The sequence below is a fragment of the Saccostrea cucullata genome, unplaced genomic scaffold (assembly GCF_032062105.1).
Source record: "Saccostrea cucullata isolate Sc308-1 unplaced genomic scaffold, CSIRO_AGI_Scuc_v1 ctg1968, whole genome shotgun sequence".
NCBI classification, from domain to species: Eukaryota; Metazoa; Mollusca; class Bivalvia; order Ostreida; family Ostreidae; genus Saccostrea; species Saccostrea cuccullata.
The window spans coordinates 4,921-65,868 of NW_026921187.1; the positions used below are offsets into that span (position 1 = coordinate 4,921).

General features: G+C 36.3%; 4 protein-coding genes across 4 annotated transcripts; 2 read left to right on the forward strand and 2 right to left on the reverse strand.

Annotated features, from left to right (window-relative positions):
• Nucleotides 1-9,887: 9,887 nt before the first annotated feature.
• On the reverse strand, nt 9,888-11,336 carry LOC134259405 (uncharacterized). The gene is made up of 2 exons (XM_062741989.1): nt 11,207-11,336; nt 9,888-10,921 (listed from the first exon to the last, which is right to left on the reverse strand). The coding sequence occupies exon 2, from the start codon at nt 10,919-10,921 to the stop codon at nt 10,082-10,084; it is 840 nt and encodes a 279-aa protein (XP_062597973.1). The 5' UTR covers nt 11,207-11,336; the 3' UTR covers nt 9,888-10,081.
• A 1,325-nt stretch (nt 11,337-12,661) lies between these two features.
• On the forward strand, nt 12,662-60,379 carry LOC134259402 (E3 ubiquitin-protein ligase HERC2-like). The gene is given in 64 exon segments (XM_062741986.1): nt 12,662-12,683; nt 12,798-13,050; nt 13,289-13,433; nt 13,696-13,810; nt 14,603-14,715; nt 14,951-15,074; nt 15,340-15,469; nt 15,884-16,023; nt 16,389-16,484; nt 16,665-16,797; nt 16,881-16,956; nt 17,308-17,391; nt 17,727-17,868; nt 18,151-18,345; nt 18,611-18,745; nt 18,989-19,071; nt 19,288-19,397; nt 19,562-19,667; nt 19,962-20,013; nt 20,422-20,556; nt 20,786-20,948; nt 21,272-21,278; nt 21,684-21,896; nt 22,334-22,609; nt 24,592-24,753; nt 24,755-24,788; nt 25,043-25,154; nt 25,336-25,475; nt 25,624-25,814; nt 26,128-26,325; nt 26,681-26,962; nt 27,304-27,385; nt 27,533-27,676; nt 28,596-28,834; nt 37,720-37,743; nt 43,234-43,282; nt 43,285-43,483; nt 43,722-43,866; nt 45,291-45,513; nt 45,679-45,853; nt 46,175-46,382; nt 46,671-46,964; nt 47,304-47,454; nt 47,835-47,942; nt 48,132-48,422; nt 48,785-48,812; nt 50,248-50,362; nt 50,740-50,865; nt 51,189-51,659; nt 51,869-52,083; nt 52,374-52,551; nt 52,813-52,936; nt 53,155-53,284; nt 53,682-53,821; nt 54,144-54,239; nt 54,417-54,709; nt 55,924-56,007; nt 56,327-56,468; nt 56,750-56,944; nt 57,200-57,334; nt 57,534-57,696; nt 58,170-58,275; nt 59,108-59,320; nt 59,770-60,379. Coding segments are annotated over 64 exon segments (9,735 nt in total). The 3' UTR covers nt 60,052-60,379.
• On the forward strand, nt 20,133-20,958 carry LOC134259406 (E3 ubiquitin-protein ligase HERC2-like). The gene is made up of 3 exons (XM_062741990.1): nt 20,133-20,197; nt 20,422-20,556; nt 20,786-20,958. The coding sequence occupies exons 1-3, from the start codon at nt 20,155-20,157 to the stop codon at nt 20,950-20,952; spliced, it is 345 nt and encodes a 114-aa protein (XP_062597974.1). The 5' UTR covers nt 20,133-20,154; the 3' UTR covers nt 20,953-20,958.
• On the reverse strand, nt 30,126-42,187 carry LOC134259404 (protein PML-like). The gene is made up of 2 exons (XM_062741988.1): nt 42,075-42,187; nt 30,126-32,054 (listed from the first exon to the last, which is right to left on the reverse strand). Exon 2 carries the CDS (start codon nt 32,052-32,054, stop codon nt 30,318-30,320), a length of 1,737 nt encoding a protein of 578 aa, XP_062597972.1. The 5' UTR covers nt 42,075-42,187; the 3' UTR covers nt 30,126-30,317.
• Nucleotides 60,380-60,948: the final 569 nt, after the last annotated feature.

A 60,948-nucleotide genomic window follows, 5' to 3' on the forward strand; every position in this document is an offset into this window, starting at 1 on the left:
TGAATTAATTATTTTTATTAATTATAAAAATGAATTTGAAGCATATAAACATCACTTGCTGATACAGCTGAACTCCAGCCCCCCCCCCCCCCGAAATATAAATGTCTATATAGAGATTGTATAAAATATGTGCCATTCAGTAGGTTTACTTTTTATGATGTGCTGAGAGAGACTTTTAAGTGAACATTATTTATCTTTATAATATAAATTTCCACTTCTGTCAGTTTTCATTCATTGTTTATCCTATTATTTCAATTCTTTATTGGCATTAGGCACATATTTTACAGAATTGTGTTGTTAAAATATTTAACTAGAGCAGGGACCTATATACTAATGTAGTATATAGGTCCCTGACTAGAGCAAGTTTGTTTCTATAAAAAAAAGTGCATCAAACGTTTATAATGTGTGAGCACAAGCATAAAGTAGCTAAGTTTTTTAAATAGTATTCTATATATCAGCAAAATATGGTCATGTGATGTTCATATTAAGCAGAAAATAGGAAAACAGCATGTTTGTTTTGATGTCATTGTTTTATTTAATAGCTTCTATCTTTTAAACTTTAAATTTATTATATATATCCAAAACTGTACTACTAGTATATGTATGTATTGACAAAATAGATCTAGGTTAAGAATGCACTGGAAATATTGAGTTATTTTTGTTTATATAGACTCTTTCATTCGTCTGTGAAGTACCGGTACTGTATAATCTATAGTTCAATTTTGTGTGAATGAAAATAATCTTTTCAAATAGCAAACAGTAAAAAATATATATGTACACTTGTACATATGCATTAGTGTTAAAACAAAATTTAACTAGAGGTACTGTGAGCAATGAGCTCACTAAATGATACCCCCTGCCTCCGATATGGTTATAACTGATGACAAATCCATGTTTTACTGTGGCCGGGAACCCAAAATATGTGTCGAATCAAAAAGTAAAATAGGAGGTGCACAATGGCAATATGTAATAAAGATTCTGTGAAAGGTTCATTAAATTTCACTCATTGCAGTGGTATAAGAGGAGTTGCGGATAATAAGAGATGGGTACCCTAAAGCGCAACAGAGAGACGGACGTACAGACAGATGGATATACAGCTAGACGGACATACCGATTACAGTATATCCTACCACTTTTCAATCGGAGGGTATAATAAAACTATATACATGTACATGTAGAATATTCACCTCTGATTTATAATGATATTTGTTTTATACACACTGACCATGTTTTATAATATTCTAAACAAATTATTTGATACTCAGGCAAATATTCACTACTGGTAAGATGATCACACACATGAACATGTCTGTGTATGAATGAAATGAATTTTCCTTTTGATCATGTTCCTAGGAAAATAATTATTTTCATCATTGTTTCATCAAAGGATTTAACATATATGATGAATAAAGAAAAAGTAAGACCAGTAAACCAAAACAGGACCAAATAGGCCATGACTGAAGTTCAAGTGCATTCTGCAAGAAAGTGGACAGCCTAGATTTTGTTCTTTTCAAGGTAACCATTCTTAAAATATGAAAGTAAATTAAGGACAGATGATACAAACAAAAAATGGATGCCTGGATTGGGATATATTTTTTGGCATAATTTAATTGCAAATTAATGATGCTATTAATAAATTTCTAAAATATTAAGAAATTGTAAACCTTCTGTGATGTTCAAAAGTCTGCCCTCTTGAAACTATCCTTATTAATCTATACAAATATTTTTCACTTCAAATTCCATTTTTATGCAAATATGAATTAAAAATCAAAAAGTACTTGAAGAAAGTTATTAATTTTACTGATTTAAACATGACCCCAGTTGTTATTTTCAAATTCTTTGACAAAAGTTTGTTTGTATCATCTGTCCTTAAATTGTTAAAAAATATTTCAGTTTTATATAAATTTAAACCTTGCATATTTCTTTTTTTTTTCAAACAAAATTAAATACCTGTCCAGTAACAGAAGAATTATTATACTAGAATAAAGAAAACAACTTTCTAAGGATTGCATACACATTTGATTAACTTGAAATCAGTTTATATTGGAAAGTGCAGGAATTATTTACCATTGCAGGTTGAGAAGGGATGCCATATTTTAGGTTTGAAACCAGGCAAGTGATAGCTGAATTCCAACCTACTTCAACAATTACATACTTGTACCCACTGTCTTCAAGATATCAGTGTTTGAGATGTCAAAGTTCAAATATAATAGGAACATGTTTATCATATTATGTGATGGCATCCTCAAATCTTATGCTGTATAACAATATGTTTTAGAACTTATCAAGCTTTATCCTGTACCTTGCCAAAAAAACTCAACTCAGCATAATTCTCATTAACTAATTATCAGTGTTACTTGCGTATGTCAATGTACGTCATTACTGGTACATGGCTGACCAACAAAAACTCTAAAATTGAGAAATCAGAGACAAGATTTTCAGAGCAGCAGAAACAGTAGAATTTGTCATGTAAATCTAATGATATGCACCGTAGTAACTAGTTGAGAATACATGTACTCTAAATGTTGCATATATAAAAAATAAAAAAAGCAAAAAGTTCTCTTGTTTTCAGAATTTATATTTAAATGTGAAAAAAAAGAAAAGGAGATTGATATAGTTGGTGTGATGAGATGTTGGCAGGAACCTAGTAAAATGAAAGGAAGAACTTCCTTAAAATGATACTTGTGGGGGACAGTGTCTCATGGGGGTGGGGGGTGGGCATTGTTTCAACTGACTTTACAGAATACAAAAGATGCCAAACACTATGTTTAAAGTTTTCCATTGTTGGATATTTAAGTTTAAATCCAAGATAACTTACCCAAGAGGATGTGATTTTTTATTTTAAACCAATGTAATTTTTCTCAAGTTTAAAGCCGTGTTTCATAAGTTTAAAAGAAAAAATCAGAAGGGGGGGGATTTTTGACTTCATTCAAAGTATCTGTGGTTTGCAGTTGCCCATGAATTTAATAAGTAATTATACAAAGTAACAAGTTGAAATGAGTAAAATATTATGAATGTCCTGCTTGTTTTAGTTTCATTTCAGAATTTTTCAAGTTTGACCAAATCTTGAAAGAGTAAAAGCCACAAGGTTTTGCAATTATTTGACATAGCATTACAAAATGCATTATATTTTTGCAACATCATAAAGATGCAAATTTAAGATGCCAAAAAATTTAGTTCACATTCACATTTAACTCATTACACAGATTTTATAAAAGAGTAAATAAGTGTAGTTTTGGGAATATTGTTACGTTAAACGCAGCCATTTTGGTTAAAAATCTGGTATTCCTGTCTCCATGGTAACAAATCTTGCATTCCTGTTTCCATAGTAATAGAGAATGGATAGGGAAAATTTTATTTCATATTAGTTTCAATCTAAGGGGATAGTTTCAGGAAACTTGAAACATGCCCTGGTTAGTCTACATGTACTTCAAAATTGTCAATTTTACGGTACGGAAGGGGGGGGGGGGCATTTTGTGCAGGTGTTCACAGTTCTCCTATCTAAGAACATATTTACATGTATTAATGCTCTTGAAAATGGGATGTGAATATTTTTACATGACACTTCTCCTAGATATGGACTAATTTTACTGTAAATGACATCAATACAGGTAGAAAAGAACATTTCTTTTCTATATGAACTTAATGAAATGTGCATATGTTCCTTGAAATACGGAAATTTTGCAGATTTTGGGTAATTTTTCATCAGCTTTTTAAAAAAAATGTTTAAGTGTCCCATAAATATTTTAATGTGTTTAAACTAACTTATGTACCATCTATACAATGCACTGTTTCCTGAATTTCAAATCAGTGTGCAAAGTATTAAAACTTCGCTTTGAAAAAGGGTCTAAAATGGTAATTTTCTCAATTTGGCAAAATGCCAAAATCCCCAAAGCGAAGCGTTGTTAAGCCATTATGTAGAATTACAGTTTTTAAAAAATTATGTTGTTATACTAGAGAGGAATAATGGTAGTTTTGAAACAAAAGTAGATTTTCCCATTCTCTTGTTTCTTTTAAGCTCATTTTTATTCAGTAAAACATACAAAATCACGTTTTTTGGTCAAATTTTAGGAAGAATTTACAGGGGAAACAATAGGTGCCGTTACCATGGCAACGAGCCATTTTTTGAAATAAAAAATATAAAACCATTAATGATGTGACAATGTGAGTACACACAAAAAGTTTCATAGAAATTGAAAATGTAGCGTGGCCAAGCATTATTGATACTGTTTGATAATTACAGAGAATTGATATTAAAACTTTTCCAATATTATCTATCATATGTATACATAAACACTAATTATGATCTCTCTTACCGATGCCTCTGCTTCTTTCAGCTTCTCGACGGTCTTTGGCCCAACAATACCGTCTATCACCTCATCAGGAATGCTACTGTCGTTGAATTTCCTCCCCTTTAAGGAAAATAAAATTTTCGGGGACGAAAAACACAAAAAACACTTCAAATACCTCTTGACAGGTGTCGTTCCTGTCGAATCCATTTTTCGAGTTGAACGTCTTGTGACGTCACATAACCCGCGTGTCATGGGGTCACGAGGTCATATCAAAAAGGCCTGTGGCAGCGATGATATGGAGTTGTAGCGTAACGTAATACTGAGCTGTCTGGAGCTTGCCTTCGGAGTGCTACACTAATTTTAAAGCGGGAACGACGGAACAAATTTTCCCCGGAGTTTATTCTAAGCTCAATGAATATTTCCTCATTTGCATTCGAGCTTTACATGGATTTTCTCTAATTTGATCATATGATCTTACTTAGTCACCAACAACATTTTAGCGGTCTAATATTTTGAAAATCGAAAGGTATATAATGCCTTCCGGGAATAAATCGTTCGACCATAGCTTTTTTTACATTCATAATCAACATGGCGGTGTAGTTGTTGATGCAGACGTTTTCAAGTTAATTTTTCGCGAAAGGAATTAATACGCGGACTTAACCTTACAATCCGGAGTAAGAAATCAACTTTAAAATGTTGAAAGATTGTGCAAATACTATGCACCTCTTCGCTGCACTTCAAACACCGTCTGTTTACATGTGAATGGCTAGGGGCCCAAGCTAATGTCGAGTAAAAAAAAGTAGGTCATTTTTGAGATTGATTTCAGAATATCTCGAGAAAAATATGGAATTTCGGAATGAGCTTTGGTAGAAATGAAGAATGTTTATCTATGAATACATTTAAATAGAAAGTAGAATTTTAGAGCATGTGAATAAAAAATATTTTATTAGCGGAATTTGGTACCCTGTGTAAGAGTTCAGTACCTTTATTTTTTTTTTTACACACAATTTTTTTTTCAAGCGATCCAAAAGCCTGTGGCATGTTTAAATCAGCAATGAGCAACTGCATTGTATACACATCTTACTAATAATTAAAAAAAGTACTGAATTGATGGTTTTAATCGTAAATAAGAGTCGATCAGGTGACAGTTACATGAGAATCATTCAGTTTCCACATTTCCTCCGAGGCTTTTTTGAAAAAAGTTCACGTTTCAAGTTAAGATCAAATACAAAGAAAAATGAACGTTTGGGTATTAAATATATAATAAAAGGGAAAAATATGTAAAATTGAACAATGTAATATATATGTTGTAATTGTTAAACATTCACCGAATTTTTACCTATTTGTAATATTATTTCGTCATATAATCCTGTATGGCATCTGATTATTGAGAGCGTTAGTTATCACCATTGCTATATACCTTATGTTTTTAAGCATTGAATTCATATTTTTGGCTGTCTTCGGTCCTATAACACACCTGGCCGTGCCGACAAATTGAATACCGCGCGTTAGCGCGGTGTGATAAATTTGTCGGCACGGCCAGGTGTGTTATAGGACCGAAGACAGCCAAAAATATGAATTCAATGCTTATATTTACATTCTCTAATTTTCCTTCTTCATAATTGCTTATTTCGTTAACATTTAATGTGAATTTAGCGCCCTTCAAAACTATCGTGGTTAATAGACGTAAGAGCCGTTTGTGACGTCAGATGACGTTAAGTGACGTTGCAAAGTTAAATTACGCAAACAAACATTGCGATTTAAAAAGTGACAAATTAATTCTTAACGCTCATTACGTTAATTTCTACGTTAATTTTTCAGGGTTGTAGTTTTTCAGTAAATTGAAATAAGACATTTTACATTTTGGTGTTTTTAGAGTATTGAAAGTGTATATAGTTCCTGCTGTGTATTCTAACACGCGGTGACAAGGTTTCGCGTGTGTTATAGAAATTTGAACGTCGTGGATTTCTAATGGATTTGATAAGGAAAATTATACTGAATGTAAATATTCACATATGAATAGATATAATCATGAAAACAATTTCAGAATTATAATCTATGAGTTTAAGAACTTTAAAAAAATTATTCTTTTAAAATTACGCTTCTCAAATCGAACCTGTTGATTTCTCTGCTCCGCCGCCAAAATTGTGCAGTTTAAATAAGTGTCGTAGAAGTAAAGTTTAAGCATCTTTATCGTAGGAATGGCATAAAATTTAAATGAAGGGGACAATAAACTAAGTTAGGAAATTAATTCTTACCGACTTTATTGTTTCCAATGTCGTATATCCCAAATCACTGTTATGCAAGAATACAGAGCGAAAAAAAAGTCAATAACCACTAAATAATTTAATAAGTGCAATTATTAATTCAACAAAAATTAAAATCCAGTCACAGTTTACTAAATACAGCCATTATTCGGTCGTATTTGTGGAGAAAGCGAACGACAATCCATCGTTTGTTTACATCGGACGCCATTTTGCCGCAATGCATGACGGAGCCATAGACTTCTTTTTTGGAGTTCACGCCGTTTTCGGAGTTCGTCTAGACTGTTGACCAGGTCAATAAAAAATCTGCAAAATTGAAAAAATAAAAAATATAAAATAAAAGCCGCCCGCCCGCCTCGATTTTTGAAAAAATTCGGATGAGAATCTAGCAATTTATTTATTATAGCCTTACCAAATAATTCTGAAACTAATTAGGGATTAAAATGAGATATATGTACAGATAGGTGTATGTTTTATTTCCTATGTGTTAATAGCACTGGATCCGACTACAAATGCAGCCAGACATCCTTTAACATCGACTCTACATGAAAGTGGAGCCTTCTGTCTCCAGCTACATGCCAAGTTTGGTGGTGATCAGTTCAGGAGATACTCTAAACTCTTATGAGAGAAATCTGTGCAGTCAATATCACAGTTTCCCATCATCCCCTTCTCCCCAGGAAAACACTTTTCCGTCAGTCGTCAAGGCCAGTGAGTGTCTTCCACCTATTTCCATTAAACAAGAACAACGTGAGCATCAAAAATATTCCATATTTTTAACAATAATCACCATTTTTTAAAAAAACCTTTTCATCAGCTTTAATATTAAAGTTACCTATTGAACTACATTGTATATATTTTTATTATCTGTCAAATGATTGACTAAAATGATGTCATTTTCTTGTTGTTACCGGAATAGGCTGTCACTTTTTTGACCACATATTAAATGGGGCCTAAGGGTTTGGGGCCAAAAACCACTAAAATTAATGCAATCTTTAAAAATCTTCTTCTTTACTCCTCGACATCAAGCAGTCAAACTATTTGCATGATTGTAATCAGCATTGAGTCCTCTACCCAAATTGTAAAATTCCTGGCCCTAGGGTCAGGGGCTTAAGTGCTAGGGCGGGGCTAAATAAATATATAGCGAAAATGCATTATTTCTTTGAAAATCTTCTTCTCTGCTCCTGGGTATTAAAGAAACCAACTAAGTACATAGTTATGATGAGCAAGAGTGCCTCTACCAAAATTGTGAATTTTTTGCCCCCAAGGTCAGGGGTTCTGGTGTTTGGGTGGGGCTCTATTGATTATATAGTAAACATACATGATTTCTTTGAAAATCTTCTTCTCTGCCCCTGGGTATTAAATAAACCAAGTAAGTAAATAGTTATGAAGAGCAAGAGTGTCAGGGGTTTATGTCACAGTGTTAGGGGACACTTCTGATTATTGATGAATATAACTGATTAGTTGGAGTGCATTTTGTTCCCCTACCCTGTGTATGGGTATTAAGTAACCAAGTATTATGATCAATGGTGTCTTTTCAAAATTGTGAATGCCATATAGCATCTGGCTTAAAACATGAATCAAATTCAATACACTGTACCGGTAACTGGAAAGTTGTTGCATAATGCTCAGGTGACCTATAAGGCCCGTGGGCCTCTTGTGTTCAAATGCAGGGCCGCGCCCTCATTCAAGGGGAGATAATTGGGAATTAAGGATATACGATCCTTAGCCAGGAAGGATAACTCTTTAATTTGTAATTTAATTCCTAAAGTCTTCAAATAAAGCTTGAAATTTATTTTTTTCTTGCAACAATTTTCATTTTATGCCTCTATGAATTATTCAATGTTCTTTAAAGTTTTAACAAACGGTATTAAAAAAGTTGACATTTGTACCTAATAAGATTAAGTAAAACTGGCATATTTAAAAAGAATCAGATTTCTTTTAATTTAGCCTTAGTTACCAATGTTTATAAGCATGATTTGAAATTAGAAGTGATTTACGGTGTTTTCTTTGGAAGGAAACATTTCATACACTATGCATTATGAAACTATGGAAGTAAGTAGGAGAAAGTAAAGTACCAAGTAAGTGTAAAATTCATGCAATTTTCTTTAAAAGCCTGGATACCTATGATTTTTATTCTTAAAATGTATTTCTTGATCAATTATCAAATAAAATATACAGTAGGTAGTTTAAATCGCATTTCCTGAAAAATTATTTGAGATTTACTAATTTTCCCTATATAATATGATTAAATTGAAAGATGAAGTAAAAAGAAACACCATGGGTAAATACGTTTTAATATGAGAATTTAGAGACATCCTTGTTAGCATTTTCAATTACTCAATGCCTGATTTTCAGAACCTGAGGATCGGATAACCTTAATGAATATTTGGTGGTATGTTTTAAAAATCTTCTACTCAAGAACCACAGTGCCAGAAAAGATGAAACTAATGGGGAAACATCCTCAGCTAGTGTAGATTCAAGTTTGTTCAAATCATGACACCTGGGGGTAGGGTTGGGTCAAAATGGCCAACGAAATTTTTACATAGAAATATATAGAAAAATTCTTTAAAAATTTCTTCTCAAGAAATGCAAAGCCATGATTGATCATATTTATATGGCAGCTTCCTCAGGTAGTGTAGATTCAAGTGTGCTCAAATCATGACACCCGGGGGAAGGCAGGGCCACAATGGCCGACCAAAGTTTTACAGAGAAATATATAGGAAAATTCTTTAAAAAATCATGTTCTCAAGAATTACAAAACCATAATTGATCATATTGATATAGGAGTAATCCTCAGGTAGTGTTGATTCAAGTTGGCTCAAATCATGACCCCTGGGATAGGGCGGGGCCAAAATGGCCAACCAAAGTCTTACATTGAAATATATAGGAAAGTTCTTTAAAAATCTTCTTCTCAAGAATAACAAAGCCATAATTGATCATATTTAATTGGAAGCATCCTCAGGTAGTGTAGATTCAAATTTGTTCAAATCATGACCCCTGGGGGTAGGGGTAGGGGGTAGGAAATTCTTTGAAAATCATATTCTCAGAAGAATCATCTTCTCATGAATAGCAAAACCATAACTGGTCAATAAGGTTTACTTTTGGATTTAAACTTTTCAATAATCAAACCAGTTTCTACTTTTTCCTAGCCACAGTGCACAGGTGAGCGATGTGGCCCATGGGCCTCTTGTTTAAGATAATATATTTTAAAAGCATCAGTATTAAAATTAAATCACTTCACTGTAAGCATGATTTAATTACTGAGTATACGCATTCCATTGTAACTTTATAGTTACTGAAAATTTACTCATATCATTTAAAAAAAGAAGAATAGACAAGTATCTTTTAATTCCAAATTCTAAGAGGTGTTTATACAATGTTTTCCATTGAAATTAATTTACAGTATGTACAATTTGTTCAGTATAAATAATGTTCAATGGACGGAACACTATTCAGAATATACATTTCTGTACTGGAAATCACAAATTTAAGTTTTAGAATTATGTACGACTGATGGAATTATAATCACTTTATATACTTGTACACTGTCAGTGTATTGGTTTCTTTTTGTCCCACATAGAGATTGTTCTCATCATCCACACACACACTACAGGGATACTCTACCCCTTGTTGTTGTGTGAGTAATAGAGACAAGAACTGACCGTCCTGATCAAGGAGATGAACAGTGTTATTGAGACCATCACACACCAGGATGTGACCGAGGACATCAGTACAGATTCCACAGGGAGTGAACCATCTCCCCTGACCTGTGTAGGAAAATCTGTGTTGTCCTGATTTATTCACCACCACTACTGCCTTACCCCAGTGTGATGTACAGATATCTCCATTGAAGTTTTCTGTGATGTACTGTGGTATTCTATATTGTTCGAGTCCTTTGATATCCTGCTGTAAGTTCTGTAGTTCTTTCCCTGTCTTGTTGTACCTGGTGACTTTACCTTCTACACCCTTCATCATCCCCACCAGTAAGTCCCCGTTGATGTGGGAGGAGTGTATGCTGATTGGTATCCAGTCTCCAGTTTTAATGAATTCAGTGATATTATTACCCTGTGTTATCCTATTGATGACTTTCTTGTCTTTGTCTGTAAAGATCAGATCCCCGTCCTGTGTCACGGTGTGGTAAACTCCAGATCCAATGGTTTCTATCTCCTGTATCACATTCCCCTGTAGATCTATTTGGACAAGATTACCCCAAAAGTCACTGATCCAGAGTCTGTCTGATTGATCTAGTGATACATGGCGTACATGATTAACACCTGGTACATTGAACTCCCTGACCTTGGTGACAGAGGCAGACAGAGACAATGTTTGTTTCTTGTCAGATTTTTTGGGTTTGGAAAGAGCCATCTAAAATTAACATTGAAAAGTTTGTTACATGCATATGGATTTTAAAATTGTAATAGTTTTACATATTGTATTTAATTGTTAAGTTAAACTAAAATCAACTTCAGAAAACAATATACATGTATTTTAGTTGTCTGACCCCAGTCCCACTTAAAAGGAACGCTGCCATAAAGGTGTAAAGTTTGTAATCTATTCTGTTGTATCAAATCTGAGATTATCTTAGACAAATAGGACTTGAGTAAGCAAAATGCCATAGCATATCTGCTAGCTAGCATGCCAGGTACTTACTTTTGACACAATGGGCCTCTAAATGTTTATTTCTGTTCAGCAAACTTTGGAATGTACAGTGAAGGAGAGAGATTATAGTCGAGACTTAGACTTAGACGAGATCTGTAATTTACTTACTGGGTGGAGATAAATATAGATTTAAATCTCCTAAGTATCTGTACTTTAGTACCAATTGAATAATAGTTAAATATACAGGTAGTATGTTATTAGGGGGGGGAATGTTAGGAGGTAAACGTTTTTATTTTATAAAATTATATCCAAATTTTGTTATAAAAGATATATAATTAACGGGGTATGTGTAATTGTTAGCTTTATGAGCCAAAAAAGTAGTGGTAAGGTTGCTAAAAAATCTCAAGAACCACTAGATAGATTATCAGCAATATACTGTAAATCACTTTTTATTCGCTAGAACTTTATTTTTGGGTAATTACGCGAGAAGGTTTGCTAGCGAAAATGTCATTCTCGTGTATAATAGAATCCCGTAAGATTATATAGAGCAATAACCACAAATTGCGAAAATTTTGTCTCCTTGATAAAGAGTCAATGACTATCTCATGAAAATAAAAACTGGCGCAGTGTCGCAAAAAGTAAGTGATCTAGAGTACAAGGATGAGAATATGTTGTAGATTAAAAATTGTTCAAGGCATCACCCTGGGGACAAAGGATATGGTCTTAAGGTGCCGCTATAATGTTGACCAAAAGTTATGTTTTTGTTAAAACTTGGATATTTTGCATACTAGGCCTATAAGGACTAGGGATATCAAATCTTGTCAAGGCAAGACAAAAATAGGGTGGGTCATTAAAAACTTCTTCTCAGGAACCACTGTGCCAGAAAAGCTGAAACTTAGGTGAAAGCATCCTGGGGTAGTGTAGATTTTAAATTGTTCAAATTATGAACCATGGGGGGTAGGACGGGGTCATAATGGGGAATCCCTGAGTTTTACATTGAAATATGTAGAATTTTTTTTTTAAAATTCTTCTTCTGAAGAACCATGTCACCTGCATGGTGCAGTGGTTAGAGCATCTGCTTTAGAGTCGCAAAGTAAGGAGTCATCCCTACCTCGCAGGTACGAATCCCATTGTGGGATGTAGAGACAGGTTCTTCGGATGAGACCGTATAAGCCAGGGTCCTGTGTCACAGTAGGTGCTGGCACATTTCCTCACTGCTCAATGGCTTTATGTGCAGAGTGTAGAACAAAAATGAGATCTCCATTGACAAGTGGTAGCATCTACATATGAATGAAAAATTCTTGAGAGGGATAATGAAAAATTCTTGAGAGGGATGTTTAAAACAGCATACAATCAATCATCTCAAAAACCAATGGACCAGAAAATCTGAAACTTACAAGTAAGTGGAAGCATCCTTGGGTAGTGTAGATACTAAATTGTTCAAATCATGGCCCCAGGGGGTACATGTAGGGCGGGGCCACAATAGCTATTGCAAGGGGAAATCAGATGAAGGACCAAAGTTACTCAGGTGAGAATTGTGGCCCATGGGCCTCTTGTTGTGTTTTGTAGTCCACCTTCATTGAAAAAATCAATCTTTTTTTTGAAAAAGTTGCTTTATTCTCGATGCATTATTTTAATTTAGGTCAAGGCCTTGGCCCATCAGCGAGTGGTACAGGTGGCCTGTGGCAGTCGGGACGCCCAAACCCTGGCCCTCACAGACGAGGGCATCGTCTACTCCTGGGGGGACGGCGACTTTGGAAAACTGGGTCGAGGGGTAGTGAGGGTTGTAATGTCCCTCATGAAGTAGAGAGACTGAGGGATCAGAAGGTGTGTCAGATTGAGTGTGGTGCCCAGTTCTCATTGGCTCTGACCAAGTCTGGACAAGTGTGGACATGGTGAGCATTTATTCCATAATGAATATATACATGTACTAGATATGGCTTACCTTTGAATTGCATGTGTCTGTGCTTGATAAAAAATGAAATGATTCCATTGCCTTTTACCAATCAGTTTGTCAAAGAAATAGTACCTACTAGTAAATTATTTTTGCAGCAGCTTAAGATTTATCAGGTCACAGAAATAGAAGAGGAATTATAAAATAATAAATTGATGCACTTCATTTTATGTTTTTAGGGGCAAAGGTGACTATTTTCGATTGGGTCATGGAACAGATGCTCATGTAAGGAAGCCTCAGATTGTGGAGGGACTGAAGGGGAAGAAGATCGTCCATGTAGCCGTGGGGGCCCTCCACTGTCTGGCCGTCACTGACACGGGGCAGGTGAGTCAAATGTACTCAGGTTTTACAGACCTATGGGAGATATTTAATATATAAGGTAAACTTGGTTTACTTTTACATTGAAGAAAAGTAAACATACATGCACATCCACAGCTTGTTAATCACTATTCAGTCTTCTGTATCAAGAACCAGGATTAGATGGATGGTAGTTTACTGCCCTAATAGTTTTTTAAAAATATTTTGAAATACAATAATTGAAGGATCTGAAATTGTTTAACATTCTCACTATGAATTTTTTGTCTAGGTGTATGCTTGGGGAGATAATGACCACGGACAGCAAGGAAATGGAACCACCACGGTCAACAGAAAGCCGGCCCTGGTGGTGCTGGAGGGGTACAAGATCAGTAAGGTGGCGTGTGGTTCCTCTCACAGCATTGCCTGGGCCACCACCGACATGTCTGTTCCCACCACCCACAAGCTGGTACGGTTCTCCACCTCCAGGGATCCCTTGGGGGCAACACTCCTGGGTATGGATTAGGATTACAATTCATTCCTGTTTTATGAAGATTTGACTAATATTAGGGGGAGTACAGCAGAAAATGAGGGGCATTCAAGATGAATTTTTTTAATTTCTTGTGCATTTCTTTTATAATGTAAAGCTGTAATGTTTTTTTCCCTGTTGATTGATAAAGGTGTGAACGAGAGCAATGCAGAGGAGAACTCGGTATCTACCACAGCCTCCCAAAACTCAACATCCAAAACTGTACGTCCATCTCTGGCCAAAATCATTCTGTCACAGGACACGGACACCAGTAAACAGCAGGCCCTAGGTTACATACTGACTGCTTTACAGATTCTCTACTCCAGGTAATGGATTCCTGGTCTGTCTGAATTTATTTGATAGAAAAGGGAAGTACAGTTAAACTGGTTAAAATATACTGTGAACTTAATGGATGTCATGAATTAAGTTTATCAATAGACCAAATAAATTGTCTAGTACTGTAAATAGTGGGAGGGTGTAAGGAAGGACCTAGGAGGGGGCTTGACTCAGAGATGTAAAGGTTTGCTCTCATTTAGAATTCAGATTTACACCTTCTTAGTGTTTGTTGTTAATGATTACTGTACAAGTATATCTCTGTTTTATAGTCCCTGTGACAGACCTCGAGTGATCGATTCCCTGAGAGGGAAGGAGGTGGTGGATATAGCAGCAGGAGGGGCACACAGTGCCTGTATCACAGCTAACGGGGAACTGTACACCTGGGGCAAGGGACGATACGGTCGCCTGGGGCACGGGGACAGTGAAGACCAGCCCCGCCCCAAACTGGTAGGTTGGCATGGAAACTTTTATTCTGAAAGATACATTTGGTTGTGATTGGCTAAGTGTACTAAATAAAGCAACATTTCTTCATGGTATTCAAAGAAAATCATTTTAAAATTTTATTTAATTTTAATGTATACTAATTTTGCAAATTTTTTGTCTTTAACTTTTAGGTATAAGACTGAGTTTTATTGATGTGATATATTCTTTAGAATGATGTCATATTCTTTTTTCATTCTAGGTGGAGGCCCTGAAATCCTACCGTGTAATTGACGTGGCGTGTGGTAGTGGGGATGCCCAGACTCTGTGTATCACTGATGATGACAATGTCTGGTCTTGGGGAGATGGGGATTATGGGAAATTGGGTAAGACCTTGTTTCTCCTATTGTATATTTCTCATCACTTTTGATACATACAGTGTACCTGTATGTGTTGTATGTGCATGTGTATCTGATTCAGATATATTTGTATTCGATATATAGATGATTCAGATATATTTGTATGTGAACACTTTGAAAGTCTGTATTTGTTCAAATTGCCTTTTCTTCTCTGAATCCAACTGCAATGCAGTAATCCATTAGGGGAAAACTTCAGTGTCTTAAAAACAGCTGATTTGTGTGTTTTTAATAGGTCGTGGAGGAAGTGATGGCTGTAAAGTGCCAATGAAAATCGAGACCCTTATGGGTCAGGGGGTCATGAAGGTTGAGTGTGGATCTCAGTTCTCTGTGGCGCTCACTAAAAGTGGAGCTGTCTTCACGTGGTAAGGAAAACTGTTATCACTTATCGAATGGTGCTTTGGTTTGAAGTATTACTACATTTGAAAAGCCATATACATACTGTAAACCAGCTATGATTATTCAGGTCATCTGTTATTAGCAATTCAGTAGTTTGAAATCTGTCTATGACTTACTTTATGAATCTTAGGAAAAGCCCTCTACAATATACAGCAAAAGAAATGGTTTGCAGCCATAAATATTTGCAAGTTAAGGAAGGTGATGAAACATGCAAATATTTATCACCCACAAATAAAAGTTGGTTTTCAGTACATGTAAAAATAGTAATAATAAGTTTTAATTATATAATTTGAAGTTTCCCCCTTTCTTTCAAATTTTCGGTGGATCCATGAGTAAATATTCTTCAGTCAAATTGGTTAAAACAACTTGTTCTGCTTTAGGGGTAAGGGAGACTACCATCGTTTGGGTCACGGATCTGATGACCACGTCAGGCGCCCCCGCCGAGTGTCAGCTCTCCAGTCTAAGAAGGTCATCGACGTGGCCTGTGGTTCCCTCCACTGTGTGGCCTGCACTGATACTGGTAATGTGAATAAAGATATTGTAATTGTAAATGATAACTTATAGTATTTATCCCATCTCAATTATGCCCTGTTTATAGCAAACCTGATTGAGATATATCAAATATCATACAAGGGGAAATTTTAGAGAGATGCAAATTTAGAGATTTGTCCTTAAAAATTGTTATTTTATTTCAATGCAATTTTAAATAGCTCACCAAAGAAGCAATTTCAACAAAATCGCAATTACATGTAATTTTTATCAATATTCAATTTTGATGATCTCAGCGACCTTCCTAAAAATGCCAATATTTAATCCTCACTAAAAATTCTGCTTATATATGGTATTACCAATATATGTGTTAACACTCTACATTCTGTATATTAGGTGAAGTGTTTTCTTGGGGAGATAATGATGAAGGACAGTTAGGAGATGGAACCACCAATGCCATCCAAAGACCCCGCCAGGTGGTGTCACTGCTTGGTATGTACTACTTTCTTTTCAACAAAATTTTTCTTACAACTTGTAGTCAACAACACTTCAGCACAGAACTTGTACATAATCAGTTGTATTTAATGGATGTTAAATTACTGGCAATGTTTAATATTTGTGCATTTCATTTTTCTCTGATTCTAAGTGTTTCTATGAAAAATGTACATGTAGGTAAGAAGATCAATCGTGTGGCCTGTGGCTCCGCCCATAGCTTAGCCTGGTCCACCAACAAAGCGGTCAGTGCCGGTAAACTGCCCACCGCCATCCCATGGAGTACAACCACCTCCAGACCATTCCTATCACCGCCCTGAGGAACCGCCTGATGCTGCTCCACCACTTCTCTGACCTCTTCTGTCCCTCCATTCCCATGTTTGACCTTCAGAATAGAAGTCAAGGAGAGGTCAGGAATGACATCATCACCGGACTGGACAATCTAAGAGGAGTGATTGTGTCCTCAGTCAAGGTATTTATTGTAAAAGCCAAGACATCAAGGAAGTCACCAAGACATCAAATTTTACTTTCTTATAACCAAGATCCTCTATATCTAAATAAAGAAGGAAGATGTGTTACCTCTATAATTATATCTGATGACTTTTTATGGGATTCATAGAATTAACTTTTTATCAGAGATTACCTTCTAAATGAGTTCTTTATAACTTTTTGTTGCTATTTACCTTAGTCACTGGAAATTAGATACTAGTACTTATTATAAATAACACCCTTAGATTTTTTTATGTGTAAGGGAATGCTTGCTTTCTCTACAAGGAATAAATGATAGGATGGTGATAAATTTTTCGTATTTTTGAATAAATAGGAAGCTGCCTTCAGAAAAGTTGTACAAGCCACCATGGTGAGAGACAAACAGCATGGACCGGTGGTGGAACTTAACAGACTACAGGTATGGGAGTGTACACATATTATTAGTAAGGAATGGTCAAGATTATAAATAAAGGTAGTAAGGGAGGATGCTGTAGTAGAAAATTGACATTTAATTAGTATATAAGGGGAATGTTTCATAGAAGAGAAAGGAACACTTGATCCATGCACAGATTCTTCAGTGCAATTATTTTTATCATTCTGCACAAATATCTAATGACCATGACGAATAGTTACTGGTTGGTCAAATTTTCAATTTCACCCCATTCCGTTATCATATACATGTACATGTATACCAGCAGTTTAAGATAATATACATGTGCTGTGGATGATAGTACCTTTTCTCCTTTGACTTAGGTGAAGAGAGCGCGTAGTAAGGGAGGGTATGCTGGCCCGGACGGCACTAAGTCCGTGTTTGGACAGATGGCCAGTAAACTGTCATCATTTGGAGCAGACAGTCTGATGTTACCACACAGGGTCTGGAAGGTCAAGTTTGTAGGTCAGTATCAGTCTTCATTCCATAAAGAATGAAATTTACATTCAACCCTTTAATATTTAAGCATTTTTACCTTAGATTTCTCGGTGTTTGAGATAATGAGGTTTGTAAATGAAATCAATATACATGTAAAAACTGAACAGATTAATCTTGCCTTGATATAAAGAATCGAAGTTATTTTTATTATTTAATAACATACATGTATTGTAAATAATTATATAAACTGAGCTTTATCTGTATAATTTCAATGATGCACAGAGACTAATTTTGAACTCTGACCTTTAGGGGAGAGTGTGGACGACTGTGGTGGGGGGTACAGTGAGTCCGTGGCTGAGATGTGTGACGAGTTACAGAACGGCTCCCTCCCCCTCCTCATCGTCACCCCAAACGGACGGGGAGAGTCCGGGGCCAACAGAGACTGTTTTATCTTCAATCCCATGGCCAAATCTCCAGTGCATGTCAACATGTTCAAGTTCTTAGGTATGAGTTATTTTCATTACTTAATTAGCATCGTTTTCAGGCCAATTATTTGTACATTGATGTTGTTCAAAAATCATTTGAGTTCTTTGAGAAAGAAGCTTATAAATTACCTTGATATGAAACCATATTCAAATTTAATTTGTTATTGCTTAAAAATATAATCAATAGATACCATGATGAAATGATACAAAGAGAGTGAAAAGGTGTTATTGTATCATTTTCATTCAGGTAAGCTCTTTATTAGTGTTTTGCCTGTATTTTGTAGGTGTGTTATTTGGCATAGCCATTAGAAGTGGGAGTCCCCTGAGTCTGAACATTGCAGAGCCTGTGTGGAAACAGGTGGCTGGGATGCCCCTCAGTATATCTGACCTGGCAGAGATTGACAAGGACTGTGTCCCAGGTACTGTAACAGTATAAAAAAAAATTCACCCCCACAATTGTTAAATTATAAATAATAAAAAATGAATTTTAAGATAAAATCTGTAAAAAAAAGGAAAATTGTGATATATCTTTTAAAACATAGTTTTAGAGATTTAAAAAGGGTATAAATTGTTTTAGGAAGATGTTTTTGGGTCAGTATTTAATGAGTGAAAAAGTTGGAATGCTTGTCAATGAATGACACATTGTTGATTTTGCATTTTAGGTCTGATATGCATCAAAGATCTGACAGAGAAACTCCAGGCCGTAGAGATGCCCTTCAGTATCCCCAGCTCTTCTGGTCAGGAGGTACAATTGTCAGCCAAATACAGCAAGATAACTCCCGCAAATAAAGTGGAGTACATCAAACAGGCCATTAATTACAGGTAAGAAAAGTGTGATCCAGAAATGTTTATGAACAGTATTCAGTTTAAATCTGCATTAATATTGTGCTTTGTACATGTATACCAGAAAAAAAGATAATATACATGGCTGTGGATGATATCCCTTTCTCCTTTGATTCAGGTGAAGGAGAGTAACCGTAGTAAGGGACTTGCTGTATGTAGTGGCAGAAACAGCACTAAGTCCCCCTCAAAATGGCCAGTATTGCTGTCATCATTTGCTGACAGTCATCGGTAATGTTGCACTCAAAGAGTGTGTGGAAATATTTATGATACCTGGGGTCAATCCATGCATGAAATTCAGTTGATTTATTTTAACAGAATGAAATAAATGAGTCACTATAATGAATCCATGTTACAAAACTAAGTTGCTTATGCTTAATATAATCTTTTTACAGATTGCATGAATTTGATGACCAGGTCAGGTGGGTCAGAGAGGGCATGTCAAAGGTCATCCCAGTACCCCTCCTGTCACTGTTCACTGGACTGGAACTGGAAACCATGGTAACTGAAATCCTTAATTACATTTATTCAGATTCATTTATTTAGAACAAAATTTTGCTTGCTGTCAATAAATTGCATTGAACATGAGTCCAAATTTTATTAGATGCAAGAAAAAGAGTTTTAAGAAAGTAAATTTTTATGGACTGTAAAATTACTTGTTTTTACGGGATTAAATTTTGAGATTTTATGGAAAAATTTTGATTGAAGAAATATGGTAGACAAACATAATATTAACATTTGTATCTGAACAATTTCAACAATGCACAGAGATTATTTTTGAACTTTGACCTTTAGGAGAGAGTGTGGATGACTGTGGAGGAGGGTACAGTGAGTCCGTGGCTGAGATGTGTGACGAACAGAATTCCTAATTGATTTGATTTTTTTTTTAGTTTGGAGAGAGTGTGCCCTTGGTATCCCCCTCTGTACCTTGAAGTCGGTGGCACGGGGAGAGTAGAGGCTAAACAGAGACTGCTTTATCTTCAACCCCATGGCCAAATCTCCAGTGCATGTCAACATGTTCAAGTTCTTAGGTATGATTTTTTTTTACCAATATGTCCTAGATTTTGGTTTAAGTGATTTTAATTCTATAAGGAAGAAACTGATAAACTACCCTAGTGCTTTAAAATTAAATTTAATACACCATATTGCAAAGCAAAAGATAGGGTGGCAATACATTACAAAAAAAGGGAAAAAGATGTAACTATCATTTTCATTCAGGTAAGCTCATTTTATGTGTTTTACTTGTACATTTCAGGTGTGTTATTTGGCATAGCCATCAGAAGTGGGAGTCCCCTGAGTCTGAACATTGCGGAGCCTGTGTGGAAACAGGTGGCTGGGATGCCCCTCAGTATATCAGACCTGGCAGAGATTGACAAAGACTGTGTCCCAGGTATTGAATAATTTCACCTACCATCAATTGTTGAATTACTTAATATTTCCAATTTGATTTTTATTTGTATTTCCTTAATTTATTGTGAATTTTCTTTTGGAACACAGCTTTGGGGATGTAAAGGGTGAATAAATTGTTTTATTGGCTGATGTTTCTGGGTATCAGAATATTTTGAGTGAAAAAGTTGGTATGCTTGTCAATGAATGGCATTGTTGATTTGGCTTTTTAGGTCTGATCTGCATAAAAGATCTGACAGATGAGAAGCTCCAGGCCGTAGAGATGCCCTTCAGTATCCCCAGCTCTTCTGGTCAGGAGGTACAATTGTCAGCTAAATACAGCAAGATAACTCCCACAAATAAAGTGGAGTACATCAAACAGGCCATTAATTACAGGTAAGATTAGTATGATCCAGAAATGTTTATGAACAGTATTCAGTTTAACTCTGCATTGAATGTCGTGCTTCATTATACTAAGAAAAAAGAGAGAGAATTTCTTGGAAGAATGATATCCCTGTGTAAAGAATTTGAAGGGGATGTAATTGTAGAAAATGGGACTCGATGTATGTAGTGGCAGTATGGTAAACAGCTCTTAGGTCTCAAAAAAGGGATTGCTGCACTATGCTATACTCCTGATCAGTCACTTGAGTGCACTCAAAGAGTGTGTAAAAAGTATTTTCATGACATTTGTATGAATTAACTTGTTATCATTTTGCTAGAATTGAAGTATGATTTTGACATCGAGATGGAAATGTTTTGAGTCACTAGTTACAATGAATAACATGTACAAAGGCATAAGTTGCTTATAAACATTTCATTTTTTAAATTACATGAATAATTATTCATCAGAGGGTCAGAGTAGCTCTGATTTTTCATCCCAGTAGTCTGTCACTGTTCACTGAGCTGGAATAGTTTCTTCTCAGGGAAGTAGACAGTTTTATGATATTAATTTCATATAGAGAAATTACAGTAGAGGTATAATTAAATTGTTTAAAATCTCACCATTTTGTGAAGGACATGAAATCATGAGTCTATTTACCATAGGAAAACAACAAAAAAAACTCCATTTCCAAAAATGACGATGTCACAGTATTTTGCTCAAGTCTTACAATTTAAATTTCCCTATTGTAGGTATGTGGTAGTCCAGACATACCTCTGTACTTACTGAAGTCGGTGGCTACCTATAAAGGTGTGGACGCTAACGCCCCCCTGGTGACCTGGTTCTGGGAAGTGATGGAGGAGCTGTCTAACAATGAGCGGTCCCTGTTCCTGAGGTTTGTGTGGGGCAGGACCCGCCTCCCCAGGTCCATCGCAGACTTCAGGGGGAGAGACTTCGTCCTACAGGTCAGTTTTGATAGAGACTCTGATTATACCCTAAATATGGAATTATTGCACTGAAAATATCTGTAACTGCACATCATTACATGTACAGTGGAACTTTGATATTTCAAACAAAGATACCTCAAATACTTCAAATATCTTGAAGTCAGTTGGAAGTCCAAACTTTGTTTTCTTAAATGTTTTTAACTTAGTATGTGGAATACTTAGAAATCAGTCAAAAGATTTTCTTCTTTCCTTTGAGTTTGTGGTAATAAGGTTTCACTGTATATTTTCAAGAAATCATTAAAAACAATCCAAATATATTTTATTGATTAATTGCTCTGTAAATCTTAATAATATGTGCACAGTGTATATTGAATGTTGTAAATGAATACCAGTTGAAGTGAATTTTAACTGAAGAAGATGATACAGTTTAATTATGATTGGCTTATTTTCCACAGGTGTTGGATAAATATAACCCACCGGATCACTTCCTGCCAGAAAGCTACACCTGTTTCTTCCTGCTCAAGATGCCGCGTTATTCCTGTAAACCCGTGTTACTGGAAAAGCTCAAATACGCCATACACTTCTGTCGCTCCATAGACACCGACGACTACGCTCGGGTGGCTCTCACGGGGGAAATTCTCGTGGACGATACCCCGGAGGCCAGCGATGACTCGGAGGATATTTATAGCATGGAGTCGGACGGGGAAATTGTGGATTCCGACTCCAGTTTGGTGTGAACTTCCGTGATGCTTTCTAGTCTACATAGCACAGTCTTGCAATGTTTTTATTAACCTTGTTACATAAATAAAAATAGTTGGACGTTATGTTTACAGTTGCCTGAAAAGAATTAATAACATTAAAATACGGACAAGATTTTTGTTACAAAGGACAACAGCTAATAACCTGTTAGGCATATGAATTAATTTTCAAATGGAAATACATGTATGTCTGTTTTAAGTTTTATTTTTCAAAGTTGTAGCCAAAATGTATTAATTTTTTAATTCCATTGCTTTATTTTTAACAGAGTGATGCAAGTGGTAGCTAATATTTTCACTTTAATTTAATTATGTATATTTATTAGTACTAACAAAGTTTTTTTTCTCTTTTACTTTTTGGAAGATAAAAACACATACATGTATATTTATTTGCAATGACAATTACATTGAAGTATAAATAGTATGTCCCAGTGTTGGTATTTAATTACCGGTAGGATTTTTTTTTTTACATGAACAAGTCATATTTCTGTAAATATTGTTAATGAAGCATTCAACTTTTGTATAAATAGCAAAAGATTTATATTGTAAATATTTCTAGGTAATAGATAAACCAAAGTCTTATCAAATAAAAAGTCCTAGTTAGTATATTTATTGCTGATAGAGCATCAATCTTCATTATTCCTTGAAGTAGTCAATTTTAAGAACAAGAACTTGCATGAACACCATGAAAATGTGGTGAAAAACATTTTTTGCAGTGATATGTTGCTAGTTTTTTGTTTTCAGTATTGTAGTGTAGTAGTTTATAAATCAATCTTAATTCTGTGTTTGGAATTGTTTTATTGCATTAATATTTGATGCTATGTATATATACTGATATTTTACAAGGCGATTGACTGTGGTTAATGTATTTTGCCGTCTCTGTAAGAGACATTGTAATTTTAGCAATTTTCATTGCTTCAGAAATCTTATTACTGATACATGTATCTATAACTAGAAACACAAGTTGATTATTTCATAATATTTACTATAGTTGTAATTTCATTTAGTTATTACAATTCTTTGAATAAATAAATTTCAGTACAACTTTATTGCCGTGATAAAAATTTCAAATTGTGCTCAAAACAGAATTGTTTCTTTTTTGGGTGACTGCTTATATGTCTGAATGGAGAATTTGAGAAAGGTAGTTAAGTAATGGCTTAAATGCTTTTTAATTCTTAAAATTGACACCTATACCATTACTTTCATACAAAATGAGAGTTTTAAAACTTTGAAAGACGACAAATAAAATAAAATTTATGTCATGTAAGTTAATTTTGAGCAGATTGTTTGCATTTAGAAACCATGATAGAAAACTCTTTCCAGTCACAGTACATGGTACAGCAGTACATTATTTAGCACCTAGTGAAATGTAATGTGAAAAGTTATGATAAAGTTTGTCAAAACTCTGTATATTATTTATGCTGTGTGTTTGAGTTTTGTTATGAATCATGTATTTTGTTTTTAATTATAAATTGTTATTAAATGTACAAGAGTCCTTATGCTTTGATTTTTTCAAATAAAAAATGTGAAAACAAAATTGTATGTGTCTATTTTTATTTCCCAATTAATCAAAGATATGGGGGCTTACTGTTTTTGCTCTAGAACAGCTGTCTGTCTTTAAATCTTACACCTAAATTCCAATAACTTTACACTCATTGGCACTATGGATTTCATATTTTACATATGTATTCCTTGTGACATAACTTTTCACCTTGACCTCTGACAAACTTTTATCAAACTTTCACCTTGGCCATATGTTTTGAATGGTTTATCTTAGGCCTATCATATAACATAAGTGTAATCCTTGTTGAGATTTGACAATTTAGCCCTTTGACTTTGAAATTGGAGTTGTACCACCTTTGAAAAACTCTAACCTTGGCTATACCTTTTAAATGTTGATTTCTATGGCTTTCATATCTCACAGGTGTATTCGCTGTGACAAGGTCTTTCAATTGTGACCCTTTGACCTTGACCTTGGAGTTAAACTTCCATACTGGGTCCGATATATCCATGTGGAGATTCTGGGATTCATGGGAAACGAGACCGGGTCCACTCAGAAAATCTCAGTGGGGGACAAGGTTCACGTCAAACCTAATGTGGTCACGCCCACCTACAAATGGGGGGTCCGTGTCTCATAACTGCATTGGAACAGTTACAGATATTTTAATATTTTATTTTCTTGGATTTCAGCACTTTTATATGGACATGACATGCTCATTTAGCCTGTTGTAACATTATTTCAAGTATACTTTGTTCATATTTTTATGTCTTTATTTAATTAAAATTATAGTTAACAGAAACCTACATTATTCATATGTTGGAGTAAAAATTGATTTTAAAAATCACACCCATGCCCTCTTCCCCTTGAAATAAATTCCTTCTACTTGATAAACTATAAATTATTTATTTCAGCCATCAATGCCAATGGTAGAGATCTAACAGTAGACTTTCCCCAGCAATCTCACTGGACAGGGGTTATTGATGAAATGGAAATTGTGCCAAGTTCTCATCCTGGAGTGGGGTAAAATACATTTATCTTTAGTTAACTTTTCAAAATTTGATTTTATTTCAAAATTCTGTTTAAAAAAAGCAAAAACAAAATTTAAAATTAAACTCCAGAGTTATGTTCTGTGCCAAAGATCAATTTTTTCCACTGATTTTGAAATGCTGCATAATTTCATTGGAATTGTCCTACTTTTTAGGTGTGATGAATGTGAACTGTTCCCTATCGTGGGCTCAAGATACAAGTGTCAGAAATGTCCCAGTTATGACATGTGTGAAAACTGCTTCTGAATCAAGAAACACAAACACAGTCATGTCTTCGTTAAAATATCTGAACCAGGTAACAATCTTTGAAATGTATTTTGAGTCAAATTGAAATCAAATTTAATTTAGGGTTAACAACAAATAAAGGTAGCAGAGTTTGTCATGAGAGCTGGACAGGTATTATCAAAACTTGATATTAATTTTTTGAATTGTTTTCTTTGTAGATTGTGAGCCATCTTTTGCGGGGAAGGCTGGTAAACAGAGGAGGAAGTTTGGGGTCATGTCCTCCAGATCCACCATTGATGACTGGCACACCTGTGTCAAGGCCATCACGGTGTCATCTCGAGAAAACCAGGCTCACAGACTCATCAATGGAAACAATGGCTACTGGCAGAGTTCAGGGTCACAGGGCAAGGTGAGAGGTTAGGGGGTCATGTTCAGGTCAAATGGCAAGTTGAGAAGTAAAGGATTAGATTAGTCTCATTAGATTAGGGAAACAATGTCTATCTACAGAATTTGGGGAAGTTATAAAGTTAAGGGTGTGAGAAAAGTGAGCATTATGCTGAGGTTGTTACGCTGTTTTGTCAAAGACAGTGATTTCAACTGAAGAAAACCAGCAAAATTGAATGAATTTCACATTCATTTACCAAATAATTCTGAAACTGATTAGGAATTAAAATGAGATATGTGTACAGATAGTTGTATGTTTTATTTCTTATGTGTTATAGCACTGGATCCGACTAGAAATGCAGCCAGATATCCTTTTACATCGACTCTACATGAAAGTGGAGCCTTCTGACTCCAGCTACATGCCAAGTTTGGTGGTGATCAGTGCAGGAGATACGCTTAACTCCATGAGAGAAATCCGTGCAGTCAATATCACATCATCCGAGTCTATTGTTACACTTCTACAGGACCTTAATGACGTGAGTCTTGAGTTTCAATTTCTACAAAAAATAAATATGAAATAAAATTATCTTTTTAAGTGTTATTTAAGTAATCCTTGAAACTGTTTTCAGTGGACCTTTATAGATCAATGAGAGTACAAGAATGGATAAAAAAAAAACCATAATATTCTTGTGTAACTAAACCATTTTAATGTTCATGATTTTAATAAAATAATATTTCTTGTGTAATCTCTTTGATTTTAACAATATTCTACAGTACTTTTCACAATTTAATTATTGTTATACAAGAATGGATTAAAAAACCATAATATTCTTGTGTAACCAAACCACTTTAATTATTCTGTTCATGTTATGATATCTCTTTCCTTTGCAGTACTTTCGCTTCATTGAGATTGGCATCAAACAATGTCGCAGCAGTGGCATCGACTGTAAGGTTCACGGTCTGACGATTCTGGGGAGGTTACGGTCGGACGAGGATGATGCTGTCGCTAACTTTTCGTTCCTGGCCTCAGACAGAGAGGAGGAAGAAGAGGAAAAGGTCAATAGTTCATCTGTCAAAAAGAAGAAGAAATCCACAACCAAGGAAATTCAGACTAATGTATTCTGCTGGGGACTGAATGACAAGGATCAGCTGGGCGGGCCTAAAGGGTCAAAGGTCAGTAGAATAACAAATGAGAACAATTTACTGTATATAGGGAGAATTTTGCTCTTATTTATTTTAGCTCTTTTTGCCCATACCTCGGTTGAGCAAATTCAAAGAATGTGATTTTCTAAACAAAAATGTGAATGGGCAAATTTAAGATGGGAAAAAATTGTTTGCAATTATGAAATGGCAACAATAAAGCGGGGTGAAAATAACCCTGCATACAATATTCATAATTCTCTGTTCCAGTTTTCAGTAGAATATGGTTACAAGAGCTTTTCATACTACATGTACTGATAAATCAAAAACAAAGAAAAAAGACCTGCTATGTTAGAAGTCATGTGTACTTTCAGATTAAACTCCCAACTTTGAATGACAACCTGTCTGCTCTGAGATGTGTACAAATTGTGGGTGGATCCAAAAGTTTATTTTGTGGTAAGTTTCAAGTCACATAAGACAGATAAAAGGTTGCACCACAGTTTGTTACAGAATTATAATTAATTGTTACATGGCAAGTCAGAGGCATTTTTTGAAATTTTAAAGTTCTGTTACAGTTACAAAAGATTTTTTCTACCTTTATAGTGACCCAAGAAGGAATGGTCTATGCTTGTGGTGAGGCCACCAATGGGAGATTAGGTCTGGGGATCAGCACAGGGACTGTCTCTGTTCCGAGACAAATCACCTCACTGAGTCAATATGTGGTCAAAAAAGTGGCAGTCCATTCAGGTAACAACAAGAAAATGACATCATTTTAGTCAATCATTTGACAACAAATAATAAAAATATATAGTTCAATAGGTAACTTTAATATTAATGCTGATGAAAAGGATTTTAAAAAATGGTGATTATTGTTAAAAAATGTGGAATATTTTTTATGCTCACATTGTTCTTGTTTAATGGAAATAGGTGGACGACACTCACTTTTGAGAAAAGTCTTTTGGCCCCGCCTTTTCAATTCAGAGACTGGGAAAAGCTAACAATTTTTTTGTAATTTTCATGAAAAATACGAAGATTTGGGGAGAAGGGGATGATGGGAAACTGATTTATTACAAAGTTTTTTAACTCGATATTCATTAACATTTCATGGAGTTTTGTCAGTTATTTGCTGAAATTAAAACTTGAACTGTGATAAACCTTATTATTTACATGGCATTGATTGAGGCCCAGAGTTGATTGAAATCAAAGGTGTCAGAATTGCTTTTGCTGACAGTACAGTGCTGCTATACAGTCACGGGGGCTTCAATGAGTGCTGCCAAAAACCCTAAAATTTTTATCATTTTAAATCATATAAATGTGAGCATGCGGGAGATATCATGATGTTCACATTGTATTAAGTGTGTAAAATGCTTGGAAAAATGCATCAACAGATTTAAAAAATATGGCCTTTTAGAAAACACTTGGGAGTATTTATTGAGATTTAGACCAATAATACAACTCATTGAGCTGTACCAAAATTGGGAATCAAGTCATTTGACAAAGTGTTGGGGGCTCATTAACAATTCCTGAGCTGTAAAAATGACATCCAAACAGATAATAAAAATATATAGTTCAATAGCTTTAATAGGCTATATGAAATTGTCACATTATTGTTTAAAAAATATGGAATATTTTTTATGCTCACGTTGTTCTTGTTTAATGGAAATAGGTGGACGACACTCACTGGCCTTGACGACTGACGGAAAAGTCTTTTCCTGGGGAGAAGGGGATGATGGGAAACTGGGACATTTCAGTCGCTGGAACTGTGATAAACCTCGGCTGATTGAGGCCCTGAAATCAAAGCGTGTCAGAGACATTGCCTGTGGGAGTTCCCATAGTGCTGCTATTACGTCTAACGGGGACCTGTACACCTGGGGGTTAGGGGAAAAGGAAAGACTGGGTTTATTGGTGACAATACAACAAGCTGAAACCCAAACAAGGGACAACAAATTGATTGGATTTATTAAAGAATTTTTAAAAAAAGTTTTTATTAGCTCAACTGAGCTGAAAGCTTAAGTGAGCTTTTCTGATCACATTTTGTCCGTCGTCCATCTGTCTGTCTAGCTGTCTGTCCGTCTGTAAACTTTTCACATTTTCGACTTCTTCTCAAGAACAGCTGGGCCAATTTCAACCAAACTTGTTACAAAGTATCCTTGGGTGAAGGGGATTCAATTTTGTTCAAATGAAGGGCCACGCCCTCATTCAAGGGGAGATAATTGGGAATTAATGAAAATTTGGTGGTATGTTTTAAAAATCTTCTACTCAAGAACCACAGTGCCAGAAAAGATGAAACTAATGGGGAAACATCCTCAGGTAGTGTAAATTCAAGTTTGTTCAAATCATGACCCCCGGGGGTAGGGTGGGGCCAAAATGGCCGACCAAATTTTTACATAGAAATATATAGGAAAATTCTTTAAAAATCTTCTTCTCAAGAATAGCAAAGCCATGATTGATCATATTTATATGGAAGCATGCTCAGGTAGTGTAGATTCAAGTGTGCTCAAATCATTACACCCGGGGGTAGGGAAGGGCCACAATGGCCGACCAAAGTTTTACAGAGAAATATATAGGAAAATTCTTTGAAAATCATCTTCTCAAGAATAACAAAACCATAATTGATCATATTGATATGGAAGCATCCTCAGGTAGTGTTGATTCAAATTTGTTCAAATCATGACCCCCAGGGGTAGGGCGGGGCCACAATGGCCCACCACAGTTTTACATAGAAATATATAGGAAAATTCTTTTAAAATCTTCTTCTCAAGAATAACAAAGCCATGATTGATTATATTTATATGGAAGCATCCTCAGGTAGTGTAGATTCAAGTTTGTTCAAATCATGACCCCCGGGGGTAGGGCGGGGTCACAATGGCCGACCAAATATAGATAGAGATATATTAGGAAATTCTTTGAAAATCATCTTCTCAAGAATAGCAAAACCATAACTGGTCAATAAGGTTTACTTTTGGATTTAAACTTTTCAATAATCAAACCAATTTCTACTTTTTCCTAGCCACAGTGCACAGGTGAGCGATGTGGCCCATGGGCCTCTTGTTTAAGATAATATATTTTAAAAGCATCAGTATTAAAATTAAATCACTTCACTGTAAGCATGAATTAATTACTGAGTATACGCATTTCACTGTAACTGTTTATATTTACTGAAAATTTAGTCATATCATTTAAACAAAGAAGAATAGACAAGATATCTTTTAATTCCAAATCCAAAGAAGTGTTTATGCAATGTTTTCCATTGAAATTAATTTACAGTATGTACAATTTGTTCAGTATAATAATGTTCAATAGACGGAACACTATTCAGAATATACATTTCTGTGCTGGAAATCACAAATTTAAGTTTTAGAATTATGTACAACTGATGGAATTATAATCACTTTATATACTTGTACACTGTCAGTGTATTGGTGTCTCGTTGTCCCACATAGAGATTGTTCTCATCATCCACACACACACTACGGGGATACTCTACCCCTTGTTGTTGTGTGAGTAATAGAGACAAGAACTGACCGTCCTGATCAAGGAGGTGAACAGTGTCACTGACACCATCACACACCAGGATGTGACCGAGGACATCAGTACAGATTCCATAGGGATTGAACTCTGACTCCTGACCTTTGTAGGAGAACCTGTGTTGTCCTGATTTATTCACCACCACTACTGCCTTTTTACTCCAGTCTGATGTACAGATATCTCCATTGATGTTTTCTGTTATGTAGTGTGGTTCACTATACAGTTTCTGTCCTTTGTTATCCCTCTGTATGTTCTGTAGTTCTTTTCCTGTCTTGTTGTACCTGGTGACTTTACCCACTTCTCCAATCTTCCACATCCCCACCAGTAAGTCCCCGTTGATGTGGGAGGAGTGTATGCTGAGTGGTGTCCAGTCTCCAGTTTTAATGAATTCAGTGATATTATTATCCTGTGTTATCCTATTGATGACTTTCTTGTATTGGTCTGTAAAGATCAGATCCCCGTCCTGTGTGACTGTGTGGTAACCAGATCCACCACTGGTTTTTATCTTCTGTATCACATTCCCCTGTAGATCTATTTGGACAAGATTACCATCATTGTCACTGATCCAGAGTCTGTCTGATTGATCTAGTGATACATGGTATACATTATCAACACCTGGTACATTGAACTCCCTGACCTTGGTGACAGAGGCAGATAGAGACAATGTTTGTTTCTTGTCAGATTTCACATGTTTATCTTGTTTTGTCTGTTGACTTGTAGATTTCATTGATGTAGAGAAAGAAGCAATTTCCATGGGCTCTACTCTTCTTAGTTTTTCTTTTTTATTTGTTACAGTTATCTTCCCCAGTAATTTATCAACATCATTTTTGCTGTATTGAGCAGGAGAAAATTCTGGTGTGACAGGTTTTGTGGTTTCTGGTATGGATTTTATTTTCAAGTTCTCAGGAAGTTTAGTTGTGAAGTTGGAGAGCTCAGTAGAGGACAGGTAACTCTGGAACTCTTTAACAAGGTCACTGAGATAGGCAATATAATCATCAAATGTCTTCTCTTGGCTCTGTAATTTCTCCAGTAATGACTTCTCTATTTGGTTTAATTCTTCCATATTTTCTGAGAGCACTGTGTCCACCATGTTTTTGAGAGACTCGGCTTCAGCCTTCATGGATGTCCGTATGCTGTCCATGATCTGTTTAACTTCTGTGGCATCTTCCCGAACTTCTCTCTGTAAATCCTGTGATGTAGGAACAAAGTAATTATGGATTTTAGAGAGTTCCGTATGGCAAATTTCAAATTTCTCTGTGTATATAACTTCTAAATCAATAAATTGATGCCCCCGATGATCTTGCATTGTTGAACACTTTGAACATAAAGGAACATTGCATTCTTCACAGAAAATATCTATATCTTTAGTGGGGTGGATCTTGCATTTCTCCACAGGAAGTTGCCTTTTGCGTTGCTGATAAAGGACCACTTCATGGTTTTTGTTTTCTGGAATCTTTAGATGTTGGTCTCTGCATGATTTACACATCTGTTGATGGCAGGAATTGCAGTAGAATTCACAATTTCTCTCACAATCTTCAAAACCACACTCCAGAAAGTGTTGGGCCGTGCCTGGAATTTTTGGTTTGGAAAGAGCCATCTGAAATTAACATTGAAAAGTTTGTTACATGCATATGGATTTTAAAATTGTAACAGTTTTACATATTGTATTTAATTGTTAAGTTAAACTAAAATCAACTTCAGAAAACAAATGCGCGCGACAAATTTCATCGAGTTCGGAAAACAGCAGAGAGGAAATTCGGAATGTATAACGAAATCTAGTAGTGCTATTCTCAGATGCAGAAATTTATGCATAATTCAATAAATTTTATTCAAAAAGCCGAAGAATTAATAAGTTGACAGTGCAATTAGTTTTTATTTGTTTATTTAATCTTTTATTCATTTATTTATTTAATATTTATTTATTTATTTATTTATTTATTTATTTATTTATTTATTTTAATTGTAATAATTATTAATATACTAAGTAACTTATTTATTCATTAGGAAATTTATTTGTCTGTTTATTTATAAATACATTCTTTTCTTCATTAATTAATAATTCTAATGAATAATTAATTGTTCTATATATTTATTAATCATTTATTCTTTTATTTAATTAATAAATTTATAGATTAATTCATTATTTATGTTTTAATTCATTTATATTTAAATTTGTTTGTTTATTTGTTTACTTACTTTATATTTTTCTTCATTGTTTATTTATTTATTGGTGTTTTTCTTTATCTACTGGTTTATTTATTATTTCTGATAATTAAGTAAATGTTTGATTTACTAATAAATAATTTATTTTATTAATTTATCATATTTATTCCTTTTTATTATTATCTTTTAGAATTAATCAATTAATGAATTAATTAATTTTTATCTATTTTCTTAATTATCTTTTTATTTATCTCTCTCTCTCTCTCTCTTTGATATAGACAGGTTCTGTTTATGTATTGCTAGGGTTTATGTTCCCATCACCAGGGTTTGTATACCCATCACCAGGGTCTATATACACATCACCAGGGTCTGTATTTTCTATCACCAGGGTCTATATTATCTATCACCAGGGTCTGTATACCCATCACCAGGGTCTGTATACCCATCACCAGGGTCTATATACCCATCACCAGGGTCTATATACCCATCACCAGGGTTTGTATACCCATCACCAGGGTCTATATACCCATCACCAGGGTCTATATTCACATCACCAGGGTCCATATTATTTATCACCAGGGTTTATATACCCATCACAAGGGTCTGTATACCCATCACCAGGGTCTGTATACCCATCACCAGGGTCTATATACCCATCGCCAGGGTCTGTATACCCATCACCAGGGTCTATATTATCTATCACCAGGGTCTATATACCCATCACCAGGGTCTATATACCCATCACCAGGGTCTATATTATCTATCACCAGGGTCTGTATACCCATCACCAGGGTCTATATACCCATCACCAGGGTCTGTATACCCATCACCAGGGTCTATATACCCATCACCAGGGTTTATATACCCATCACCAGGGTCTATATTATCTATCACCAGGGTTTATATACCCATCACCAGGGTCTGTATACCCCTCACCAGGGTCTGTATACCCCTCACCAGGGTCTATATACCCATCACCAGGGTCCATATTATTTATCACCAGGGTTTATATACCCATCACGAGGGTCTGTATACCCATCACCAGGGTCTGTATACCCATCACCAGGGTCTGTATACCCATCACCAGGGTCTATATACCCATCACCAGGGTCTGTATACCCATCACCAGGGTCTGTATACCCATCACCAGGGTCTATATTATCTATCACCAGGGTCTGTATACCCATCACCAGGGTCTATATATCCATCACCAGGGTCTGTATTATCTATCACCAGGGTCTGTATACCCATCACCAGGGTCTATATACCCATCACCAGGGTTTGTATACACATCACCAGGGTCTGTATACCCATCACCAGGGTTTATATACCCATCACCAGGGTCTATATACTCATCACGATTATCTATCACCAGAGTCTGTATACCCATCACCAGGGTCTATATACCCATCACCAGGGTTTATATACCCATCACCAGGGTCTATGCACCCATCACCAGGGTCTGTATTATCTATCACCAGGGTCTGTATACCCATCACCAGGGACTATATACCAATCACCAGGGTTTATATACCCACCACCAGGGTCTAAATACCCATCACCAGGGTTTGTATACTCATCACCAGGGTCTGTATACCCATCACCAGGGTCTATATACCCATCACCAGTGTCCATATTATCTATCACCAGGGTTTGTATACCCATCACCAGGGTCTGTATACCCACGACCAGGGTCTGTATACCCATCACTAGGGTCTGTATTATCTATCACCAGGGTCTGTATACCCATCACCAGGGTCTGTATTATCTATCACCAGGGTCTGTATACCCATCACCAGGGTCTATATACCCATCACCAGGGTTTGTATACACATCACCAGGGTCTGTATACCCATCACCAGGGTTTATATACCCCTCACCAGGGTCTGTATACCCCTCACCAGGGTCTGTATACCCCTAACTAGGGTCTATATACCCATCACTAGGGTCTGTATTGTCTATCACCAGGGTCTGTATACCCATCACCAGGGTCTGTATTATCTATCACCAGGGTCTGTATACTCATCCCCAGGGTCTTTATACCCATCACCAGGGCTTGTATACCCATCACCAGGGTCTATATACCCATCACCAGGGTCTGTATACCCATGTTTCACTATGTATCACTCAGGGTCTTTATCACAAGGTCTTGTGTGTAACTAATATTACGGTAGCACCAAGGGTATGTGTATCATTAAAGGTCTGTGTACTACCACCAAAGGTGTCTATCACCAACAGTCTATGTATCAATAAGGGTCTATGTATCACCAAGGGTATATTTATTACCAAGGGTATGTGCATCATAAAGTGTCTGTCAATAACCAGGGGTCTGTGTTTCAACAAGGGTTTCTATCATCAGGGGTACTGTATATGTATCACAAAGGGCCTATTTATCACCTAGGGTCTGTATCAACAAGGGTAAATGTATCTCCAAGGGTCTATGTATCACCATGATTATGTGTATCACCAAGATTATGTGTATCACCAAGGGTAAATGTATCTCCAAGGGTCTATGTATCACCAAGATTATGTGTATCACCAAGGGTAAATGTATCTCCAAGGGTCTATGTATCACCAAGATTATGTGTATCACCGAGATTATGTGTATCACCAAGGGTATGCGTATCATAAAGGGTTTGTGTTCTACCAGGGGTCTATGTATCACCAAGTGTCTATGTATCACCAGTGGTCTATGTGTCGTCAAGGGTCTTTTTATCACCAAGGGTATGTGTATTACCTAGGGTGTGTGTATCACGAAGTGTCGGTGTATCAACTAGGTTCTATGTATCACCAAGGGTATGTGTATCACCTAGGATCTGTCTATCACCAGTGGTCTTTGTATCACCAAAGGTCTGTGTATCACCTAGGGCTTGTGTATCACCAGTGGTCTATGTATCACCAAGGGTTTATATATCACCTGGAGTCTGTATCAACAAGGATAAGTTTACTTAGGGTATGTATGTCACTAAGGGTCTATATTACCAATGATATGTATATCACCAAGGGTTTGTGTATTATTGAGGGTCTGTGTATCACCAAGGGTATATATTGTATCACCTAGGGTCTGTGTATCAACTAGGGTCTGTGTATCACCAAAGGTCTATGTATCACCTTTGTCCATCAGCAGGGTTTGAATACCTTTCATAAGAGTGTGCATGTTTATTACATATGTCTGAATACCCATATCAAGGAAATTTTTATTTTTGCAGGGTTTTATTGCATTATTTATTAGGCCTATATGGGGTCTAACATAATCTGCATTATTAAAATGAAATCCAATATTAAGAAGGTCTCTGGATGTGTTTAGTAAAGTTCACCTCTTGTAGAGAAGGCATGATCGAATTGTATAAAGAAATACATGTATATTGATTTTCTCATGATTAAAATTTCTTGATTCTAATATTGATTTATTTACTTTTTATTGTGTAGTGTAAGCCTGTTAAAGAGGATGCAAAGGACATTCAAATTAACTTAAAACGTTGGGCAAAGAGTTTATTTATGTGGATTGTGAAGAATCATGATGTATTTTGATTCCTCATGATGTATTTTGATTCCTCTTTTGGATATTCCCGTGGGGATCCAGGTTAGAATAGGTCCTCAGTACCCCCTTGTTTGTCATAAAAGGCGACTAAATGGGGCGGTCCTTCGGATGAGACCGTATAAACCGAGGCCCCGTGTCACAGCAGGTGTGGCATGATAAAGATCACTCCCTGCTCAAAGGCCGTAAGTGCCGAGCATAGGCCTAAATTTGCAGCCCTTCATCGGCAATGGTGACGTCCTCATATCAGTGAAATATTCTGGAGAGGGACGTTAAACAGTATACAATCAATCAATCTATCAATCTTTTGGATAAATTGAGATAATTTTTATTAACAAAATATTTATTTATACCTTAGTCGACTATTCATTTACTTTATTCGAATAATAGTTGAATATTCGGGACATTTGATGGAAATAAAATTTTAATAATTCAGATTTCACTTGTACATAAATGAGTTATATTTATAACAAAAACCTCCTTACCTGCATTTATAAAAAGTAACATGAAATATTTATGTGTATGTTTCACATAGATGTTAAGAGGCACCTAACGTATTGACAAGGCACGTAACAAGGGGGGGGGGTGTTGCCCCCTTCCCCCTGTTTTCTAAACGCATCATTTAACTTTTGAACATATTCATTGAAAGGTCGACCCCCTATACTTTTCAGAAGATCGGACTCTCATATTCAACATATGAATTATCTATTACAAACCGTTTATGAATACTTAATTTTTTTTTATCTTATGATAATGTTTAATTTTCAAACACTTATTGTAAATCAAAAGCGGCTAAGGGAAAGGATAACAATTTTATACGTAATTTTAATTAGGCGATTGTGGCCGGTGTCAACCCTTTCCTGTCTCAAAAGAACCTGACAATAGCCAGCAATTGTTCTTTCAGCAACAAGGCCGGCTAAGAATTACTAGTACCCTGATCAAAGCATAATTCACCTGTATAATGCCCCTGACAAAACTATTAGGAGTCCAATTTATTTTGCATATGATCTTTGACCTTGACATTTGACCTTAACAAAACTTTGATCTTGGCCAAAGCTTTGCACTTGATGCGACAGGTCTTTTACATCTTCATGTGAAAAGATTTGACAAATGAACTTTGCCATAGACGACTGCATCCCATTCAAAAATTACAGACACTGCATATCATTTCCCTGAAGCAAAACTACACTTTGGTTTTCTGCTTGACAAAATGTCATTCTTCAGAATTTGTAGAATGCATCTATTTTGGCACTTTTGTTCTACTGTCATAAACCTCTACATCGAACATAAATGAAATTTGAACTTTGTGTTGGTCGATCTACTTTCATGAGGATTTATACCATTGCACACTTTATTCATTAATTATGAAGAGATGTATATGTTCAGATTTTCTGTGGAACAAATGAACAACATGATGGAATTTTATGATTTCTTTCCATTTATGAAATAGATGAATCAAGATACATAATGACCGAAATTTTCAATGTCAAAATATTTCCACATAAATAAAAAATCTTTGTCTATCTATATAGTTCAATGTCCTTTGCTTCCTCCTTAACAGGATTCAACTACAAAATAAAAAAAGGTATGCTATAATGACAACATAAAATAATAACTTTAGATCAAGAAATTTTAATCTCAAGACAATCATTATAGTTCATTATACAATTCGATCAGGCCTTCTCTACAAGATGTTAACCTTGTAAGTGAACACACCCAAAGACATCCTTAAAAGTAATTAGATTTCATTTTGATAATGCAAAAAATGTTGGACATCCTACAGAAAATAAGGTACTTCGACCCCGCAAGAGGGAAAATCCTTAATATGACTTTTCAGACTTATGTAATAAGTATACACACTCTTTTGATAGGTTAATGATCATTGCTGATGGACAAAAAGGACACAAACCCTTGGTGATACACAGACCCTTGGTGATACATAGACCCTTGGTGATATATAGACCCAAGGTGATACATAGACCCTAGGTGAAAACCCTTGGTGATACACAGATCCTTGGTGATACAAAGACGTTAGGTGATACACAAACCCTTTGTGATACACAGACCCTAGGTGATACACAGACCCTATGTGATACAAAGACCCTTGGTGATACATAGACCCTTGGTGATACATAGACCCTTGGTGATACATAGACCCTTGGTGATACATAGACCCTTGGTGATACATAGACCCTAGGTGAAAACCCTTGGTGATACACAGATCCTTGGTGATACACAGACCCAAGGTGATACATAGACCCTTGGTAATACACAGACCCTTGGTTATACATAGACCCCTGGTAATACACAGACCCTTGGTGATACATTGACCCTTGGTGACACACGGACCCTTGGTAATACATTGACCCTTGGTGACAAATAGACCCTAGGTGATACAAACAAGCACTTGGTGATAAACATAACCTTTGTGATACAGTCCCTTGGTGATACACATACCGTTGGTGAAGCACAGGACATTGGTAATATACATACTTTTTATGATACATAGACCCTTGGTGACAAAGACCCTGCGTGATACATAGAGTCATAGACCCTTGTTGATACTAAGACCCTTGACAAACCCTCTGCGATGCACATACTCTTGGTTATATTAAAAACCAAACCCATGCAAATACAGACTCTTTATGATACACCATTGTTAATATAGAGAAAAGTGATCAATATACAGAGACTGGTAATAAGTTTGTAGACCCTGGTACGTGACAGGTAATACCTATCCTAGATATAGATATACAGACCTTGATGATTGGTAATAGCGGTAATGACTCTGGTGATGGGCATATAGAACCTGTAGAGTGGGTATAAAGACCCTGGTGATGAGTATTACAGACCCTGGTGATGGGTATACAAACCCTGGTGATGGGTATACAGACCCTGGTGATGGGTATACAGACCCTGGTGATGGGTATACAGACCCTGGTGATGGGTGTATAGACCCTGGTGATGGGTATATAAACCTTGGGGATAGATAATATGGACCCTGGTGATGTGAATATAGATCCTGGTGATGGGTATACAGACCCTGGTAATAGATAATACAGACCCTGGTGATGGGTATACAAACCCTGGTGATGGGTAAATAGACCGTGGTGATGTGTATACAGACCCTGGTGATGGGTATATAGACCCTGGTGATGGGTATATAGACCCTGGTCATGGGTACACAGACCCTGGTGATGGGTTTATAAATCCTGGTGATGGGGATACAGACCCTGGTGATGGGTATATAGACCCTGAAGATGGGTATAAAGACCCTAGTGATGGGTATATAGACCCTGGTGATGGGTATACAGACCCTGGTAATAGATAATACAGACCCTGGTGATGGGTATATAGACCCTGGTGATGGGTATACAGACCCTGGTGATGGGTATACAGACCCTGGTGATGGGTATACAAACCCTGTTGATGGGTAAATAGACCGTGGTGATGTGTATACAGACCCTGGTGATGGGTATACAGACCCTGGTGATGGGTGTATAGACCCTGGTGATGGGTATATAAACCCTGGTGATAGATAATATGGACCCTGGTGATGGGTATACAGATCCTGGTGATGGGTATACAGACCCTTGTGATGGGTGTATAGACCCTGGTGATGGGTATATAGACCCTGGTGATAAATAATATGAACCCTGGTGATGTGAATATAGACCCTGGTGATGGGTATATAGACCCTGGTGATGGGTATATAAACCCTGGTGATAGATAATATGGACCCTGGTGATGTGAATATAGACCCTGGTGATGTGAATATAGACCTTGATGATGGGTATATAGACCCTGGTGATAGATAATATAGACCCTGGTGATGGGTATACAGACCCTGGTGATGGGTATACAGACCCTGGTGATGGGTATACAAACCCTGGTGATGGGTATACAGACCCTGGTGATGGGTATACAGAACCTGGTGATGAGTATACAAACCCTGGTGATGGGTATTTAGACTCTGGTGGTGGGTATACAGACCCTGGTGATGTGTATATAGACCCTGGTGATGGGTATACAGACCCTGGTGATAGGTATATAGACCCTGGTGATGGGTATACAGACCCTGGTGATGGGTATACAAACCCTGGTGATGGGTATATAGACCCTGGTGATGGGTATACAGACCCTGGTGATGGGTATATAGACCCTGGTGATGGGTATATAAACCCTGGTGATAGATAATACAGACCCTGGTGATGTGAATATAGACCCTGGTGATGGATATATAGACCCTGGTGATGGGTATATAGACCCTGGTGATGGGTATATAGACCCTGGTGAGGGGTATACAGACCCTGGTGATGGGTATATAGACCCTGGTGATGGGTATATAGACCCTGGTGATGGGTATATAAACCCTGGTGATGGGTATATAGACCCTGGTGATGGGTATACAGACCCTGGTGATAGATAATATAGACCCTGGTGATGGGTATATAAACCCTGGTGATGGGTATACAGACCCTGGTGATGGGTATACAAACCCTGGTGATGGGTATATAGACCCTGGTCATGGGTATACAGACCCTGGTGATGGGCATATAGACCTGGTGATGGGTATATAGACCCTGGTGATGGGTATACAGACCCTGGTGATGGGTATATGGACCCTGGTGAGGGGTATACAGACCCTGGTGATGGGTATATAAACCCTGGTGATAGATAATATGGACCCTGGTGATGGGTATACAGACCCTGGTGATGGGTATAAAGACCCTGGTGATATAAACCCTGGTGATAGATAAAATGGACCCTGGTGATGGGTATATAGAGCCTGGTGATGGGTATATAGACCCTGGTGATGGGTATACAGAGAGAGAGAGAGAGAGAGAGAGAGAGAGAGAGAGAGAGAGAGAGAGACCCTGGTGAGAAAATACAGAGTGATGTGTATATAGACCCTGGTGATGGGAAGACAAACCCTGGTGATGGGAAATAACCCCTAGCAATACATAAACAAAATATATTAAAGAGAGAGAGAGAGAGAGAGAAATAATAAATAAAAAGATAATGAAAAAAAATTAATTAATTCATTAATAATAATAAAAAGGAATAAATATGATAAATTAATAAAATAAATTATTTATTAGTAAATCAAACATTTACTTAATTATCAGAAATAATAAATAAACCAGTAGATAAAGAAAAACACCAATAAATAAATAAACAATGAAGAAAAATATAAAGTAAGTAAACAAATAAACAAACAAATTAAAATATAAATGAATTAAATCATAAATAATAAATTAATCTATAAATTTATTAATTAAATAAAAGAATAAATGATTAATAAATATATAGAACAATTGATTACTCATTAGAATTATTAATTAATGAAGAAAAAAATGTATTCATAAATAAACAGACAAATAAATTTCCTAATGAATAAATACGTTACTTAGTTTATTAATAATTATTACAATTAAAAAATTAAAAAATAAATGAATAAAAAAAAATAATAAATAAATATTATATAAATAAATAAAATATAAATAAATAAATAAATAAATAAATAAATGAATATAAATAAACAAATAAAAACTAATTGCACTGTCAACTTATTAATTCTTCGGCTTTTTAAATAAAATTTTATTGAATTATGCATAAATTTCTGCATCTGAGAATAGCACTACTAGTTTTCGTAATACATTCCGAATTTCCTCTCTGCTGTTTTCCGAACTCGATGTAAATTTGTCGCGCGCATGCGCTCTGCCTGGTTATAGAGGCTGGTTACGAGATATAAAAATGTATTCATATTATACCTCCTTAAATGGAACGCTGCCATAAAGGTGTAAAGTTTGTAATCTATTCTGTTGTATCAAATCTGAGATTATCTTAGACAAATAGGACTTGAGTAAGCAAAATGCCCTAGCATATCTGCTAGCTAACATGCCAGATACTTACTTTTGACACAATGGGCCTCTAAATGTATATTTCTGTTCAGCAAACTTTGGAATGTACAATGAAGGAGGGAGATTTTAGTCGAGACTTAGACGAGATCTGTAATTTACTTCCTGGGTGGAGATAAATATAGATTTAAATCTCCTAAGTACATCTGTACTTTAGTACCAAATGAATAATAGTGTTAAATATAGTATGTTTTTACAGGGGGGAAAATGTTATGAAGTAAACATTTTTATTTTACAAAATTATATCCAAATTTTTTTATAAAAGATATATAATTACCGGGGTATGTGTATTTGTTAGCTTTATGAGCCAAAAAAGTAGTGGTAAGGTTGAAAAGTGTTTTATTACCTAACCACTTTATAATTAATTAAATTGGAATAAAAACACACAATCAATAAAAAGTTTTCACAACTGTTTATTCACATACTTGTCTATTATTTAGCTGAACACAAAATATAAAGATTAAATCAATATTTTTAATTTAAAGTAATACTTAATAAATTGACTGTTTGTGTGTTTTATCTAAATTTGATTAATTATAGAGCAGGTAAATAGTGATGTCGTGATCATCAAAACGTTTGAATATCATGATGACGCTTTAAACAGGCAACAGTTCATTCTGTGGACCGGTCAACACTTCACTGTTTCATGATCGCAAAAACATAAAGTAAATCGTGAAACAGTTCAAAATGCCTTATTATAATTTATATAGTAGGTTAGGTAATAAAGGCGCTAGCAAATTTCCAAAAGTTAGGCTCAATGGCCTTATGTGCAGAGTATAGGACAAAACTTGAGATCTCCATCGACAAGTGGTAGCATCTCCATATGAATGAAAAATTCTTGAGAGGGATAATGAAAAATTCTTGAGAGGGATGTTTAAAACAGCATACAATCAATCATCTCAAAAACCAATGGACCAGAAAATCTGAAACTTACAAGTATGTGGAAGCATCCTTGGGTAGTGTAGATTCTAAATTTGTTCAAATCATGGCCCCAGGGGGTACATGTAGGGTGGGGCCACAATAGCTATTGCAAGGTGAAAACTGTGGCCCATGGGCCTCTTGTTGCGTTTTGTAGCCCACCTTCATTGAAAAAATCAATCTTTTTTTTTAAAAAAAGTTACTTTATTCTCGATGCATTAAATATTTTAATTTAGGTCAAACACTTGGCCCATCAGCGAGTGGTACAGGTGGCCTGTGGCAGTCACAACGTACCCTGGCCCTCACAGACGAGGGCTACGTCTACTCCTGGGGGGACGGGGACTTTGGAAAACTGGGTCGAGGGGGGAGTGAGGGATGTAATGTCCCTCATGAAGTGGAGAGACTGAGGGATCAGAAGGTGTGTCAGATTGAGTGTGGTGCCCAGTTCTCATTGGCTCTGACCAAGTCTGGACAAGTGTGGACATGGTGAGCATTTATTCCATAATGAATATATACATGTACTAGATATGGCTTACCTTTGAATTGCATGTGTCTGTGCTTGATAAAGAATGAAATGATTCCATTGCCTTTTACCAATCAGTTTGTCAGAGAAATAGTACCTACTGGTAAATTAATTTTGCAGCAGCTTAAGATTTATCAGGTCACAGAAATCGAAGAGGAATTATAAAATAATAAATTGATGCGCTTCAATTCATGTTTTTAGGGGCAAAGGTGACTATTTTCGATTGGGTCATGGAACAGATGCTCATGTAAGAAAGCCTCAGATTGTAGAGGGACTGAAGGGGAAGAAGATCGTCCATGTAGCCGTGGGGGCCCTCCACTGTCTGGCCGTCACTGACACAGGGCAGGTGAGTCAAATGTACTCAGGTTTTACAGACCTATGGGAGATATTTTTACACCCCCCGCAAACGAAAATATATAGGAATCACCTTGTTGCATTTTGTAGTCCACCTTCATTGAAAAAATCAATCTTTCTTACAGAGGGACATTAGAATCTACTACTCCACACTAAGATTGCTCATAAAAAGTGTGCATGACCTTGACTCAAAGGTCATTTTGGGGAAGTTCAAGGTCACTGGAAGAAAACCATAATTTGTCCGGTCCATATCAGCTTAGTGGATAAACAGGTAGGTTCCATTTCACACAAAGATTGCCCATGACCCAAGGGTGTGTCATGACCTCACAAGGTCAGGGGAAGTTCAGGTCACTGGGAGAAAAATTTCAAAATTCATGTTTGACACATATCTTTTATGGATAAACTTGGTAGGTTCTCATTTCATACAAAGATTGCTCATGACCCAAGGGTGTGTCATGACCTTGACCCAAGGTCATTTGGGGAAGTTCAAGGTCACTGGTAGAAAAAATTCATAAGGTGTGTCCATATTAAGGATAAAGTGGTAGGTTCTCATTTCATACAAAGATTGCCCATGACCCAAGGGTGTGTCATGACCTTGACCCAAGGTCATTTGGGGAAGTTCAAGGTGAGACTGGAAGAAAAATTTCATAATTCGTGTCCGGTCTGAATATGGATTCATTTCACATAAAGATATGCCCATGACCAAGGGTGTGTCATGACCTTGACCCATGTGTCTGTGCACTGGTAAAAATGAAATAATTCCATGTCCCTTTTACCTTAAGGATAAACTTGGTAGGTTTTCATTTCACACAAAGATTGCCTATGACCTATGGGTGTGTCATGACCTTGATTTATCAGGTCAAGGAAGTTCAAGGACTGATAAAATAAAATTTTATAAGTCGTGTTTGATACATATCTTTATTATGCAAAAACTTACTTCTGAAAAACCCAGCGGTGGGTATTTTGTCCCAATTGGACAGTTCTAGTTAAAATGTATACTGTGGTTTCATCAATATTTGTTGAGCACCAATTTTCGTGGATTTCGTTGTTGAGTAGCTCCACGAATTCAAATGTTCATTGAATTACGAAATATGACATTCATTTGTATGGGCAATGCTTTTGTCCACGGCCGTCACTGACACGGGGCAGGAAAATGTCTGTTTTACAAGGAAAATACAGACCCAACGAAAATTGATTTTAAAATATAGTAATGTAAACTTAGTTGAATTTTACATTGAAGATAAGTAAACATACATGTACATCCACAGCTTGTTAATCACTATTCAGTCATTTTGTATCAAGAAGCAGGATTAGATGGATGGAAGTTTACTGCCCTAATAGTTTTGATATTTTGAAATACAATAATTGAAGGAGTTGAAATTTTTTAACATTCTCACTATGAATTTTTTTGTCTAGGTGTATGCTTGGGGAGATAATGACCATGGACAGCAAGGAAATGGAACCACCACGGTCAACAGAAAGCCTGCCCTGGTGGTGCTGGAGGGGTACAAGATCAGTAAGGTAGCATGTGGTTCCTCTCACAGCATTGCCTGGGCCACCACCGACATGTCTGTCCCCACCACCCATGAACCAGTGCTGTTCTCCACCTCCAGGGATCCCCTGGGGGCAACACTTCTGGGTAAGGATTAGGACTACAATTCATTCCTATTGTATGAAGACTTGACTGATATGGGGGGCATATCAGAAAATGAGGGGCATTCTAGATGGAATTTGTTGATTTTTTTGTATATTTCTTTTTAACATTAAGCTGTAATATTATTTTTTTTTTGTTGATTTAAAAAAGGTGTGAATGAGAGCAATGCTGAGGAGAACTCAGTATCTACCACTGCCTCCCAAAACTCAACATCCAAAACTGTACGTCCATCTCTGGCCAAAATCATTCTATCCCAGGACACAGACACCAGTAAACAACAGGCCCTGGGTTACATACTGACCGCTCTACAGATTCTCTACTCCAGGTAAAGGCTTTGGTCTGGTCTGTCTGAATTTATCTTTTACGTAGCCTTATTTCATAAAAAAGAGGAGTGCAATAAAATTAGTTAAAAAAATATATATTGTGAACTTAATTGATATCATGAAATACAATAAACCAATTCTTTGAGCCCTTGCACTTCATTATAAGTGTGTTTTACTGCAAATAGTGAAAGGGGGTGAGGAAGGGCCCAGGAGGGGGTTTGACTCCAAGATGTAAAATGTAATTCACTGAGGTAAAATAAGATACATGTATTATTTCTGTTAATAATGGTATTTATCCTCAAATGATTTTTCATGTTAAACAGAGATGCCATAGTAAAGTCCCTGGAGACAGATGGTCAGCCTGTGCCAGTTTCTCAGGAAATGAAGCCCCTGGGTATGACGGGGTCCCTGGCGGCCAGCACTGATGAGCTCCCTATGGACAGAGAAGAGGGACTACACCGGGAGGGGACAGAGGAGGTGCTGGACCACGCCGACATACAGCTGACAGTGGGGGAGACTGTCACAGAGGCTGTCAGTGGGGTAGGTTTTATATAGAATAAAGAAATACCATTTACTCACTGGTTTTACAATTCACATATAGAAGGAAAAAAATATCATTTAGACATAAACTGGTTCTAACATGCATGTTTGATATATGGATTCTTGTTTATCAGGGTCCTAACCTGAAACTCACTACAAGCAAGTAAAAACATGAACTATAAATTTGCTTGCGACTGAAATATTTCCGAAAAGATGTTGTGTTGGAAAGTTGTGAAACATTTATAAAAGTGGTAATAATTTTGTTTCATATTATTTTAGGTGCATTCAGAAATCTCATCATACACAAGCATGCAAAGTCTGGCAGCTTTAGTTCCCATGGAAACAAGTATCATAGCAGAGACCTTGACCTCTGCAGATGAGGTCATGAGTACCATGGAAGCCGGCCCAACAAACTTTCCATCAGGTCTGGACGACTTCACTGCCAGAATGTCTGTTAACGATGCCCGTAATTTGGTAGAACTTCTGAAGCTTGCTGTGGCGTCCAGAATGGGAGAAATGGCTAAAGAGGGTCTGTCAGACATCCTTACTCGACTGGCCAAGGCATATCCTCAGGTACATCTCCCATTCTGTTTAACTGAATAAGTTAATTATGTGATTTTATGTTACATTGGACAGGGTCATCAGCTGAGGATTGAATTAATTTCTTACAATTTTATTTCATTTAAAATCAAGCTTAAATTTTTTTTAAGTTTTGTGATGTTTGAAAAAAAAATTTTTTATGGCTTTGAGCTGTTTCATGCATATTAGATATCTTTGAGCACTTGAATACTGCAGACAAATGTTAAATAGTTGAGGCTTCATGCTTTTACAATCACTACCGCAGTTAAAACCTCTTTCCATTCTTTTGTAACGTGTAATCATATTAATTAAATTCATTGTTTTCATTTTAAGGTGGCTGAGATGTTGTTGGAGCTGTGTGTCACAGAGTTGGAGGATGTGGCGTCAGATCGGGTTTGTGGGAGGCTACCACAGCCGGTGGTACAGGAGTGTCCCCACCCCTACAGTGATGATACCTCCCTGAGTGGGACAGTCAAAATACCAGGTAAATAATAACTCACTTAGTGGGCAAAATACAGTAAAAATAAATACAAGGTAAATAATTGGCACAGCAGTCAAAAACACAGGTAAATATACCACTAAATAATGGCACAGACAAAATAGCAGGTAGTAAAGGTGGCACACAAAATACCAGGTAAATAATCACAGAATGGTGCAGTTAATAGCAGAAAAGGAAATAGTCACGGCAAACAGCTAGAAAAATTTTATATTAAAGCCACTAGAATAATCAAGTGTATATATGGATAGCACATTTATTTGTTGCTGATAGAGTTCATTGTACAGGTCATCATTTATCTAATTGTACATATACAGTCTATGTGATTAATAGTAAGACCACATTTTGATATCCCCTGTGTGTTGTAGGAGCTGATTCCCTGAGGGTGGAGTTTGATCGACGATGTTCTACAGAGAGGAGACATGATCCCTTGACAATCTCGGACAGTTCTGGTAGAACCCTGGCTGTTAAATCAGGTAATGACCTCTACTCTTTATGCTTAAAATTTTGTACAACCGTTACGGTAATTTTATCCTCCATTTACAAAATCATATACCCTCAAACCATTATTTTTTCCTCAAACCAGGAAAAATTCAGTTTTGTAGATTATTATAGGCAGATCTATGGGATTCTTAAAAATTTATAATTAACTAATAATTTTTTAGGACGAGAGTGGTCTGATTGGTCCCAGGAGCTTCGAATCGACGGAGATGAACTGCGATGGAAGTTTGTCAGTGACGGTTCCGTCAATGGCTGGGGCTGGTACTTCACCGTGTATCCCATCATGCCTGCTGCTGCTCCCATGGACATGCTCTCTGATAGAACGGTCCTGTCGCGTCCTTCCATTGACCTGGTCACTTGTCTTCTGGACTTTAAACTGGACATTAACCTGGCCAGGAATATCGTCACCAGACTGGCCGCAACCCTAGCTGCTAATGCTCAGCTCAGTTCACTAGGTTGGTCTCTGTGGTTGATATTTTTCTTCCACAGAAGTGTTAGTAAAGTTTAAGGATATTGATGGGAAAAAAATGTGTGAAGTTGATTGAAAAGGTACATTAATAGTGTGTAACTGAGAAAAAAAAATGTATCGTTCAAATGAGACTGTGTACTGAATCTGACTCCAAGTAGTAAAGAAAAGGTCAAGGTTACAGAAAAAAAAGAATGAAGAAATGGAGGAAGTCAATTTATGAGCTCTTACAGTATCTAAGTTCATTTTCAACATGCATTTATGCATATCTAAGTGAAGTAAATATGTCCTGACTCAGAGGTAATTTGCTTCTTACAGTCGTGGAATAATTAAGGTCTCTGTTTATTTCAGGGTCCAGCCAGAGAATGTGGGCTCTACAGAAACTCCATAATATATATTTAAATCAATAAACTGATGACCTCTGACACAACACGGTGCAAGATCATTTTCAATGTCAACAGGTTACTGGCCAGTCCCACCGTGGAGACGGATAGAGCCTGACCTGACATCTTGACCCTCCACATGGATGTTGTTCATGTTTCCAACACCCACTGGTGTATGGCAAAGTTTTATCAATAGACAAGCGTAAAGGGAATGAGAATAAAGGTGAGGAACTATGGTGAAATGGATTGCACAATGGATTAGAATTTTTCAATGTAGTATTATCAAAAATTAGTAATGATCAATCACAAGGCATATAATATACATGTATAGAATATTGTGTTCTAATGCAATCTTTAAAAAATGCGCAAAGGCTTTTAAGGAGCATTTGTATAAAATAGGACAAATGAATAACATATTTTTTAAAAGAAAACTTAAACTTGAATTATAGGAATTTAGTGTAAACATGTACCAGTATAATCTCATTATATCAATTTTGTAGATAATTTCAAGTATATCCTTAGAATTCTTGAAAATTTGCAATTGACTTTTTTTATGTTAAGGGCTACCTGAGGCCCTGCAGAGACGGAGATGAGCTGCGATGGAAGTTTGTCAGGATGGCTCTGTTATGGCTGGGGCTGGCACTTCACCGTGTATCCCATCATGCCTGCTGCTGCTCCCATGGACATGCTTTCTGATAGAACGGTCCTGTCACGTCCATCTATTGACCTGGTCACTTGTCTATTGGACTTCAAACTGGACATAAATCTGGCCAGGAATATTGTCACCAGACTGGCTGCTACTCTAGCTGCCAATGCTCAGCTCAGTTCGCTAGGTTGGTTTCTGGCTGTGAATAAATTTTCTCCCACAGCACTGCTAATGAAATTCAAGGTCAATGTTGAAAAAAAAGGATGTGATTTTAAAAGACAAAGTGCAAGTGGAAAAAATTTTTTTCATTGTGTCCTGAATTATTAAAGTAAAACAGGATATGGAGAGAAAAAATATATTAATCTCTCAAAGCATATCACCTAAAAATCAGTTCATTTTTCAACATACACAATGTGAACAGTAACTCTATAACGAAGTGACATATTGTATATCATATTAACCACAATTTTTGCTGGGCTTTTTTAGCAAAGGTTCTAGTGGCCTTAGCCTTGACCTTGAACTGGACAAAGCTGTAAACTGCAAAAGTGAAGCACACAAGTGGGCGTTTTCCGCCGCTACTGCATGGCAGCAATGTCACCACAGGGATTGTATACAGTTAACTTGTTATATCTGTATAAGGAATTCATTAAATTTCTATGGATATTTCATGTGATGAATTTGATAGCAGGATACAAACAAGTTTTATTCATAAATTTGTGTGAAATTTTCTTACAGAACAGGAATAACAATTACTACTTTATTACAAGCCAGAGAATGTGGACTTTGAAACTCCGGAAACTGATGGTCTGACACCTGGTCATCGTCAATGTCAACACGTTACTGGCCAGTCCCACTGTGGAGACAGCGGAGCCTGACCTGACATCTCGATCCTCCACAGCAGTAAGTACAGTCAAACCTGTCTAATCTAACATGTGTACACATGTACTGACTACCAAGGGACAAAGATTGCATCAGAATTTACAAGATGTCAAATGGCAGTGTGAAAAAACAGGAGAACAGTAAACTATAATTGAAAAAAATGGTGGAAATTTATTGAAATGAATTGCACAGGGAATAGATTAGGTAGTTTTCAAATAAATATAGTATTACATTCATTCTCTCAGATAAATATATCTCCAAGGAAAATCCTGTCCCCATCTTATTGAAAAAGCTTTTAAAGATTAAAGGAACATGGAATGAATCATAATGTTGAAAAAAAGTAGCATTGAATAGACTAGGAAACCTTAATTTGCTAACAATATACTGTGTTTGTACAGCTGCTGAGCAGTTCCTCAGTGACCTCCCTTGTTAAGGGTCTGCCCGAGGCCCTACAGAGACAGTATGACTATGAGGATCCTATAGTCAGGAGCGGAAAACACCTGATGCACAGCCCATTCTTCAAGGTACAGTGTATACTAGTGGGCAGTTATGTTAGAAGGGAAAACAAAGTCTCAGGATTTATCTGGAGATTTCTTTGCATGAAACCTAGATATTTAAGATGGAAACATTTTGCAAAGATTTTTTACCTTTAAAAGACAAAGGGAAGGAATTTTTGTCATTTAAAATGAATTATTAAAGTACAGGGTATGTTGAATAGTAATATATTATCTCTCAAAGCATATCACCTAAAAATCAGTTAATTTTCTACAAAGAGAAAGTGAAACCAGCCTCTCTCAGTAACATATTGAGTATGTCATATTAACCACAATTTGCTGGATTTTTTCAGGTTCTAGTGGCCTTGGCCTGTGACCTTGAACTGGACAAACTGAACTGCTGCAGTGAAGCACACAAGTGGGCATGGTTCCGTCGCTACTGCATGGCGGCTCGCGTTGCCACGGGAATCGTCCAAAGGACCGCCCTGCCAGTCTCTTTCCTGGAGGAAGTCCGAAAAAAGATTCTGGACATTTCATGTGACGAGGAAGAGGATACAAACGCTCATGAAAATCATGAAATTTTCAAACAAGAACAAGATGAACAATTACTATTGTGGTTAAACAGGAAACCGGAGGAATGGACTTTGTCCTGGGGAGGTAGTGGTCAAATCTGGGGGTGGGGCCACAATCACAGGGGGCAGCTCGGGGGAGTGGACGGTGCCAAGGTCAAGCAGCCGGTCAGCTGTGAGGGTCTAGCCGTCACCAGGCCAATTCAACTGGTAGGAGGGGAGCAGACCCTGTTTGCAGTGACAGCTGAAGGAAAGGTCAGAATGCTTTGAATTTTAAAAAAAAAAGCCTTCTTGTTCCTCATTAAATGCATTAAAAATCTGAATAACAGGTCTAATTTGTCAGTGACTCTCAAGAAAAAATTTAAATTATTAAAATTGATAGTGAATTTACTCAAGATGGATAAAGCACAATATTTACAGCATTGATAATCAGAAGACTTAGATTTCTGTCTTTTTTCCTGTAGGTGTTTGCTACAGGATATGGGGCTGGTGGAAGGCTTGGAGTTGGGGGGACAGAGTCTGTTTCCCACCCCACACAACTGGAGTCCATTCAGCATGTGTTTATTAAGAAGCTGGCCGTGAACTCGGGAGGGAAGCACTGCCTGGCCCTGTCTGCTGACGGGGAGGTGTACTCCTGGGGAGAGGGAGAGGACGGGAAACTAGGTCACGGTAACAGGAGGTAAGTAGGTCAAAGATATTAATCTGTTTAAATCAAGTTATATTCTAATAAAAATATTTTAAGAACAATTTTTCACTTGAAAATTTCATTTTAAAATGAATGATTCCATAAAATGTACATACTGGATAGGGTGCCCATTGATAAACTACACTGTATTTATGCATCTTATTAATTTGACTCCACATCAAGATATATCATAATGAAAGGTTTTATCTCATTTAGAATTTAGACTCACATCCACTTAGTATTTGTTTCTTAATAGTGCAAGTATCTTTCTCTCTATTTTATAGTCCCTGTGACAGACCTCGAGTGATCGATTCCCTGAGAGGGAAGGAGGTGGTGGATATAGCAGCTGGAGGGGCACACAGTGCCTGTATCACAGCTAACGGGGAACTGTACACCTGGGGCAAGGGACGATACGGTCGCCTGGGGCACGGGGACAGTGAAGATCAGCCCCGCCCAAAACTGGTAGGTTGGCATGGAAACTTGACATGCTTTTATTCTGAAAGATACATTTAGTTGTGATTGGCTAGGTGTATGAACTAAAGAAAGCAACATTTCTCTATGATATTCAAAGAAAGACATTTTTTAAAATTTTGTTAAATTTCAATGTTCACTAGTTTTGCAAATCTTTTATCTTAAACATTTAGGTATAAGGCTTAGTGTTGTATTTAATGATTTGATAATGTATTTGGAAATCAATGATGTCATATTCTATTTTTATCTTAGGTGGAGGCCCTGAAATCCTACCGTGTAATTGACGTGGCGTGTGGTAGTGGGGACGCCCAGACTCTGTGTATCACTGACGATGACAATGTCTGGTCTTGGGGAGATGGGGATTATGGGAAATTGGGTATGTCCTTGTTTCTCCTATTGTATATTTCTCATCACTCTTGATCCATACACTGTATTGTACATGTTTGTGCATCAGATATTCTTGTAGTTAAACATTTTGAAAGTCTGTATTTGTTCAAATTGCCTTTTCTTTTTCTGAATCCAACTGCAATTCAGTAATCCATTAGGAGAAAACTTCAGTGTCTTAAAAACAGCTGATTTGTGTGTTTTAAATAGGTCGTGGAGGAAGTGATGGCTGTAAAGTGCCAATGAAAATTGAGACACTGATGGGTCAGGGGGTCATGAAGGTGGAGTGTGGATCTCAGTTCTCTGTGGCGCTCACTAAAAGTGGAGCTGTCTTCACGTGGTAAGGAAAATTATTTTACAGTGAATAAAAATTGCATTGGTTTAAAATATCAATGCATTTAGAGAGCCATATAAATACTGTAAATCAACTAGAATTGTTCCTGTAATCTTTTATTAGCCTTTCGGTATTTTGAAATCAATTCTTGAAAATTAATTTTTGCAACGTAAGAAACACTGTCTCTAAGTACACAGTGGTTTGCGGCTAAAATATTTGCTTTCAATGAGAGATGTGTTTTGAATATTTATCATCAGCTGTCCTACAAATCCTTGATTAAGTACATGTAAAGTAATGACAAGATTTTTATAATTTGAAGTTTCTCCCTTTCTATCAATTTTTGGCTCCATGTGTAAGTTTTCTTTAATGAAATGTGTTTTGAATGACTTGTCCTCCTTTATAGGGGTAAGGGAGACTACCATCGTTTGGGTCACGGATCTGATGACCATGTTAGGCGCCCCCGCCGAGTGTCAGCTCTCCAGTCTAAGAAGGTCATCGACGTGGCCTGTGGTTCCCTACACTGTGTGGCCTGCACTGATACTGGTAACTAGTATAAAGATATTGTAATTGTAAATTTATTGTATTTATCCCATCTCAATTATCCCTTGTTTATAGCAGACCTGTTTGAAAGATATGAAATGTTACAAAAAATTTTAAAAAAATTTGAATCCTGTAAAAACTTTAATATTGTAGCATTGAGAAGTACATAAATTTTAGCAATTTTAATTGTTTCACATGGTCAAGTATTTAGAAAAATAAATGGAGTTTCTGTTAAAATTTATTTCACATACCCAATTGAGATTTAAAAACAGAATTTAAATAATTGTTGATATCACAAATGTACTGACACTCTACATGTGTATAGGTGAAGTGTATTCTTGGGGAGATAATGATGAAGGACAGTTAGGAGATGGAACCACCAATGCCATCCAAAGACCCCGCCAGGTGGTGTCACTGCTTGGTATGTACAACTTTCTTCTTCAACAATTTTTTTACAGCTTGTAGCCAGCAACACTGTTGCACAGAATTTGTATTGTACATTATCAGTTGTATTTATTGGGTATTGAATTACTGGCAAAGTTTGATTTTTTGTGAAATTCTCCGATTCTAAGTGTTTATTTGAAAAATGTACATGTAGGTAAGAAGATCAATCGTGTGGCCTGCGGCTCTGCCCACAGCTTAGCCTGGTCCACCAACAAAGCGGTCAGCGCCGGTAAACTGCCCACCGCCATCCCCATGGAGTACAACCACCTACAGACCATTCCCATCACCGCCCTGAGGAACCGCCTGATGCTGCTCCACCACTTCTCTGACCTCTTCTGTCCCTCCATTCCCATGTTTGACCTTCAGAACAGAAGTCAAGGAGAGGTCAGGAATGACATCATCACAGGACTGGACAATCTGAGGGGGGTCATTGTGTCCTCAGTCAAGGTATTTATTGTAAACGCCAAGACATCAAGGAAGTCGCCAAAACATCAAATTTTACTTTCTTATAACCAAGATCCTCTATTATATAAATAAAGAAGGAAGATGTGTTACCTCAATAATTATATCTGATGACTTTTTATGGGATTCATAGAATTAACTTTTTATCAGAGATTACCTTCTAAATGAGTTCTTTATAACTTTTTGTTGCTATTTACCTTAGTCACTGGAAATAAGATAATGAGAATAATTTTTTATTATAAATAACACCTTGGTATGATTTTTTTTTTATATGTGTATAAAAGGGACTGCATGCAGCTAGCTTCTTCAAAAAATTGCATTGGTACATTGAATAAATGATAGGATGGTGATAAATTTGACTCATTTTGAATTTATAGGAAGCTGCCTTCAGAAAAGTAGTACAAGCCATTTTTAATACTAAAAATCTTTTTCTATGGTGAGAGACAAACACTGTGTGGCCTGCATGGACCAGTATTGTATTTATCTTTCAAACATTGTTTAACAGACCTACAGGTATGTGTGTTGGGGGGTACACATATTTCACATAAGATATATCACAAAGGGAGGGTCACCATATTGTAGGTAAAGGTAAGCGGGAATAAGAAAAGGGAAAGATGCTATAGTAGAAAATTGACATTTAATGTAAAATATGTAAGGGGAATGTTCCGTAAGAAGAGAGAGGAACACTTGATCCATGCACAGATTCTTCAGTGTTATTATTTTATCACTATGCACCAATATCTAATGACCATAAAGATATGGTTACTGTTTGGTCGAATTTTCAATTTCACCCCTTTCCGTTATCATATACATGCATGTATACCAGTAGTTTAAGATAATATACATGTGCTTTGTGACTTTTTATATATACCTATTTCTCCTTTGATTTAGGTGAAGAGAAGAAAAGAACATGTCAAGTAGTAAGGGAATTATGCTGGCTTAATAAATAGATGGCACTTATAAAGTTATATATAAATATAAGAAGGACAGATGGCCAGTATACTGATCATTTTAGCGGATTCTGATGTTACCACACAGAGTCTAAAAGTTCTTTATAAGTTTGCTAGGTCAGTACAGGCTACAATCCATGAAAAATGAATAACACCCTTCGATTTTTTTATGTGTAAGGGAATGCTTGCTTTCTCTACAAGGAGTAAATGATAGGATGGTGATAAATTTGTCGTATTTTGAATTAATAGGAAGCTGCCTTCAGAAAAGTTGTACAGGCAACTATGGTGAGAGACAAACAGCATGGACCAGTGGTGGAACTTAACAGACTACAGGTATGGGGGTGTACACATATTATAAGCTGGGGAGGGTCCATATTGTAGGTAAAGGTAATAAGGAAAGATGCTATAGTAGAAAATTGACATTTTTAATTAAGGGGAAACATAAGAAGAGAAAGGAACACTTGATCCATGCACAGATTCTTCAATGCAATTTTTGTTATTAATATGCATCAATATCCAATGACCATAAAGAATGGTTACTGTTTGGTCAAATTTACAATTTCACCCCTTTCCGTCATCATATACATGTATACCAGAAGTTTAAGATGATATACGCATGCTGTGGATGATAGTACCTTTTCTTTGACTCCAGGTGAAGAGAGCCCGTAGTAAGGGAGGTTACGCTGGACCGGATGGCACTAAGTCTGTGTTTGGACAGATGGCCAGTAAACTGTCATCATTCGGAGCAGACAGTCTGATGTTACCACACAGAGTCTGGAAGGTCAAGTTTGTAGGTCAGTATCAGTTTCTCCATAAAGAATGAAATTTATATATCCCAAATACCATGGATTATCAAAGTATTTTGAATCCTTAGAATCTGTTCCTGGTTATTATTTAAGTTTTTTGTAAATGAAATCAATATACATGTATAAACTGAACAGATTAGTCTTGCCTTGATAAAGAATGGAAGATATTTTTATTATTTAATAACATATTGTAAATAATTATTTAAACTGAGCTTTATCTGTATAATTTCAATGATGCACAGAGACTAATTTTGAACTCTGACCTTTAGGAGAGAGTGTGGATGACTGTGGAGGGGGTTACAGTGAGTCCGTGGCCGAGATGTGTGACGAGTTACAGAATGGCTCCCTCCCCCTCCTCATTGTCACCCCCAATGGACGGGGAGAGTCCGGGGCTAACAGAGACTGCTTTATCTTCAACCCCATGGCCAAATCTCCAGTGCATGTCAACATGTTCAAATTCTTAGGTATGAGTTATTTTCATTAATTGTTTTCAGGCCAATTATTTTTACATTAAGATTGTTCATAAAACATTCGAGCTCTACAAGAAAGAAGCTGATAAATTACCTTAATATGAAACCACATTCAAATTAAAGGACATGTAGATATTATTTAAAAATATAATCTATAGTTGAAATATTACAAAGAGAGTAAAAAAGATGTTTCTGTATTCATTAACATTCAGGTAAGCTCTTTATCAGTGTTTCGCCTGTATTTTTTAGGTGTGTTATTTGGCATAGCCATTAGAAGTGGGAGTCCCCTGAGTCTGAACATTGCGGAGCCTGTGTGGAAACAGGTGGCTGGGATGCCCCTCAGTATATCTGACCTGGCAGAGATTGACAAAGACTGTGTCCCAGGTATTGTAACAGTTAAAAAATGTTCAACTACATGTACTGTGAGTTTTTGAATAAATCAATATTTCAAAGTATGAATTTAAAGAAATCTGAAAAAAGGTTGTGATATTGCTTTTTGTAGTAAGAAGTTTATTGTGTATCAGTAAGTGATGGGTGAAAAAAGTTAGTATGCTTGAATAGTATTGTTAATTTGGCTTTTTAGGTCTGATATGCATAAAAGATCTGACCGATGAGAAACTGCAGGCAGTAGAGATGCCCTTCAGTATCCCCAGCTCTTCTGGTCAGGAGGTACAATTGTCAGCCAAATACAGCAAGATAACTCCTGCAAATAAAGTGGAGTACATCAAACAGGCCATTAATTACAGGTAAGAAAAGTGTGACCCAGAAATGTTTATTAAAAGTATTCAGAGTTTAAATCTGCATTGATATTGTGCTTTGTTAAATTAAGAAAAATATAAAGAGATTTCTTGGAAGGGTGATATCCCTTTGTGAAGGATATGAAGGAGACATAATTACTGTATACAGGGTTATTTTCGCCCTGTTTTATTTTTGCCCTTTCACACTTGCAGCCAATTTTACTCCATTTTAAATTTGCCCAGTCACCGTTTTGTTTAAGAAAATATATTGTATATTTTGAATTTGAGTGCCCCTGTTTAAATTCGCCCAAACGATGTGTGTGAAAGGGGCGAACTCAAAAGTGTGTGGAAATATTTATGATACAGTTATATTATTGGTAAAAGTGCCCAACAGAGTGTGTGTATTTTTGAGTCACTAGTATTAACATAATTTTACAAAGGAATAAGTTGCTTATAACCAATGAATAATAATCTTTTTACAGATTGCATGAATTTGATGACCAGGTCAGGTGGGTCAGAGAGGGCATGTCAAAGGTCATCCCTGTACCTCTCCTGTCACTGTTCACTGGACTGGAACTGGAAACCATGGTAACTGAAATTCTTAATCACATTCATTCTAATTCTTTTATTTAGAACAAAATTTTGCTTGCTGACAATAAGATTGCATTGATTTTATGAGTGACAAATTTTGTCAAGATGCAAGAAAAAGAGTTTTAAGAAAGTAAATTTTTATGGACTGTAAAATTACTTGTTTTTATGATTAAATTGGATTTTATTTTTTATTTTGAAGAATTATTGAGTCACTAGACAAACATAATATAATTGTTTAAAATCCCATTTTGAGGAAGGACAGGTTACAAAGGAATATGTTACTAAGAGAAAAACAACAAAAATACCCCAATTTCAAAAACTGATTTGACAATAATCTTTTTAGGTTTCCCTATTGCATGAATTTGACTTACTGAAGGTCAGGTGGGTCAGAGAGGGCATGTCAAAGGTCATCCCTGTACCTCTCCTGTCACTGTTCACTGGGCTGGAACTGGAAACCATGGTAACTGAAATCCTTAATTGCATTCATTCAAATTCATTCAGAACATAATTTTGCTTACTGTCAATAAAAATTCATTGATTTCATGAGTGACAAAATTTGTCAAGATGCAAGAAAAGTTCATTTTTATGGACTGTAAAATCACTTATTTTTGTGGGGTAAAGTGGAATGTGGTAGACAAACAAAATACAATTGAAATCCTTAATCACATTCATTGAGTTTATTCTGAACATTATATAATTGTTTAAAATCCCGTTTTGAGGAGGATATGAAATCATGAATCTATTTACATGTACCAAAAGAAAAACAACAAAAATACCCCAATTCTCAAAACTGATTTCACAGTATTTTACTGAGGTTTCCCTATTGTAGGTGTGTGGTAGTCCAGACATACCTCTGTACTTACTGAAGTCAGTGGCTACCTATAAAGGTGTGGACGCTAACGCCCCCCTGGTGACCTGGTTCTGGGAGGTGATGGAGGAGCTCTCTAACAATGAGCGGTCCCTGTTCCTGAGGTTCGTGTGGGGCAGGACCCGCCTCCCCAGGTCCATAGCAGACTTCAGGGGGAGAGACTTTGTCCTGCAGGTCAGTTTTGATAAAGATTAGATTATTCCCAAAGACTGGATTATGGGACTGATAAATCTTTAACTGCACAATATTGCATTCATATTTTATATACAGTTGGACTTTGATAAATCATATAATGATGTCATGGATATCTTGAAGTCAGTTAGAAGTCCTAAATTATGTATTAAATGCAATTTAATGTCAAAATCTAGAATTCTCTAAAATGTTTTTTAATAAGTATCTTCTTCATCCAATTAACTTCAAGCTAATGCTTGACTATATATTTTTCAAGAACTAATTCAAGAAGAATCCTTTTGTGTTTTCTTTTATTAATTGATTTCTAAGTCTTCATTGTACATGTGCAAGTACAGTGTTAATAAAATGTGGAAAATGAATGCTAGTTAAAGTGAATTTAACCAATGAGGGTTATGCAATTTAATGATAATTGGCTTTTTATTTTCCCACAGGTATTAGATAAATATAACCCACCGGATCACTTCCTGCCAGAAAGCTACACCTGTTTCTTCCTGCTCAAGATGCCGCGTTATTCCTGTAAACCCGTGTTACTGGAAAAGCTCAAATACGCCATACACTTCTGTCGCTCCATAGACACGGACGACTATGCTCGAGTGGCTCTCACGGGAGAAATCCTCGTGGACGATACTCCTGAGGCCAGCGATGACTCAGAGGATATTTATAGTATGGAGTCGGATGGAGAAATTGTGGATTCTGACTCCAGTCTGGTCTGAACTTCCGTGATGCTTTCTAGTCTATTTATAGAACGGTCTTGCAGTGTTTTTATTAACCTTGTTATATAAATAAAGATAGTTGGACGTTATGTTTACAGTTGCCTGAAAAGAATTAATAAGAATAAAATATGGACAAGATTTTTGTTACAAAGGACAACAGCTAATAATCTGTTAGGCATATGAATTTATTGACAAATGGAAATACATGTATGCCTGTTTTAAGTTATTTTTCAAAGCCGTAGCCAAATTGTATTGATTTTTTAAAAATTAATTTCCATTGCTTTATTTTTAACAGCGTGATATGAGTGGTAGCTAGTATTTTTACTTTCATTTATGTATATTTATTAGTACTGATCACAAGTTTTTGTTCTCCTTTACTTTTTTTGAAGATAAAAACCCAATATTGTTATTGCAATGACAATTACATTGTAGTATAAATAGAGTGTCCCAGTGTTGGTATTTAATTACCGGTAGGAATTTTTTTTTAAATGAACAAGTCATATTTCTGTAAAATAATATTGTTCATGAAGCATTCAACTTTTGTATAAATATTTATATTGTTAATTTTACCACATAATAGATAAACCAAAGTCTAATCAAATAAAAAGTCCTAGTTAGTATATTTATTGATGGTAGAGCATCAATCTTCATTTATTCCTCAAAGTAGTCACTTTTTAGAAAAAAGAAACTTGCATGAACACCATTTAAAATGTGGTGAAAAACATTTTTTTGCAGTGATATGTTGCTAGTTTTTTGTTTTCAGTATTGTAGTGTAGTAGTTTATAAATCAGTCTTAATTCTGTGTTTGGAATTGTTTTATTGCATTAATATTTGATGCTATGTATATATACTGATATTTTACAAGGCGATTGACTGGTTAATGTATATTGCCGTCTC

What these genes read in the sequence shown, in the direction of transcription:
- LOC134259406 (XM_062741990.1), top strand. Translation starts at nt 20,155, where the DNA reads ATGGCCAAATCTCCAGTGCATGTCAACATGTTCAAGTTCTTAG. An exon ending in CAACATGTTCAAGTTCTTAG is followed by an intron (nt 20,198 to 20,421) that starts GTATGATTTTTT and finishes TGTACATTTCAG; the next exon opens with GTGTGTTATTTGGCATAGCC. An exon ending in TGACAAAGACTGTGTCCCAG is followed by an intron (nt 20,557 to 20,785) that starts GTATTGAATAAT and finishes TTGGCTTTTTAG; the next exon opens with GTCTGATCTGCATAAAAGAT.
- LOC134259405 (XM_062741989.1), bottom strand. Translation starts at nt 10,921, where the DNA reads ATGGCTCTTTCCAAACCCAAAAAATCTGACAAGAAACAAACATTGTCT.
- LOC134259404 (XM_062741988.1), bottom strand. Translation starts at nt 32,054, where the DNA reads ATGGCTCTTTCCAAACCAAAAATTCCAGGCACGGCCCAACACTTTCTG.